We start from the raw sequence: 64,451 nt of genomic DNA, 5'->3' as shown, positions 1-64,451 counted from the left end.
ATTTCTGCCAAAGATATGTGAGACAGCCTATTTCTCCATAGCCTCACCATTAGAATTTATTGTCAAGCTTTTGATTTTTTGCCAATCTAGTGGATGAGCATCTCCATATAGTTTTAGTTTGCATTTCTATTATGAATGAAATTGAACTTGTAAATGTATATTTCAGGGACATTTTTGGTATGTTATTTGTTCGTGTATTTTACCCCTTTTCCTAGGATCTTTAGTTCTTCCACCCCCACCAATTAATAAAAATACTTTTATGTTAAGGATATTGGCCCTTTGTCTATAATGCAAAACTTTCTTTTTGTGCTCTTACAGTTTCATTTGTCCACATTTAGATCTCTGATCCACTTAGAGTTTACTCAAGTAAAGTTGTGAAGAATAGATTTAATTTTCTCTTTTACAAATAACTATCCAATTGTCTGTACATCATTTATTAAATCTGCCTCTTTGCCCCAGTGATGTGCTAGGTTTTCATATGTTGTGTGGTCTATTTCTTAACTTTGTTCTATTCCATTGGTGCTCTTCATGCACCAATAGTACAAAGTTTAAATATGAAGGCTGTATAGTATGTTTTAATGTGTAATATTAAAGACTAGAGATCTCTTCAAGAAAATGAGAGATACCAAAGGAACATTTCATTCAAAGATGGGCACAATAAATTGGACAGAAATCCTATAGACTAACAGAAACAGAAAATATTAAGAGGTGGCAAGAACTGTACAAAAAAGATCTCGTGACCCAGGTAACCATGATGGTGTGATCACTCACCTAGAGCCAGACATCCTGGAGTGAGGAGTTAAGTGGGCCTTAGGAAGTATCATACAAACAAAGCTAGTGGAGGTGATGGATTTCCAGCTGAGCTATTTCAAATCCTAAAAGATGGTGCTGTTAAAGTGCTGCACTCAACATGCCAGCAAATTTGGAAAACAGCAGTGGCCACAGGACTGGAAAAGGTCAGTTTTCATTCCAATCCAAAAGAAAGGCAATGCCAAAAACTGTTCAAACTACTGCACAATTGCATTCATCTCACATGCTAGCAAAGTAATGCTCAAAATTCTCCAAGCCAGGCTTCAGCAGTACATGAAATGTGAACTTCCTGATATTCAAGCTGGATTTAGAAAAGGCAGAGGAACCAGAGGTCAAATTGCCAACATCCACTGGATCATTGAAAAAGCAAAAGAATTCCAGAAAAATAATCTACTTCTGCTTTATTGATTATGCCAAAGCCTTTGACTGTGTAGATCACAACAAAGTGTGGAAAATTCTTCAAGAAGTGGGAATACCAGACCACCACCTTACCTGCCTGCTGAGAAATCTGAATGCAGGTCAAGAAGCAAGATTTAGAACCAAACATGGAACAACAGACTGGTTCCAAATTGGGAAGGGAGTGCATCAAGGTTGTATATTGTCACCCTGCTTATTTAACATATGCAGAGTACATCACACGAAATGCTGGACTGGATGAAGAACAAGCTGGAATCAAGATTGCCAGGAGAAATATCAATAACCTCAGATATGCAGATGACACCACCCTTATGGCAGAAAGTGAAGAGGAACTAAAGAGTCTCTTAATGAAGGTGAAAGAGAAGAGTGAAAACCTGGCTTAAAACTCAGTGTTCAAAAAACTAAGATCATGGCATCCAGTCCCATCACTTCATGGCAAATAGATTGGGAAACAATGGAAACAGTGGCAGACTTATTTTCTTGGGCTCCAAAAATGACTGCAGCCATGAAATTAAAAGATGCTTGCTTCTTGGAAGAAAAACTATGACCCACCCAGATAGCATATTAAAAAATAGAGACATTACTTTTCCCACAAAGGTCTACATAGTCAAAGCTATGGTTTTTCCAATAGTTGTGTATGGATGTGAGAGTTGGACTATAAAGAAAGCTGAGTGCAGAAGAATTGATGCTTTTGATCTGTGGTGTTGGAGAAGGCTCTTGAGAGTCCCTTTGATTGCAAGGAGATCCAACCAGTCCATCCTAAAGGAAATCAGTCCTGAATATTCATTGGAAGGACTGATGTTGAAGCTGAGACTCCAATACTTTGGCCACCTGATGCAAAGAGCTGACTCATTGGAAAAGACTTTGATGCTGGGAAAGATTGAAGGTAGGAGGAGAAGGGGACGACAGAGGATGAGATAATTGAACTATCTCATGTCAATGGACATGAGTTTGAGTAAACTCCGGGAGTTGCTGATGGGACAGGGAAGCCTGGCCGTGCTGCAGTCCATGGGGTTGCAGAGAGTCAGATATGACTGAGTGACAACTGAACTGAGCTGAACTGAACTGAATGTTTAATAGGGCTCATTACCCCTCATAGCTTTTCATTTTCAATGTTTTCTTAGGTATTCTTTTGTGTTTGTTTTTCCAAATGAACTTAAGTATCACTTTTGTAGGTTCAACAGCAACAAAAACTGTTTTGGTATTTTTTTTAGAATTGCATTAAATTTATAAATTAGGAAGAACTGATATCTTTTAAGAATATCTTATCTAAGAACAAAGAATATCCTAACATTTATTCAAGTTTATTTTATGCATCTTAAAAATGTTTTAAATGTTCTTCATAGAGGTTTTGAACACTTAAAATTTAGCCGTCAGTATTATTTCATCTCATGCTGCTACTGTGATTGTAGTTTTTCTCCTCCATTATATCTTATAACTGGCCATTATTTTTATATATGAAATTATTTGTTTTTGTATAATAATTTTATATCCTGCTAACTTGATGAATCCTGTCACTTAAATTTGTTTTATCTTTGATACATTTGGCTTTTCCAGGTGTAATTTTATGTGATCTACCAATGAAGATATTTTTATGTCTTGTTTCAATTCTTATGCCTTTAATGTTTTTTTGTCTTACCTAAGTGCACTGGCCTCCACCACTATGTAAATATATCAAAAAACTGGCAAAGTGCAGACAAGGAACATAAATTTTTTTCTATACACTTTGATTTAATGTTACCAAAGTTAAAAACTTGTAACTAAGAATAGCTTTTTCTCCAAATTTTGTAAATTTAGCAAATGATAACTTCATTCAAATGGATTCATGCAGTGTGTGCCTTTCTTTGTGTGTAACTTCTTTCTTACAGTGAGAAAGCTACAGCCATGTTGCAGCATGTCCCTACTTTTCACTGCTTACAGCGGTTCCCACTCCCACCGGCCACAGAGGACAATCCATATCCTTATAAAACACTTGGTATTTTCACCCCTTCTCATTTTAGTCATTCTGATGGATATGTAGTACTGTCTTCTGCTTTTGTTTTATTTTCCTGTTAACTAATGATGCTAAGAAACATTTATATGTACATATTTTTTTCACAGTTTTGATGTCTTTCATAATACTCAAATATTTTGCCCATTTTTGAGTGAGTAGTCTGCCTTTTTCTCACTGAGATGTATGTTTTATATAATTTCTTTATTGTGTATATGTATTGAAAATTCTCTCCAATGGCTTACCCGTTCATTCTGTAAATGATGTTTTGTTGAACAGAAGTTCTTCATTTCAACAAAGTTCAGTTTATCAGTGATTAACGTTTTTGTTTCCTGTTTCTCTATCCTAAGATCTTAGGATCTGGAGGTTCTTCTGTGTTATCTCCCAAAAGTTTATCTGATTTGTCTTTTACATGTAACTCTGCAGTTCAGCTGGGCATTTATTTTTATGTGTGGTCTGAGATAGGAATCGTTTCATTCTACTCCATATGGAGATGCCCTTGCCCCAACACAATTTGTTGAAATCACTTGTCACTTTCCCCTGCAGTGGAGAGCTCTCTTAGTCATTAATTAACAGACCACATATACACATATGGATCTATTTCTGAACTTTTTATTCAGTACCATTGCTCTGTTTCAAATTCATTACTATACTTTTATAATGAGCTTTTCATTTACTAAAACATGCCTTCCATCTTTGTTTTTTATTTCCCCAAAAGTATGTTGTTAATTCTTGGATCCATGAATTTTCAAGTAAATTTTATAATCATATATACTGCTTGTGAGTTAATATAAGTTTTTAGCAAAAATACTTTGGTAGTTTCAGTTTGGTTATAATTTTTTAATTGAAATATAGTTGATTTACAATGTTATGTTAACTTCTTCTGGTCAGTAAAGTGATTCAGTTATTTATATATATATACATATTCCTTTTTCTATATTCTTTTCCATCATGGTTTATCTCAGGACATTGAATGTAGTTCCCTGTGCTATATGGTTGCTTATAATTCTTAACTGTAATCAACTGTAGTTGATTTAATTTAAACCTTGATCTTATTCCCAGACTTGACATTTCCTTTGATAGTCAAAGAAACCAATTTGGGTTGCTAAGAGCTAATGTTTGCTGGGTGACATTAAGAAAATATCCTATTCTTGCTGTTATTTTTCTGTTTCTTACCTGAAACGTTACCAGCCTTGTTTACCTGGCCTAATGTTCCTTTGGCCATTGGTGGCCTAGCCTGTCAGGAGAAAGTAGTAATGATTCCCATGCCCCTACCTCACCCACCTTCCTTTCTTCCAACCTGTGTAAACCAGGTGGATTACCCTCCTCTCTCAAGACACTTCCTGCATTTACAAAACATCCAGTCCAGGCTTTCTGGCACCCTCACTATCCAACCCCCTCTGCCTTTCCAGCCACTGGTTTCCTTCTGTCTTCATATTCACTCCCTACATGACATCCCCTTGTATTCTTCAGGGGTCCCTTCTCCCCATTGGTTGTACCAGGGAATGAGGGGAGGTGGAGAATGAAGGAAAGTGATGTTCGTTGAGTTGCCCTTCCCTGCCAGGCCCAACTGTGTATGAAAGTGTTAGTCACTCAGTTGTGTCCAACTCTTTGTAACCCCATGGATTGTAACCTGTCAGGCTTCTCTGTCCATGAAATTCTCCAGGCAAGAATACTGAGTAGGTAGCCATTCCTTTCTCCAGGGGATCTTCCCGACCCAGGGGTCAAACCTTGGTCTCCCAAACGGCAGGCAAACTATCGTGTGAGCCAGCAGGCTTCCAGGTATGTATATGTGCTCTCATTATTCTCATAACATTAAAAAGTAGGCATTATTACCCTTTTAAAGAGCATAAGATCACAACAAACTGGGAAATCCTTAAAGAGATGAGAATACCAGACCACCTTACCTGCCTTCAGGGAAACCTGTATCCGGGTCAGGAAGCAACAGTTAGAACCGGACATGGAACAGCAGACTGGCTCAAAATTGGGAAAGGAGTACATCAAGGCTGTATATTGTCACCCTGCTTATTTAACTTATATGCAGAGTACATCATGAGAAATGCTGGGCTGGATGAATCAAACAAGCTAGAATCAAGATTGCTGGGAGAAACATAGACAATCTCAGATATGCAGATGATACCACCCTAATGGCAAAAAGCCAAGAGGAACTAAAGAGTCTTCTGATGAAAGAGGAGAGTGAAAAAGCTGACAAAATTCAAAATTCAAAAAACTAAGATAATGACAGCCAGTCCCATCATTTCAATGGCAAATAGATGGGGAAACAATGGAAACAGTAACAGATTTTATTTTCTTGAGCTCCAAAATCACTGCAGACACTGACTGCAGCCAGGAAATTAAAAGATGCTTCTTGGAAGAAAAGCTATGAAGAACCTAAATGGCATATTAAAAAGCAGAGACATCACTTTCGCTGACAAAGGTCTGAATAGTCAAATCTATGGTTTTTCCAGTAGTCATGTATGAATGTGAGAGTTGAACTATAAAGAAAGCTGAGCAACAAAGAATTGATGCTTTTGAACTGTGGTGTTGGAGAAGACTCTTGAGAATCCCTTGGACAGCAAGGAGATCAAACCTGTCAATCCTAAAGGAAATCAGTCCTGAATATTCATTGAAAGGACTGATGCTGAAGCTGAAACTCCAATACTTCGGCCACCTGATGCGAGGAAGTGCATTGGAAAAAGACCCTGGAGCTGGGAAAGATTGAAGGCAGGAGAAGAAGGCATTATCGACTCAATGCACATGAGTTTGAGCAAACTCTGGAAGATGGTGATGGACAGGGAAGTCTGGAGTGATGCAATCCATAGGGTCACAAAGAGTCAGGCATGACTTAGCAACTGAACAGCAACAAGATCACACAGATAATAAATGTAGAGCTGAGATTTAAATCTGAATCCATATCTTGTTCTTTCTGCATGACCAAACTGCCTCCCATGAAACTGAGGTGTGTCCTGACTTATAATCTAAAACATTAGTCTCAAATCCTGGTGCATCTTTGAACAGAAATTATATAAAAGAGAAGGGCAAAGTGCAAATGAAACTGTGAGCTGGATCTCATGTTGGTGACTGGCCCAGACATTCAGAGGAGAGCTTTCCTTTGGAGAGAGACTTTTCAAATGGTTACAAGGATTCATATTAAACAATAAGTAAATATGGGTGACTCATTGGCCAAGTTATTTTGAAAATTAAAAAGTAAATGGTGTCCAGTTGGTCCAGATAAAATCTATAATAGATAATAGACTGAGAATGGGTGACCACTGGGATTCTCAGGATTAATTCAGTTAGGATTAATGTGTCCAGCAACTAAAATTATTTAATAATTTCCTACAGACATTTTTCTATTTTTTATTTTTTTCCCCCAAATCACATTTATTACTTTTTTCTGATTATAAAAAAACTGGAAATATATAATTAATATAATAAATATATATGTATTTGTGAATATAGTTGCTTTGTTTCTTTAAGATAAATTATTAGATGTGAACTTTTTGAATATAAAGTGTGGTCACATTTTAAAGACTTGGTAAAAACTAACAAATTCCCTTGTTGAATGGCCAGAGGACATGAATTTTAAAGTGATAGATAGGAAATGCAAATAGCTAATAAGCCCAGGACTTTATTAGTAATTAAATTAAATTAACCTTAAGGGATATGCCATTTTTAACTATCAAAATAGAATTTTTAAATTCATTTGATACACACACACACATGTATGTGTGTGTGTATATATATATTTATTTATTTATTTTGGCTTCAGGACAGGTCTAATTACCCCAGTTACAGATAGAGAGAGAGCACTGAGACTACTGCTGAGAGGGTAACAGGCAGGAAGGCCAGGGGTCTCAAAATGGAGGAAATAGGTTGCAAGTGTCAGACATTTTTATCTCTTTTAAGTGGCAGGAGGAAACAAACACGATATTTTTTTCCTTCTCTATACAAATGTAAAAGGAGGTTTCTCTTAAAATACTGTGTTGCCATAATGACACCTGGTTTCACCTGAAGCTAACTATTCTCAAACCTTGAGTTAACCAATACATTTTTCTTATGGAAATGTTAGTCTTAAAGCTATGTTAATGTGCTATGCATTTATCCCAGACTCTGTCTTCAAGTCTCCTCCTAATGGCTCAGAACCTACTTGACAAACCAGTATGTTATACTCAGATATTGTTTCCCTAATCTATGTAAACGAAACTATTTGTATGGTAATCTGCCCTTCTACAAGATTCAAGTCAATCGTTTTATGTCCCAGGATGAATCATCTGGTGTCAAGATTATCCCAAAATGCATCTTATGGATGAGGGGCCTGGTGTCATTCTGAGTTTTAAGACATTCCTTTCTTCCATTAACAGACTGCTGTATGTATGTGTAGCTCAGTCGTGCCCGATTCTTTGTGACCCCATGGACTGTAGCCTACCAGGCTCCTCAGTCCATGGGATTTTCCAGGCAAGAAGGCCATTTCCTTCTCCAGGGGATCTTCCCGACCCAGGGATCGAACCCAGGTCTCCTGCATTGTAGGCAGACGCTTTACCATCTGAGTTACCAGGGAAGCCCTAACAGACTGCTAGGAGAAGGCAATGGCAACCCACTCCACTACTCTCGCCTGGAAAAGCCGATGGACAGAGAAGCCTGGTGGGCTGCAGTCCATGGGGTCGCTACCAGTCGAACACGACTGAGTGACTTCACTTTCACTTTTCACTTTCACGCACTGGAGAAGGAAATGGCAACTCACTCCAGTGTTCTTGCCTGGAGAATCCCAGGGACGGGGGAGCCTGGCGGGTTGCCATCTCTGGGGTCTCACAGAGTTGGACACGACTGAAGTGACCTTGCAGCAGCAGTGACTACATAACATCCAGCTGAAGACTAGCAGGGGGGTACTCTTTCTGCCCGCTTCTGATGCCTATGTCAGAAGCTTTCTCTTATCTCCCTTATACTTTAATAAAACTTTATTACACAAAAGCTCTGAGCGATCCAGCCTCGTCTCTGGCCCCGGATTGAATTTGTCTCCTCCGGAGGCCAAGAATCCTGGCGTCTTATCATTCAGCAACAACCTTTCACTGCCCTAGCCTTGAGGAGTCTGTGGAACACAGACATTTTTTCAAATATATTTTTGAATGTTTACAATGGGGTGTTGGTTTCTGCCATACAGCAACACATATCACCATAATTATGCAATACACCACCTCCCTCCTCAGCCTCCCTCCCTCCCCCGGTCTCATCACTCCAGGTCATCACAGAGCACCTGACTGGCTCCCTGTGCAACACAGCAACTTCTCACCAGCGGTCCGTCTCACACCTGATCGTGCATATACGTCAGTGCTGCTTTCTCCATTCGTCTCACTCCCTCCCTCCCTGACTGTGTCCACAAGTCCATTCTCTTCATCTTCATCTCCGTTCCTTCCCTGCAAATAGATTCATCAGTATCACTTTTCTAGATTTCATATATATATATATATTATATTTGTTTTTCAAGTCTCCGCCTAATGGCTCAGAACCTACTTGACAAACCAGTATGTTATACTCAGATAACTATACTATATTTGTTTTCCTCTTTCTGACTTTCTTCTCTATGTAACAGGCTCTAGATTCATCTACCTCACCAGAACTGACTCAAATTCATTCTTTTTTATGGCCGAGTAATATTCCATTGTGTGTATGTACCACATCTTCTTCATCCATACATCTGTTGATGGACATCTAGGCTGCTTCCATGTCCTAGCTATTGTAGACCCTGCTGCTATGAATACTGAGGGTGCATGTGTCTTTTTCTGCCGTGGTTTTCTCAGGATATATGCCAGTAGTGGGATTGCTGGGTCATAATAGTAGATTCATGCCTATTTTTAACGGAGTCTCCATATTGTTTTCCATAATAGCTATATCAATTTATATTCCTACCAACAGTGTAGGAGGGCTCCCTTTTTTCCACATCCTCTCCAGCATTTATTGTTTGTATATTTTTTGATGATGACCATTCTGACTGGTGTGAGACAATACCTCATTCTAGTTTTGATTTGCATGTCTCAAATAATGAGTGATGTTGAGCATCTTTTCATGCATTTATTGGCCATCTGTATGTCTTCTTTGGAAAAATGTCTATTTAGGGCCTTCTGCCCATTTTTTGATTAGGCTGTTTTTCTCCCCTAGTACTGAGCTGTATGAACTGCTTACATATTCTGGAGATTAATCCTTTGTCAGTTGTTTCATTTGCAATTATTTTCTCTCTTCCGAGCATTATGTTTTAACCTTATTTTATAGTTTCCTCTGCTGTGCAAAAGCTTTGAAGTTTAATTATATTCCATTTGTTTGTTTTTGTTTTTATTTCCATTAGTCTAGGAGGTGGGTCACAAGGGATCTTTTTGTGATGTATGTCAAAGAATGTAGTTTCTGACCTTACATTCAAGTCTTTAATCCATTTTGAGCTTATTTTTATGTATGGTGTTAGGAAGGGGGTATTGACTTTTCATTAAGAAAATAGACCAAGTATTGCTAATACAGAGTCACTGCATTTTTCAGGCAAGTCAATTAGACAAGCTTCTCCTTGAAAAAAGATAAGTAGTTTTCAGAAAAAAGAGGAGCCATCATTTCTCTGAATCACCCATGAGCATTCCAAAGATGAGGTAGGGAGAGAGTTAGATTCTAGAATGGATGGTAGGCAGGAGCTAGGCCTTCACATAGGTGGTGATGTTCAGCAGAGATGCCACAGGAGCCCCAGGCCTCCCTGGTCCTAGTAGAATGCTCTGGACCAGAGGTCCGTGCAAAAGGCCAAGCCACACCTCCGGTCCTCATAGACTGACTGGCCAGCATCCGGCTGGCCCTGTGCCCTGTTCCAGCTATACAGAGGATGCCTCCCTCTGGGACGCAGTACACAGGGGCATGGAGCAACTGGGGCTTCTCTTCCTCACACCAGCCTGTTCACCAGTGTCAGGGAAGAAGCTGCACTCTCCCTACTAGCTGAAGCCACAGCGTCCAAGTCATGGGTTGTATTACAGGTATTGGTGAGGTCAAAACTCCCATGAAGTGAATCTGGAGCCAGGCGGCATGCTCGAAAGACTCTGGTGGGTCACCGCACTGTCCCCCAGAGCTGGGTGGTGTCCTTGAGGGCGAGGACGTAGGCTCACTGGCCATAAACTCCTCCAGCCGCTGACAGAGAAAATGCCCTTCATGTTCTTGGTAAAACTTCTGGCAATATCCCTTTCTCTACAGAGCTTCTATCATTTGTAATGTGAGGATCTTGCTGCTCTGAATCTGCGGATGAACAGCCTCCAGGATCAGTGATGAGCAGCTGCAGGCTTGGTCAGGGCCAGAGCGAGCTGGAAGGCCTGAGGCTCCGCAAGATAAGGGTTACCTCCGTCCTGCTGTTGGAGAGACTGACTGGAGAGCCTTCAGGGCTGCACTCCTCATCCTTCCTCATCTGAGCCCTCAGGCTTGGTTACTGAGTGCTGGCCCCTCACTGGACACTAAGTGAAGGTGAAACAACAGCAACAAACAGCCACCCAAATAGACGTGACCTCACGGGACTTTTAGTCTAAAATAGGCGTTTATTGAACTGTTTGCCAGGACCACACTAAGCACTTTATAAACATTACTACATCTAATCATCACAAAACTCTATGTGGTATGTATTTTTACCTACAGAATGAGGAAGCAGATGTTCAGAGACTGACTCACATGTCATGGGGCTACACAGGCTAAGGATTGAATCTCAGCCTTGACTGACTCCAAAGACCTCACCATTAGCTTCTGGGTGAAGATGATTCTTTCAGAATGCATTTCAAAATATCAGTTCAATGACTGGGTGTTGGTTAGGGTGAAGGAAAATGGGGCTCTCCTGCTGCTCATGGGAGTGAAAATGGATCAATGTTTTCAGCAAAGCAATCTGCAAGATATCATAAACCATCAAGAGCTTTCATCTTTACCCAGAATTCCATTTTTTAACATTCTATCCCAAGGAGAGAATCAGAAATGTGATCAAAGAGTTATGTACAGACACGTGAGCATGTGTGCTAAGCCACTTCAGTCGTGTCTGACTCTTTGCAACTCTGTGGACTGTAGCCTGCCAGGCTCCTCTATCCATGAGGATTCTCCAGGCAAGAATCCTGGAGTGGGTTGCTGTGTCCTCCTCCAGGGGATCTTTGTGACCCAGGGGTCAAACCCCTGTCTCTTGACTCCTGTATTGGCAGGTGGGTTCTTTACCACTAGCACCACCTTGGAATCAACAGACATACCTCAGAAATATTGTGGATTCAGTTCCAGACCACTGCAATAAAATGAATACCATAATAAAGTGAGTCACATGAATTTTTTGGTTTCCCAGTGCATGTAAAAGTTATGTTTACACTATACTATAGTCTATTAAGTGTGCAACTGAATTATGTCTTTGAAAAGTACATTCCTTAATTTTAAAATACTTTATTGCTAAAAAATGCTAACTGTCACCTGAGCCTTTAGCAAGATGTTAATCTTTTTTTTTTGGTCAAGGGTCTCACCTTGATGTTGATGGCTGCTGACTGATCAGTGTGGTGGTTGCTCAAAGTCAGGGTAGTTGCTGTGGCAAATTCTTAAAATCAGACCACAGTGAAGTTTGCCCCATTGATAGATGCTTACTTTCAGGAGCAGTTTCTCTGTAGCATGCAGTGCTATTTGACAGCATTTAACCCACATAGAATTTCTTTCAATATTAGAGTCAGTCCTCTCAAACCCTGATGCTGCTTTATCATCTTAGCTGGTTTAATATTCTAAATCCTTTGTTGTCATTTCAACAACTTTCACAACATCTTCACCAGAAGTAGATTCCAGCTCAAGAAACCACTTTTTTTGCTCACCCATAGGAAGCAACTTTTCATCCATTAAATCTGTATCACAATATTGCAGCAATTCAGACACATCTCCAGGCTCCACTTTCAGCTGTCCCGCCATTTCCATCACATCTGTGGGTACAGCTGACACTGAAGGCTGAACCCCTTAAAGTCATCCGTGAAGGCTGGAGTGAACTTCTTCCAAACTCCTGTTCATGTTGATATTTTGGCCTCTTCCCATGAATCCTTAATGTTCTTAATGACATCTAGGATACTGAGTTCATTCCAGAAGGGTTTCAATAGACTTTGCCCAGATCCATCAGAGGAATCACTATGACAGCTATAGTCTTATAAAATGATGTTTCTTAAGTAATAAGACTTGATAGTCAAAAGTGGAACCCCTGATGACTCAGACAGTAAAGAATCTACCGGAAATGTGGGAGACCGGAGTTCTAACCCTGGGTCAGGAAGATCCTCTGGAAAATGAAATGGCAACACACTCCAGTATTCTTGCCTGGAGAATCCCATGGACAGAGGAGCCTGGCGGCCTATAGTCCATGGAGTCACAAGGAGTCGGTTCACTTTCAGTCAAAACTACTCCTTGATCCATGGGCTGCAGAATGTACCTTGTGTTAGCAGGCATGAAAGCAACACTAACCTTATTGTATATCCTCATCAGAGCTCTTGGGTGACCAGGTGCCTTGTCAATAAGCCGTCATATTCTGAAAGGAATCTTTTTTTTTTTTTTGAGCTGCAGGATCTCAGCAGCAGACTTAAAACATTCAGTAAACCATTTTGTAAATAAATGTGCTATCATTCTGAACTTGTTCCATTTGTAGAGCACAGGCAAAGTAGATTTGGCATAATTATTAAGGGCCCTAAGAATGGTAAATGGGCATTCACTTCAACTTCAAGTCACCAGCTGCATTAGCCCCAGTTCTTTGAAGCTTTAAAGTCAGGCATTGACTTCTCCTCTCTAGCTATGAAATTCCTAGATGGCATTTTCTTCCAATATTAGGCTGTTTCATCTACACTGAAAATCTGTTATTTAATGGTACCACCTTCAGTAACTATCTTAGCTAGATCTTCTGGATAATTTGCTGCAGCTTTTCCATCAGCACTTGTACTTTTATGTTACGGAGATGGTTTCTTGCCTTAAACCTCATGAACCAACCTCTGCTATGAGTCTTTTCTTCTGTAGCTTCCTTACCTCTCTCAGCCTTCAGAGCATTGAAGAGAGTTAAACTTTGCCCTGGATTAGGCTTTGGCTTAAGAGAATGTGGCAGCTGGTTTGATCTTCTGTCCAGACAACTAAAACTTTCTCCATATCAGCAATAAGACTGATAGCTCTTTCTTAACCATCTCTGTATGTTCACTGGAGTAGCACTTTTAATTTCCTTCAAGAACTTTTCCTTTGCATTCACAAGTTGGCTAACTCTTTGGTGCAAGAAGCCTAGCTTTTAGCCTCCCTCACTAAGCTTAACTATTTCTAGCTTTTAAAAGAAGAAATGTGTGACTTTTCCTGTCACTTTCACACTAAGAGGCTGTTGTAAGGTTATTAATTGGCCTAATTTAAAAAAAAAAAAAAAAAGATGAAAAGAACAGAGTGCCAGCACCTAAGATAGTTCAGTCTAATAGGAGAGAGTGAGGTAGATGGTTGTTACACTGGATAGAAAGGCTGAGGTAGGGCTTCCCAGAGGTGTTCTGGGGGGTTGAGAACCCGCCGGCCAGTGGGGGTGGGGAGGGGTTCAGTCCCAGGTCGGGGCAGATCTCACAAGCCGCAAGCACCTAAGTCCATGCCCCACAACGACTGAGCCCATGAGCCGCAACTACTGAGTTGGCATGCAGGGAGCCTGTGCTCCGCAACGAGAGAAGCCACTGAAATGAGAAGCCGGGCGCCACACGAAGGGTAGCCCCCGCTCCCTGCAACTAAAGAAAGCCTGTGTGCGGCAGCGAAGACCCAGCACAGCCAGAAATAAATTAGGAAAAGCTGAGGCAGAAGTAAGCTCAGGACGAACCATCAAACCCAGGCTGAGGGTCCACATGCTCTTCTGAACTCACTTGCTGCTAAGATCTTTCACTTAGCAATTAAACTTTCAGGTACAGAATAAATGGTAGGGTCTTTCTCGTCTCACAATTTGGATTACATATTACTCTTCTGCCCTTAATGTCAGGCTTTTATGGTATCCTTAATGTGATTTTTAAAAATAATCTGACTGATTGGCCAGGATCTGACCTTTACATTATGATCTAACATGTTTATTCCATTGCAAATAGTTTCTTCCTCAAAGATGTATGATCATCATATTTCAAATACCACAAACCTTCTTTGGTTCCCTCGACTGCAAGCTGAATTTTCAATTGTAATTACTAGAATTTGTCTTTATCATGGCATGAACTTTATAAAATAGAAGATGATGTAAAATTAAAATGAGAAAATACTTTTTTTCTGGTGCTCAAAACCAATGGCTTCAATTGGTAATTCAAAAAAAAAAAAAGGTCTTATTAAAGCATTTTTCAAAAGAGTGTGTCAATGATAGCTATTACTTATATCCTGTGAAAATAAGTTGCAGATCTGGTAATGCTTTCTAGAAATAGCTTTACAAAATTTTTATTTGGTATTGCTATAAGAAAAAAAAAAAACACTAGTCATCATTCCTCCCTCTATAAAGTGTAAATTAATCAAAAGGCTTAATTATCCTCTTTCACTTTCTGAGGATCTGGTTTGAAACAAAGCGCACAGCAGAAATAGAGAAAAAGGAAAAAATAGCTCAAGAGCAATTAAGGGCATAGAATTAGAGGAAACATGACTCAACCTGTAGGATTACAGAAAATCTCCTTGTAACAGCCATTCCATGGCTCTACCAGTAGAGGAACTGTATCTTTTTCTCTTTGCCTCCTCAGAGATTTACTGAAGAAATCCTCATTTTAAGTGGTTAACCAGCAGTAGAAACAGAAAATATAGTTATTTTCACAGAAGGTAGATTTTATATTGAGCTCAGAAGATACGGCTTATATAATTTTAAATGATTAAAATGTAGGGTTCACCTGAACCCTACTAGATAGAAAAAGGAGTATTCAGAAAAATTAAGACTTTCATCCTGGGTTGTCTGATTCCAAGTTCAAAATCTCTGCCACAGTCCTGCTCATTTCCCCTATCTGTATCCTGGGCTAGGGTCTAAGAGGTAGTAAGAATGAGATGCCCAGAAGAGCTGGCAATCAGAAAGACAGATAAACTAGAAATGGATAACCACAAGGTAAAGGAGACGTCAGAGAACAGACCACATGGTATGGGAGCAGTTTTAATTCGACCTGGGGACACAGACTCTGCTTGTTCTGAGATTGTGTCAGTCGGGGGTGGGTGGTGAATCTGACAAGAGAGACAGCCCTTGAGCTGGATCTTAGAGAAGGAAAAGATGTTTTCCTGGCTCAGGGGTGGGAGAGGATAATTCCAGACAGAGAAATAGTATCTTCAAATACATAGCATCATGAAATTGGTGGGCTGCAATAAGACCCCAAAATTCTATCCATAGTGAGCCATGAAGAAGAAAATGGGCAAGTTTAAGAAAATGAGGGAAGAATAGGATATGTTTTGTTTAAAGTCGGTTGAACTTTAAAGGCATGTGGGTATTCCAGGTGGAAATGTCCAACCAACAGTTGAATACATAGCATTGAACTGGAGCTTTCAACAAAAGTGTAAGAGGAGATATAATTCGGAAAGATTAGTGAGTGAAGGTTCAACCAGTAGAGATGGTTGAGATCACTCTTGGATGTTTAATTCAAAAGGGGCAGATAACAGAGGATGGCACCCTGGATCACCAACACTAACTAGCATCCCTGTGGTGGTTACAACAAATGCCACCATTCATGCACATCATGGGTTAAACAGGATGTTATGAGTTGTTATGGAATTATTTCCTTAATTTCTCTGTTTTCTCATTGTTAGTGTATAGGAATGCAAGGGATTTTTGTGTGTTAATTTTATATCTTGCAACTTTACTGTATTCATTGATTAGCTCTACTAATTTTCTGGCAGAGTCTTTAGGTTTTTCTATGTAGAGGATCATGTCATCTGCAAACAGTGAGAGTTTTACTTCTTCTTTTCCAGTCTGGATTCCTTTTATTTCTTTTTCTGCTCTGGTTGCTGTGGCCAAAACTTCCAAAACTATGTTGAATAGTAGTGCCATGCCACCATTTATAAAAGCTCCTTATGCAAACATGTAGAGTGAGATCAAACAACTTACAAAAAAGAAAAAAAGAAAAACCTGTAGCTACAAACTGTAGGTTGCTTGTGTGTACTTCCTTTTACTTATCCTAAATATACCGTTTTACCCTATGGCTCCAGTGTACTAGAACTTGGAAGCCAATTCCTAGCATAACATTTCCATTTTTATTGCTTTTGATATTATCTTCAGCCATAGTTTATATTTTGGTTTATTGGTAGCTTAAGTAACATGACATTCATCTTTTGCCATGAAAACAGACAAATTCTGTGTGACTATCATGTACTGGCAACAATGCTAAGTGCTCTTTCTTTCCCTCTGCCACTGTGATAGTCACCAGAGAAGGACTGTGGGGGTGATGACTTTTTAAATCAAGAAGGGATTTTCAGGAAACAATATTGGTGTTAAGTGAGCAATTGCTTGTGGTGCCAGGAATCTTGGTGTGGTGCAGCTGTCAGAAACAACTTTCTAAGGATCTGTGGTGATATTGTTGTTCTTTGTCTAGTTTTTATTAAAAATATTTGTGAAGTGATTTGTCATTTTTCTTTTTGGTTTCAAGTCCATTTGAAATAGTCAAACACTAAACTCTGCTCTCTGGTTTGTTCAATATGTAAGACTATTATTAGAGATGAAAATATAATTACTATTTGGCCCTGAAAGAGTTCAGGATGAATGTCCCTAACATATGCCACTTAGGCTTATTGATTAGTTTGAGCTAAAGTCAATTAAGGTACAAAAGACTCAGGAAGAGTTGTTGCTGTTATTGTTATTTTCAGTTCAGTTCCTCAGTCGTGCCTGACTCTTCCCTGTTTTACCTCCCTCTTAACTGCCTAAAAGAATTCAGAGGGAGAGTCTGGTCCAGGAAGAGATCTATCACCAGAGGTAACTAAGAGCATGTGGGCTGTTTGGAAAGTTGGGGGAAACCCAGCGGAGCCTATTTGTTCAAAGTCCTTTCCGTCCCACTGTCTCTATGAGGCACAGAAAGCATTGATTGACTGGCATTGGCTCTTGCCGTCTTCCTATGAATTGTTTTCCTCCCCTTTGAAACTCCAGACCCCTATTGCCTTCTTCTTATTTCAGAAGAAATAAGCATCTCAGCCTCAATTGCCTGACTTTCAGGGAGCCTCTCACTATCTTTTTTGGGGCTCCCACATGTATATAATTAAATGTGATTTTCTCATGTTAATTTGTCTTCATTTGTTGGTTGGTTCATGAGTGCTCAGTCATGTCTGACTCTTTGCAACCCCATGGACTGTACACTGCCAGGCTCTGCTGTCCCTGAGATTCTCCAAGCAGGATTACAGGAGTGGGTTGCCATTTCCTCCTCTAGGGGATCTTCCCAACCCAGGGATTGTACCTGCATCTCTGTATTGCCTACATTGGCAGGCAGGCTCTTTACCACTAACAGCCACCTGGAGGCTCTAGTGTTTCCTCCTCCAGGGGATCTTCCCAACCCATGGATCGAACCTGGGTATACTGCATTGCAGGCAGATTCTTTACCATCTGAACCACCATGGAAGCCTGTTAATCTGTTTTATGTCAATTTAAAAAATAGACCAGCCCAAAGAACCTAAATGGGTAGAAGAAACTTTTTGTCCCCAACAGCATGTACTGACTATACACAGCATCCTTGGTTCTATTCAGAAGGTACACAGGAAGGAGCTGCTTCCTTCTGGAAGCTCTGTGTCTTCTGAAGTCTCCTTCAGTTCAGTTCAGTTCAGTTCAGTTCAGTTGCTCAGTCGTGTCCAACTCTTCGTGACCCCATGAAACACAGCACGCCAGGCCTCCCTGTCCATCACCAATTCCCAGAGCTTGCTCAAACTCATGTCCATTGAGTCGGTGATGCCATCCAACCATCTCATCTTCTGTCATCCCCTTCTCCTCCTGCACTTGATCTTTCCCAGCATCAGGGTCTTTTCAAATGAGTCAGCTCTTGACATGAGGTGGCCAAAGTATTGGAGTTTCAGCTTCAGCATCAGTCCTTCCAATGAACACCCAGGACTGATCTCCTTTAGGATGGACTGATTGGATCTCCTTGCAGCCCAACGACGAAGATCCCTTGATGCAACACCACAGTCAATAGCATCAATTCGTTCGGGTTCAGCTTTCTTTATAGTCCAACTCTCACATCCATACATGACCACTGGAAAAACCATAGCCTTGAATAGACGGACCTTTGTTGACAAAGTAATGTCTCTGCTTTTTAATATGTTGTCTAGGTTAGTCATAACTTTCCTTCTAAGGAGTAAGAGTCTTTTAATTTCAAGGCTGCAATCACCATCTGCAGTGATTTTAGAGCCCCCCAAAATAAAGTCAGCCACTGTTTCCCCATCTATTTGCCATGAAGTGATGGGACCAGATGCCATGATCTTAGTTTTCTGAATGTTGAGCTTTAAGCCAACTTTTTCACTCTCCTCTTTCACTATCATCAAGAGGCTCTTTAGTTCTTCTTCACTTTCTGCCATAAAGGTCATCTGCATATCTGAGGTTATTGATATTTCTCCCAGCAATCTTGATTCCAGCTTGTGCTTCATACAGCCCAGCATTTTTCATGATGTACTCTGCATATAAATTAAATAAGCAGGGTAACAATATACAGCTTTGATGTACTCCTTTTTCTATTTGGAAGTCTTCTTAGTTATAGCCATAATAATGCTGCAGAGCCAACAAAGTGTCTAAGGAAGGCTTAATAGTTTAGTGTTAACATGGAATGAGTGGGAGACATTCTTTCACTAAGCACTAGACTGCTACATCAGTTCAGGGGAAGTTGAGGACAGTGGTGCTGGACTGGGAACTCAGGAGGCCCCACCCTGGCCAAGTGGAGAGCTGGAAGCCTGAAGAAGAGGAAGTGTTTTAGAATTTATGTGTCCCATTGGATATAGGGTTTCCCAGGTGGCTCAGCTGGTAAAGAATCTGCCTGCAATGCAGGAGACCTGGGTTTGATCCCTGGCTTGGGAAGATCCCCTGGAGAAGGGAACAGCTACCCACTCCAATATTCCAGTCTGGAGAATTCCATGGACAGTATGGTCCATGGGGTCACAAAGAGTCGGACATGACTGAGCGACTTTCACTTCATTTGGATATTGAGGGCTTCCCTAGTGGCTCAGATAGTAAAGAATCTGCCGGCAATGCAGGAGGTTTGATCTCTGGGTCAGGAAGATCCTCTGGAGAAGAAAATAGCAACCCATTCTATTATTTTTGCCTGGGAAATCCCATGGAAAGAGGAGCCTGGCGGGCTACACAGTCCATGGGGCTGCAAAGGGTCGGGCATGACTGAGAGACTAATATTTTGGGTATTGTGAATACTCCTGACCCCTTCAGAGCACACCATTCCAAATTCCAACTGCAACCCTAGGGCCTTCTCTGGCTTCTGAGGCTCACTTCAGCCGCCCACTTGGCAGGCGGGAAGTGGAGAAGAATTATCACACCCCTGGGAGCAGCTTTCAACCCGTGATTGAAGGAGGTGGTGTGTAGATACTCTGGCTCCCTCGTGGGGCTTGCACAGCTGCTGTGCACGCTTTGTATCAGCTTCCCCAGCAGGACTATGCCCAGTTGCCCACAGTGGTAGTTGGTCTGACAATACTGTCTTTATCGGCCACCTTCCTTTCCTTGTCTTGTTTTTCCACCTTTCCCTACTCCTGTTTGCTTCCACTTGCCCAGTAAACTTGCACTAAAAACTTTGTCTCAGGATTTACTCCTGTGGAAAGGTAAGGACTGAAATATGTCACCTCATCTTTCAGAGAGAAAGTTTCAGGCCCCCGGCACAAACGCCCTCACACCCACATGGCGGGCATGGCGAGTAGGAACCCACCATGAAGGCATGAGTGCTCCAGACTAGTTTGCCGTCCAGAGCACCAAGCAAAGTACTTAGATAACAGAGCTCAGAAGGCACTGCCTACCTTGGGTTTCTTTCTCTGTGCTCGATGCTGACTAGCCCTCTTCTGCCCATACCTCTTCCTCAACGCTGAGATTAATTCAATTAACCAGGGTTCCATTTTCTAAGCCACCATCACATTCGAACCTTACCTCCCTGTGATACTTGCAAGTCATCTTGAGATACTGGCAAGCATCCAGTCCACCTGGGCTCTTGAGTTGCATGTTCACAGGCAGTCTCTTGGTTTTTTCCTGATATTTAGATTCCTAAGTTTCTATTATCTCATCAATCTGGCACCCATGTCGCTTCTAGGATCAGTCACATAATCCCCTATTCCAATGACATGACTCCATGAGACTCACCAGGTCCATCAGCAGAATCAAAGGACATCTGTATGTCACCTTCTGCTCCCAGACATAGTTGTTTACCAAGTGAATGTAAGGTGATGAACTGGAAATAAGAGTGGACCTCTTTGAACTTTTGATAAAATAATGGAGAAAGTTAGGCTAAAAGCTTTGGGAGGGGACTAAGATCCAAGGAGGATCTTTTGTGTTTCTTGTATTTGACCAAGAATTTGGCAATCATCCTTGCTTCCCCCCTCAAGTCTCTGTCAACCCTGAGCTCCACCTTGCTGGCACCAGGATCCAGGTCTCCAGTCTGCTCCTGAATCACTTGAAAAGCTTTACCTCTCTATTTTCCAGTTGCCAGAGTGTTCTTTCTAAAATGCAAATCTGATCTTATCAGTCTCTTCTTGCAGCCATTCTGTGAATTCCTGTTGCTGTCTGGAAATCACTCAGATCTTTATGAGGATTTCAAAACTGATGGGACCCTTTTTGTCTGGTCCCCTGCCTACTTCTCCAGTCTTCTCTCTCCACTCAACTCTTCAGAAAAAAAAAAAAAAAAAATGTTGCTTGCCATTTCAGCAAACAAAGACTGTTGTTTGCCATCAAGCCATCAGCCACTAAGGAACATTCAGAATGGAGAAGAGGATACTGGCCCTAGATGTGTGTCAAAGGAATGATTTCAACGAGCCCAGACTCTTGCATCTTCCCACACATAGAAGAGCATGAAACTCATTAACTTGAGATGTCTGTTTTCTTGTTTAGCAATCATCTTTTGATATTTGACAAATTGCTGATTTGTTTTTATTTAAACAAAAACTACTATGTATCCTGGGCTTCCCAGGTGGCTCAATGGTAAACAATCCACCTGCAATGCAGGAGATTCAGGAGATGCAGTTTCAATCCCTAAGTTGGGAAGATCGCCTGGAGAAGGGAATGGCAACCCACTCCAGTAATCTTGCCTGGAGAATCCCATGGACAGAGAAGTCTGGAGGGCTACAGTCCATGGGGTTGCAAAGAGTTAGACATGACTGAGCATGCAACACTACCACTACCTATATATCCTGGCTCTTCCCTTACCTCTTTGGAACAGATTCTCAGAGCTATCTGAGAGGCTGTATCCCAGGCTACAGTCTTCAATAAGGTCCCTGAATAAAACATAGCTGGCATTTTCTAAGTTGTACGTTTTTCTTCAGTCCACATCTCTTTGCATAACACTCAAGCGATTCCTGCTCCTGCAGCTGAATAAGTCAGACTCAGTCATCTCCGTGTCTCTGCATGTGCCACACAGAGACTCCTTCCTTATGGAATTCATCTTCTTTCCTCTGCCTCTTCTGTGACCTAATGTCTCTTGCTGGTCCCTTGGGACTGAGTTGAAGTGTCATGTTCTCTGAGAAGACTTCCCTGATTTCCTCTCAGGGCACCTCGTACTTTACTCTGGTGACACTTAATCAAACTATTTTCTAATTGCTTATTGACCTGTGTCCCTCGAGCTCAAGGGGGTACAGAAGCTCATGTCCAACTTTCCTGGAAAATTTCCAAAGTGAGAGGTGGCTAGGTTTTCCCTCAGTGAGAAAAGAGGACTTGGGTGGGAGGGGTCTGCTCTCCAGGGATTGGGTGAGACAAAGGATTTCTCCTGAAGGAAAGGGACATCTCAGAAGGGACCTGGGCTTGAGTCATTTGATGGAGACCTAAGCACACAGCTCAGCAGGGTGCCATTACAAAAAAAAAGTCTGCTTGGGCTTTGCCATTAGAACAAATGAGGGGGCAGTTACAAGCAGTCAACCAATTACTGCATACAGGGCCCAGAGCAATGTGGCGGGATAGCTCCATGGGACTGAAAACTCCACATACAGGAAAAGGAAAGCTTTTGGAAAGCTTTCCACCAACGCCAGAAAAGTGAAACAACTTGCTTAGGATTTCAGAACTAGGACGTGACAAAGCTAGGATCTGACTCTGATTCAACAGGATTGGATGGAATGGATAGCAGAGCAGGAGTGACTGGGAAAGACTTGGGTGGGTGTGTGTGTGCGTGTGAAAGACCAGGTGAGCAAAATCCCAAGATTTCGTGGAGAAGTAGGTGGGAACAGAAAACAACATGGATAACATCCCTGACAGATACAGCTTCAGAAACGTCCATGGCAGAAAACTCAGTTACCCAAGAAGTGGGCACAGAGCTGTTTACCTCCTTTGATTCCTGGATCACACCAGGAGAACTGCTCTGAAGTGTTTCCTTGAAAAACAAGCCCGCACCCCCGCTTAAGTCTCAGTGAAGGGAAGAAAGCGAAGGCTGGCCAGCCTCCCAGGACATCTGAAGTTCGGTCACTGAAGACGCTTGGAGAAAGTCTACATCGATATCATTGTTCACTTTGCGCCAGAACGGCCAGGGCCCAGGGACCCACCTCAGCCTGAAACCTGCCAAGACTGACAGACAAGATCAGAGCAGCCCCAGCGCTGAACCAGGTGCTGCCTGGAGCGGGCACACCCAGTCGCTGCCGCGCGCCCTCCGAAACCCCAACTGCCCCGCGCGTATACCTCCCGCTCCCTTTCGGACGGCTAGGCTTAAGCAGAAGGCAGGCGGATACGAGTCTTTAGCGAAACAGCCCTGAAGCCCAACTGGAGTTTTATTTCTAGAGCGAGAGCGGGCTGGGGCCGGGGGTGGAGAGGAGCTCGCCGAGCCGGTGCGCGTCACCGTCGCCCGGAGAGACGCCGCGCCGCGCGATCGGCAGAGGCGCTAGCTCTCCCGCAGCCGGAGGGCGCAGCGGAGACACGAAAGTGGCGCGGGCGGCCCGGAGCGCGCGATCGCGGGCGGGAGTCAGGCGGGGAGCGGCCGCCCGCCGGGCGCGGGGAGGCCCGGGGTCCCGGGGCGCACTGCCCGCGCGCTCCTCTCCCCGTGCCCGAGAGCACGTACTCGGCCCGCGGGGCGTCCCGGGCGCGGGGCTCCGGCAAAGATGACCCCTGGCTGGGTGCTGCTCTGCCTGCTCCCAGCGGTGCGGGCCGCGGACGAACGGAGCCCCGGGGCGGCCCTAGCGGGCCCCAATGCCTCGCACTTCTTCTGGAACAACTATACCTTCTCTGACTGGCAAAACTTCGTGGGCCGGAGGCGCTATGGGGCCGAGTCTCAGAACCCCACGGTGAAAGCCCTGCTTATCGTGGCTTACTCTTTCATCATCGTCTTCTCGCTCTTCGGCAACGTTCTGGTCTGTCATGTCATCTTCAAGAACCAGCGGATGCACTCGGCCACCAGCCTCTTCATCGTCAACTTGGCTGTTGCCGACATCATGATCACGCTCCTCAACACCCCCTTCACTTTGGTGAGGCCGAGGGCTGGGCTCTGTCACCCTGGGTCCCCTCCCTTTCGCCCCCCGATTTATCCCTTTTCCCGTCTGTTCCCCTCTCTGCCTGTCTTCCTGCTTCATCTTTCTTAGTCTCTCTCTGGTCGACTCATCTCTCATCGCTCTGCCCTGCCGTTTCGTCTCTTGGTGTGTCTGTTTCTGATGCTGTCATTCCGCGTTTGTCTTTCTGCCTGTCTGTCTCTCCAGCGCCTGTCTCTGTCCCCTGTCTCTGGTTCTCTGTGTCTTCGTCTATTTATTTCTTGTCTGTGACTCTCTCTGCTTCTGTTTGTCTGTCTCTATCTCTCTCCTCATGCTTATCCTTGACACTTCTTGTCTGTCTCTCTGTAGTATTGTCTTTCTGTGCTCTGTCTCTCTCTCATCACCTTCTAAGCCAGAGCTTCTGCAGCTCATGGCACTGGGATCAATGATTTGAGTGTCTGCAGCCAGGTGTGAGTCAATGACCATTTCCTGTGTAATGTCACTGAGCGAGAGTCTGCATGATGATGGAGCATTAAATCAAAGCCCCTTGAAATGCCAGCGTAGATTGTTAGGTCACCTCACCCCCATTAAATATAGCCCATTAAATGCCATTAAATGCCCCCCGCCATGGGATGCTGCTTGAAGCCAGGATGAAATATGAAACAGTTGCTATTTGTTAATGGAACCTTGGGTGCATTTTCCTAGACCACTTAGTTAAATTGCATTTCCCTTCTGTGGTTTGCCAGTGAGGTTGTGTATGAAGTCTGTGTGGTGGAGGACATGCTGGTGGGTGAGGTGGGCTTGGGCCCCAGGGCAGGGGCGGCCTGGGGGCACTTGCACACGGGTAGAGGGAGAGACCCCTGCCCCGCCTCTCTTCCCCAACTTCCACTGAGCCCCGACTGCTGAGTGGTGGTGTCACTACTCTTCTTCCATGTCTTGGGACTGCGGTGCTCATGGATGATCAAAACTGGAAGAACTATGACCAAGCAGTCATCATGACAGGAACTCCTTCTATTTCTGCAGCATGAGTTAGGCTTTTTTTCCAATTTATGAACAACCTTATTGATACTTGAGTTATTACCAAACCTTATCTGTTCATATGTCTTTCTCTCTCTTTCTTACACACACCACACACACTCAACCAGAAATAACAGACAAGCAGAAAGAAGGTGAATTCCCACAAGCCTATACATGTGTGTGAACATCCTTTCAAACCTTACATTTAAAAACTGTGTCCTCTCTCTTGTCTTTGCTTATGAGAGCATCACTCCCATTTGGCAGATGAGAAAATTGTGGCACAGAGAGGTTCAGTCGCTTGTCCAGGTCACTTGGCTGGTAACTGGCAGAGCCAGCATGAGAATTTGGTCCTCTGACTCAGGTACGGCCGGAGGTCTGTCCATGAAGCCACTTAATTGGGGGTAGGGGGTGGGACCTCTTGGACCACTGCTCTCAACCACTTTCCCTACTCTCCTTTCTGCCTACATCTACTGGATTCCTCAGGGGCAAAGAGACTTCCAGATACCTCCCCCTACAATGTACACACACACACATCTACTCCCCACCAACTGCCTTAAAGCACAGGAAGTGCATCTCTGGCTCCTCTTGGCTCCCCCTTGACTTCTGACTTGACCATTTGTAGTCCCGGGGGGTGGGCTAGGCCACTCAGGATAGAAGCCCTGGAGCACAGCCCTCTGCTGCTGCCCAGAGCAGGGTGAATGGCTGGGTCTGTACATGGGGTGGAGGGTGGGGAGGGGAGGCCAGGCTGCAGTTCGGAGCTGAGAGCCCCTACCTGGAGGATTGCCTGCAAAAGAGGGGGTGTCAACGCTCTGAGGACCCAGCCCCTGCTCCAGGTTGATCCAAACCAGCTTGGCCTTCAACCTGACCCATACAACCACTCCAGTCCAATTTCCTATCAGAGCTTCTGAGGAGCTGGCGATGAGGGTGAGTCAAAGGGTTGAGGGGAGGGTCTTCTAAACCTCAGCCAGGCTCCTCGATGGGTAAGATGTCCTGTCCTTGGGCTAGTTGATATCAATATCCCTCCTCCCTGTTCTCCCTTCCTGTCCACTTTACATACTATGTCAGCATGAAAACCAGTGCTGGTTGATGAGAGAAAAGCAAACAATTACTCACAATTACTGTGGCAGAGGTGGGCATAGAGTGTGGTGGAGCCAGGAGTCAGTCCTTTATTTTGATCTGCCAGAGTCCCATGGGCGGGTCAAAGGAGACTTCTCAAAAAACACAACATTTCGAGGGGCTAGGGTGAGTAGGAATTTCTCAGGCTGAGATGAATGTTCAGCGCAGGCAGAGACTGGAGAGGACAAAGGCAGGGGTGTCCAGGTTCGTGGGGTGTTGAGCGCTCACTGCAGCTGCAGCGCTGGGGCAGGAAGCACCGTGGAGGAGCCGCGGGGCAGGAAGAAGCAGAGGCAGCCAGGGAAAGGTGGGCCGGCTATGCGTGGCCTGGATGCTCGGAGGGTATCTGGCTCTGTCTTGAAGGCCGTTGATGATTCTAAGCAGGAAGGTGACAGAATCCGACTTTTGGTTAAGAAAGTGCTGTCAGCAGTGTGAAGGCTGAATTACAGGGGGACAGACTGGAGGACCAGAAAGCTGACCGGAGGCTGTGATAGTCCAGGTGAGAGATAAGGGGACTCCAAGCAGGCCGTGGCCTTGGGACTGAAGAGGAGGGAGTGGACTAGGAAACCCTTCAAGCAGCACTGCTTGGCTTTGGTTCTACATTGACTGTGGGAGGTGAGAAGCGGGGGTGCCTGAGGGTTTCCTGCTGAGTAGTGTCATTGGGCTGCTCACATCCCCATGGAGCTCTTACCTGCCTATTCCAGAGAGAATAGTGTCCATAGTTTGTGTACCAGGTTCATGATTGGGTCAGACTTGTCCTCTGTGTTTCTCATGCACATGCTCTAGTCAAATCATTCCAACCCTTGTCCCCCAAACAGCTCCTGAGGTTCCTGACTTTGTGCCAAGCTCGTTGTTCTTACCTGCACATGGGCAAATCCTACTTATTCTGTAAAGTGTTAGTCGCAACCCCTGGGCCACAGACCAGTACCTAATGGGACCTGGGCCCCACAGCAGGTGATGAGCGGTGGGCAAGTGAGCGAAGCTCTGTGTTTACCTGTACCCTTCACTTGTTACTGCCTGAGTACCTCCTCCTGTCCATCAAGGCAGCATTAGATTCCCCTTGGCGCACGCATCCTACTGCACTTGAATCATCCCGAAACCCTCACCCCCCCGCCCCATGATTTATCTTCCATGAAACTGGCCCCTGGTGCCAAAATGGTTGGGTATCTCTGCTATAGGGCATTGACTATTTTCTATCTTGCATCTGAGATACCTGATACCTCCTCTTCCCAAGTTGGGAGCTCCTTGATCAGAATCAATGCCTGATCCCTTTTGGGTGTGGAGCATCACTCACAGGAGCTCAGGCACTGAGTGAGCAAAGAGCTATGGAAGATGTGGGTTGAAGCTTCTCCTGCTCCCCGGGCCCCACACACCCTGAGAGCTGGTCTCCTCTTTCTGCCCAGACCCCGGCCCCTGCTCCCACATCTGCAGATCCCTGGGTCTCCTTCCCAGATGACTTGTCTCGAGGCCTGCTTAGTCAACATTCCAGGGCACAGCTCACATGCTATGTTGTGACTCTGTGAATCTGAACTCATAGGAGCCAAAAATGAATTTGGTTATTACCATAAAAATAGCTCCTATTTATTTCTAATCATATCTTTCTAGCAATCTGCCAGATATTGTATTCCATGTGCTGTAGTCTTTCTCTAAAAATAAAAAAAATAAAAAAAGCTAATCCTTACAATAAGATACAGATAGACTCATTAGAAAAGACCCTGATGCTGGGAAAGATTGAGGGCAGGAGGAGAAGGGGAAGACAGAGGATGAAATGGTTGAATGGCATCACTGACTCAATGGTCATGAGTTTGAGCAGGCTCCAGGAGACAGTGAAGGACAGGGAAGACTGGAGTTTGCTGCAGTTCACGGGGTCACAAAGAGTTGGACATGACTGAGCAACAGAACAACAAAAGAGATTTTTGAGCCCCCCCCCCTTTTTTTTTTGCAAATGAGGAAACTGAGGTTCAGACAGATTACCTACCTTGCCCAAGGTCACACAGCTAGAAAACATTAGAGGTGGGAAATCTGACTCCAGAACCCATGTCCTTTGCACTCTATCCTGGCACCTAGCAGGGCCCGGCCCCAGGAGCAGGATCAGAGTCTGCTGAATTGGGTGATGGAGAATGAGTTGTGCTGGAGGAAAGCGTGTGAGACCCACAGTTCGGCAATGCAGAGTGGAGCGAGGCGGGGAGAGGCCTCCTGTGGGACGCTGCCCGGAGACACAGGGAGGCGGGTCAGGGGTCAGAACCTACTCCTGACGCCCGCGGGTTCGTCTGCAGGTCCGCTTTGTGAACAGCACGTGGGTGTTTGGGAAAGGCATGTGCCACGTCAGCCGCTTCGCGCAGTACTGCTCCCTGCACGTCTCCGCCCTGACGCTGACGGCCATCGCTGTGGACCGCCACCAGGTGAGGGCTCCACCGTGCCCTGCCCTGCCCTCCCTGGCGTTGCATACCAGGGCGCTCAGGACAGTGCTTCAGCCCGTTTATTTTTAAAGACTGTTTCTGATGTGGACAGTCTTTAAAGTCTTTATTGAATCTGTTACAATATCGCTTCCATTTTATGTTTTGGCTTTTTGGCCGCGAGGCATGTGGGACCTTAGCTTTGTGACCTGGGATTGAACCCCCACCCCCTGCATTGGAAGGCAAAGTCTTAACCACTGGACTGCCAGTGCAGTCCCCTAGTCCATTTTGCAAAGAGTCTATTTGTCTTCTTACTGACCAATATGAGCACTAAATTAGGCATATTAAGTCCTTTGTGCTAGGGGCTGCAAAACATTACTCCTCATTTGTTATTCCAGTGAAGACTCCCTGCTGGCATCAAAAATGACTGAGCTTGTTTTTGGGGGGGTGGGGGTAGGAAGGCAAGTCTGGAAAATGACGGATGAAAAGAGAGTGGCAGATAATTGCAGGTCGGAGGCAAGGCTGCTGGCTGGCAGATGAGGTGGATATCCCTGGGCCTGGCTGTAGAGGAGGTACACCTGGGCTTGCGGACAGGGAGGCGTGCAGACGCAGGTGTCCAGCAGGGTGTTGAGGCCCTGCTTACTGTCCTGCCCCTTCAGACGCACATGGGAGGCTATGGTGAAGGGAGCCAAAAAGGACCTGACAGCGCCCATCATGGAGGAGGGTGGTTCCACACAGATGCCTGGCATATGCTGATTCAGTGAACCTTGGTTATACACTTGGGTCTGTGCAGAGTCACTGATCACAGGTTCAGGGAAGGGCATCATCGCTTGCACACCACCATATGCCTGGTGACTGATGAAGGGAGGAACAGCCTTGAGGCGTGAAGCTGGCTGCAGGCTCATGCTCAGATTTCTAGAAGATCGTTAGTCTGCTCTGAGAAGACACAGGGGCACCTGCAGGCCAGTATCATAAGGACAATCAGGACAAAAAGAGAGAGAAATTGAATTCTAAGGAGCTCCAAGAGTTACAACAACAACCAAGAGATAGGAAGCTTCTAAGGTACAGACTCATCAGGGAGAATCCTCAGTGGCTCAGCAGGTAAAGAATCTGTGTGCAATACAGGAGACCCAGGAGACTTGGGTTCCATCCCTGATTTGGGAAGATCCCCTGGAGGAAGGCATGGCAACTCACTCCAGTATTCTTGCCTAAAATCCCACGGACAGAGGAGCCTGGCAGGCTACAGTCTACAGAGTCACAAAGAGTTGGACACGACTAAAGCAACTTAGCACACATGCACACTGTCCCTTTGGTATTTATGTTAAGTTGTTTTGGTGCAAAGTATCTAAATGTTGCATACAAATATTTCCTGCCTTTTCTTAACCTTCTGCCGTAATTCAACATGAAGGACTCTGGATCACCTCACCTTTACTTGGGCTATACCTACTTCACTTAACACAGCTGAGGGTCCACCCTTGGACCAAACGTGGGTCTGAGGAACAGGGGGAGGTCTTGCACACACTGGCCACACTACTGTGACATATACCCACACATGGGATCCTGTCCCAGAGCCTACAGGTTCTTCGAGCGTCCAGGGCCTCTGACCCAGGCTTCCACTCCCTTTATTGACCTGAGCCATGAAGGAGTGTGAGAGGCAAGGATGGCAGAGTCCAGAATGGAGATGTGCTGGGCAGCTTCTGAAGCCTAGTCCATTCCTCTGATAAACCTTTAGAGACTGGGAGAAGACTGTGGAAGAACACAGTAGAAGGTCCAGTGTGTCCTGGGATGGCATCCTGAGGTGGTGGCAGCTCTTTATGACCTCTCCTCCTGACCCTACTCATCCCAAACATCTTTTTCAAGAAATAATGATTCTACCCTAGCCACCTGGGTGTCCATCAACAGATGGATGGATAAAGAAGATGTGTATATATATACATATTGGAATACTACTCAGCCATAAAAAAGAATGAAAGTTTGCCGTTTGCAGCAATATGGATGGATTTGAAGGGTATTATGCTAAATGAAATAAACCAGATGGAGAAAGACAAATACTGCATGATATTACTTATATTGGAATCTAAAGTAACACAGCAAACTAGTGAATATAACAAAAAAAAGAAGCAGACCCCCAGACATAGAGAACAAGCTAGTGGTTACCAGTGGGAAGAGGGAAGGAGGAAGAGGCAATGTCTGGGTAGAAGATTAAGAGGTACACACTACAGGTATAAAATAAGCTACAAGGATATATTGTACAACACAGGGAATATGGCCCATATTTTACAGTAACTATAAGCAGAGTATAACCTTTAAAATTGTGAATCACTATATTGTATACTTACAATTTATATAATATTATACATCAACTATATTTCAATTTAATAAAAAGAAAAAATGATTCTAACCTTAAAATGAGGCTTCTGTGAAATTCCCAAGTCTTTGTTTAAACCTTTTAGGAGAATTGATTGGCATATAGTAGCAATCGGTTCTAAGATGCTTTTCAGCCCAAAGCTTCTAGCGCTGGTTTTATTTGGGGCTTGGGAAAGCTGGGCCCCACTGCAATTTAATTGGATTGGCCAAATAGTTCGTTCAGTTAGTGAGTATGTTGTTCAACACAGTTCTTGGTGAAAATGAAAAATGTGCCTTCTATTAGTACTTAAAGCCGAATGAATTTTTTGGCCAGCCCAGTAGAAACGATTTTCAGAAACAGCGGTGACACCCAAATAAAGGTCGATGCAGCTTCCCACAGTAAGTGGTGAGGGTTTCACCCTGTGTGTGTCACCTTCTGACCCCTCGGAGCCCATCATAACCTAAAGGATCTGGGCAGATGTGATGAGGTCCTGAGGTGGAGGCTGACCGTGTCTGCCCCTCTGCCAGCCCCACTGTGGGTGTCGTGGGGACAGACCACCCCTTCACTCTTCCCTGACCTTCTCACTGCATCCTGCTTCGGTAAGGCATGACCTACCTGCAAGAGCCATTTGAACTTCTTGAAGTCTCTGAGTCCAGATGGCATCCTCTTTCTACCCCCAGAGCTTGGGCAGTGGGGTGGTGTAACTCAGGGGCTCTACAATGAATTAAGGGGCACTTGATTTTGTAAGTAGTACCTACCTGCCTCGTTGTGACAAGTGAGCCGCATCATCTGGATTTCTCATTTGCTTCAAGCTGTCTTCTGCCAGTGATGCCCAGTTTTGCGTGTTTTCCAGGTCATCATGCATCCGTTAAAACCCCGGATCTCAATCACAAAAGGTGTCATCTACATCGCAGTCATCTGGACCATGGCAACGTTCTTTTCACTCCCACATGCTATCTGCCAGAAATTATTTACCTTCAAGTACAGGTGAGGTGGACTAGTAGGCCTGGGGGCCTGGAGGACCTTGACAGATGGAAACTTGAGCCTCCTCTGAATCTCAGTTACTAGCACCTGCTGTGCCAAGCTGGTCTCTCTGCTTCCTTCCCATCCTGTTGCTTCCAGGCCTCTGCCTATCCTCTGCAGTTTTTTTTTTTTTTGCTTTTTTTTCTCATCCTTTCTTCTAAACACTTTACAGCTCTTCCTTGTTATTCTCTGTCCCTTTGTTTGCAAGGTCAAGGCAATAGCAATCAGCTTCTGCCACTGGGGACATATACTCACCCAGACTGAAATTCAGAATCACCTAGTCCCTGTTTAAAATGATGACGTTTAAGTTCTCTTGCACCAACCTACAAACAAACTTGTATATGTCTAAGTGTCTCAGGCAGGATGCTGTCCCCACACCTATCTCTCATTTATCATATGCTTTGTCTTGTGCTCTTATAGAAAGGAAAGCAGTGTCTTGAAATTTAAATACTTGTGTGTGTTGCTAGCTCGTTAAAGGTGACCTCCCCTGCTAGACTGTGAGGCTGGGGGGAGCTGGCTCCATTTCTGATTTTGTCATCTTGCTGTCCCTAGCATCTAAATGACTGTCTCCATATCACAAGCTCTCAGTACATATTTGCTGAATGAATGAATGAACAGAGTGATCTTTATCAGTTCATAGTTGTTTTAGCTGAAGTTCTATAGAAACAGATCCTGAGATAAAGGATGATGCATGTGTCCATGATTTTTAAGAAAGTACTCCCAGGGGACTTCCCTGGTGGTCCAGTGGTTAAGAATTCTCCTTCCAATGCAGGGGACGTGGATTCAATCCCTGGTTGGGGAACTAAGATGCCATGTGCCGAGGAGCAACTAAGCCCATACTGCAACTACTGAGCCTGCTTGCCACAACTAGACAGCCTGCATGCTGCAGCTAAGACCTGACACAGCTGAATAAATAAATGAAGTGCTGGATTTCCCTGGTGGTACAGTTGATAAGAATCCACCCACCAGTGCAGGGGTCACAAGTTCGATCCCAGGTCTGGGAAGATTCCACATGCCGTACAGCAACTAAGCCCGTGTGCCACAGCTGCTAAAGCCTGTGTGCCCAGAGCCCAGGCTCCGCAACAAGAGAGGCCCCCACCATGAGAAACCTGCACATCGTAGTAGGAGTAGGCCCTGCTCGCTGCATCTAGAGAAAGCCCATGCGCAGCAACAAAGACCCAGTGCAGCAACAATAGAATAATTAACTTAAAAAATACCAATAGATTTCTACGTACTTAAAATTTTTTTAAAAAATCACCCTTAAAAAAAATAAATAAGTGAAGTGCTCCCAGGGGTGGTAGATGCTGGGGTGGAGAAGCAGGACGGCAAATGGGGAGAGACCGAGGGAGGGCGTGGCCTGCAGGGGGCGCTCCGGGGCAGACTGTAGCTGCGTCTGCCGGCTTGGAGGCGAGGGAGCTGCGCTCTCATATCCTGGGAAACTCCTAGCCACTTCTAGCTCTTGGTGAATCTGGGGAAAGTGTCTTCAGTGGCCTTGGGGTGGTCCTAGGCTCCTGGAAGTCTTGGGTACCAGCTGTGTCTGTGGGGTGGGCAGGAGCTGGGGCCCAGTGCCTCAGACCAGGGAGGGGTGCCCTGCTGGTGGGTCTTCCCGTGTGCTGCCTCACCTGAAACATACATTTACACACACTCCTGTGATGTAGGCGGGCTCCAGAGAACACGCTCAGACGGCCAACTTGAACTAATTTGTGAAGAATCCGTGCCTGAATTCAAGGATACCGAATGAATCACGTACCCACCCCTATTGAGCACTCGGCTTCCCCATCTGCCTTCACATGTGGAGCGCTGTTTCTTTTTTCTGATAACACTAGTGACAGCCACCTGTATGTACTGATATTACAAGATCAACAAGCTACATGATATGGTGAGAAAGTAGCAATTTTGAGTTGCTGCTTAGAGATTTTACAGGATGAAAACCCCGCTGGCATCAAAAGTCTGGACATTTAAATAAAGACCCGAGCTTAGGTTTCCTGCCACAAGTTCCTGCCTTGCTTTTTTCAGAGCATCTTTTAAAATGTTCATTCAGAGTTGAGCTTGTGAAAAATTTGTGACCTCCACCCCAACCAGCTTGTAACAGGTGTTTGCTGCCCTGCTCTCTCTCTCTTGCCCATTGGGCACCTGGGAGTAAGGATGGCACTTCTCCCGGCTCACAGCACCCCCAGCTGGGATGTAAGTAATAGTCTTGTGACTTTCTTTGTGTGAATGTATTAAAACTGCACCTTCAATCAAAATGGCCCTGGGATTTTTGCTTCCCCAAAATTGGAAGGAAGTCCTGAGGGAACTCCCTGCTGCCTTGTTCAGCAGATCATAATCTGCATGTTCTTCATCCACCACTCCAGGTTTTCCAGTACACATAAGTGTCCTTAAAGAATTTGGAGAGGACCAGGTACATTCCATAGAAAATAAGTATCTTTGTCTGAGTGGCTGAAGGTGTATGAGTTCCAACATTGCCACTCACATTCTCAAGACTCATTATTTTTTTCCCCCCATTCCTTGGATCCCTCTGGAATGAAAGTAGGTTGTGCAACAGAAATTCCAAGATTTCCTGAATCCATTGTGCTCCCAGGATGAGTTAATTCTAAGACTAGGAGCATCAGTGCATTTATTTATTGAACAAATATTTATTTGGCCTCTATTCTGGGCTAGGAACAATACAAAGTAAACAGAGTAATCTAGGTGTATCTCTCTTTCTTAAAAATTGAAGTAGGAGAAGGAAATGGCAACCCACTCCAGTATTCTTGCCTGGAAAAGTCCATGGACAGAGGAGCCTGGCGGGCTGCAGTCCATGGGGTTACATGACTGAGCATGTGTGCACGAGGGTGGAGGGAAATGGGTTGGTAGCAATAAACTGGTAGAACTAAAAAAAAAAAATGAAGTATAGTTGACTTGCAGTGTTAGTTTCAAGTGTATAGCAGACTTTTTTCTCTTATAAGTTATTACAAAATGTTGAGTATAGTTCGAGATGCTATACAGTAGGTCCTTGTTATCTATTTTATATATTATAGTTTTTATATGTTAATCTCATCAGCCAAATATTAATAATTTATAAGTTAATATTCATCAGTCCTGAATATTCATTGGAAGGACTGATGCTGAAGCTGAAACTCCAATGCTTTGGCCACCTGATGCGAAGAACTGACTTATTTGAGAAGAGCCTAATGCTGGGAAAGATTGAAGGTGGGAGGAGAAGGGGATGACAGAGGATGAGATGGTTGGATGATATCACCGACTCAATGGAGATGAGTTTGAGTAGACTCCAAGAGTTGGTGATGGATAGGGAGGCCTGGCGTGCTGCAGTCCATGGGGTCACAAAGAGTCGGACACAACTGAGTGACTGAACTGAACTGAACTGAATCTCAAACTTCAAATTTATCCCTCCCCCTGACCTTTCCCCTTTGGTAACCATGTTTGTCTTCTATGTCTGTGGGTCTGTTTCTGTTTTGTATATAAGTTCATTCGTGTCATTTTTAACATTAAAAAAAATTGTATCTTCTTTTAGATTCCACATATAAGCAGTATCATATGATATTTGACTTTCTCTGTCTGGCTTACTTCATTAAGCATGGTAACCTCTAAGTCCATTTGTGCTGCAAATGACATTATTTCATTTTCTGAGTAGGATTCCATCATATATGTGTACCATATCTTCTTTATCCATTCATTTGTCATTGGACATTTAGGTGTTATTCTTACCTTTGTAGAACTACCAGCCTAGTGGGAATGCCGAAAATGTAGTCAGATAACCAGGCTGCTCATCATTTATGCTTAAATGGATGGATGTACCAGGAACCCAGGGGAGAGAGAGGCCAGTGTTCCTGGGATGGGGCTTTTCCACAATAACTGCACATTCTCCTTCTCTCCCCCCTGTCCCCAGTGAGGACATCGTCCGCTCCCTGTGCCTGCCAGACTTCCCTGAGCCAGCCGATCTCTTCTGGAAGTACCTGGACTTGGCCACTTTCATCCTGCTTTACATTCTCCCCCTCCTCATCATCTCCGTGGCCTACGCCCGTGTGGCCAAGAAGCTGTGGTTGTGCAACACCATCGGCGACGTGACCACGAAGCAGTACCTGGCCCTGCGGCGCAAGAAGAAGAAGACCATTAAGATGCTGATGCTGGTGGTGGTCCTCTTTGCCCTCTGCTGGTTCCCCCTCAACTGCTACGTCCTCCTGCTGTCCAGCAAGGTCATCCGCACCAACAACGCCCTCTACTTTGCCTTCCACTGGTTTGCCATGAGCAGTACCTGCTACAACCCCTTCATCTACTGCTGGCTCAACGAGAACTTCAGGGTCGAGCTGAAGGCGCTGCTGCGCATGTGCCAGAGGTCGCCCAAGCCTCACGAGGGACAGCCGCCCTCCCCTGTGCCCTCCCTCAGGGTGGCCTGGGCGGAGAAGAGCAGCGGCCGCAGGGCTCCTCCAGCCAACAGCCTCCTGCCGTCCTCCCAGCTGCAGTCTGGGAGGATAGACCTGGCGTCCGTGGAGCCCATTATGACGATGACTTAGAGGAGGAGGAGGAGGCGGGGAAGGGGGGGGAGTGAGGGGCTCTGTCTGCTGAGGAGGCTGGCAGAGCACCCGAGAAGAGAGCCTGGAAAAGAGTCTGTCCTCGCACATGATGAACTTCACATGCCAGAAACAAGTTCCTGCAGAAGCCCGAGGTCACTTGAGTTCCCACACAACTCTGTCCAGCCTCTTGGCTCCATTAGAGAAAACAAAAAGGCAACTTCCAGCTCAACACATACTGGTGAATTTCTGCCTGAGACATGCTGGTTCCCCGAGCCAGAGGGCCCGGGACAGCTTCTACTCACATGGGGGTTGAGTTAGGCAACTGCTCCCAGCAGTCGGGTAGCCGCCTTCCAACACTCCCCACCACTGAGCGCTCGTGACAGAGCTGGGAGTCAGACTTGGGGTGTGCACCACCCAGGGGCACGGCGCTGCTTGAGAAAGGACTGTTGGCCAGTGAGAGGTTCGCCAGCCAGAGCTGTTGTGGAGCTTTGAATGCCTTGCTTTCTGAAGTTGCTGGAGCAAGATGAATCCCAGTTCTATGGTGGCCCAACACTTGACAAGGAAGGGCTAGCTGGGCTCTTTACTTTAGTAAACAGGAATTACTGAGTTTCCTTAAAACAAAGAAAAACTCTCGCTGAAAGTCTGAAACATTCAGAAAAGCACAAAAAGGAAAATAAAAACTACCCCCTTCTCCCACTAACTTGTGAAAAGTTCTGTCAAAATGCTATGGATTTCTTGGCAACTTTTTTCTGTATGTATGTGTCTGTGATTTTTGTTTCATGTTGAATTACAGTTTTCCATTTAGAAATAAGAAATACAAGCATAGCTGAGAACTCCTGAACCCCTCTCTGAGGAGTAATATCTACTGGAAGAGTTAGATGAGGTGAGAGAAGAGCCAAAGGAGAAAACTGTCCCAGAGCAGACAGACTGCCTGGTCTTGCAGCCCGCAATGGGAAGGGCCTGGTTAAAGGACCCCTCTTAGGACGATGGCCATTGCGATAAACCAGGAACAAAACATCCAGGAGATACAATTCCTCTTCTCCTGCAGTCTCACAGAACAAGATGCGATGAAATACTGCTCTGCTTTTGCAGGAGATGAGAGAGCAGGCTTTCCAACAGGCTCTAAAGCTGTCTAGACACGCTGTTTCTCCTCTGTGTTGTCTGAATAGTAAGGCTTTTTCATACCAATTTCCACAAGACAGCTCACATTCAACCTTACTCTGGTGGCTCACATGGTGCTTATCAAAACCTATGGCATCATGATGGTCCTTAATAACTCAACTTGCCAGAGAAACCTCATTCCAGAGACAATGAGTGTTTTCATCACCTTCTGTCTGGTCCTGAGTAAGTCATGAGGTCACCCAGGTGAGAGGTGCCCCAGGCAGAGGAGAGCTTCATTCACAGCCCTAAGCAAGTGCTGCTCTCATGCTTGTTTGAGGTTTCTTTCTAGCAACCAGAGACATTCTGAAAGCAAACAATAGCCGTGGAGCTGAGTGGAAAACTGAGGCTCGGGAGAAGGGGTTCGTCTGAGGTTCACTTAGATCTCTTGGCTATTAACTGGACTTTGTCATGTCATCTGCTTCCCTAAAATGAATCATGGAGGTTCATCATACTATTCTCTCTGTTTGGGGATGTTTGAAAATTTCAAGCTGTAAAGTTTTAAAAATCATCTGAACAGTGGGTAAAAAAGTGACTTTCATGGGATGTGCATGCTACATTGCTTCAGTTGTGTCCGATTCTTTGGAACCCTGTGGACTGTAGCCCGCCAGGCTCCTCTGTCCATGGAATTTTCCAGGCAAGAATGCTGGAGTGGGTTGCCAAGGGATCTTCTTGACCCAGGGATCAAAACTGGGTCTCCTGCACTACAGATAGGTTCTTTACCATATGAGCCACCAGGGAAGCCCATGGGTTCCAGCTTCATGGGAGAGAGGGAGGCTTTTAGGCCCATAGGGATACCAGGAGGGTTTTTTCCAGCCCAAATGGCTTCCAGGCCTGAGCCTATTGTCCTTTAATGCTATCATGGCATCCTTTGAACCAGAAAGAGAGCAAGTGGCAGAGCTATGGAAAGTTTGTCCTGCTCTGAAATCAGAGGAAAAGTTTCCCTTCACTTCCTCCTCTCTGAGGGCCTTTAGAATTGCTGCCAAGTCACAGGAAAGGTCTTTCTCTAGTGGAAGTCCCACCCCACTAAGGTCTGGGTCTGCTGTCAGTTCTCTGTCTCCGGTCTCCCTCCACTTCATCGACCTTCCCTGTGTGTCTCAGAGCAAAAAGTGCTTTGTGTTTATGAATGTGACATGTGTCACTCTGGAACCTCTGTACCGTGCTGTAGTGAAGACTTGACTGTAACTTGTTCCAGTGTCAATAAAATAGTGGCTGTGTATTCTGTGCTTCCCAGACTGATGATTCCAGTTGGTGACTTTCAAATAGGGGTTCACGTGGATTAGAGGAAGAGTGTGCAGAGAGCTTCAGCCTTCAGCCTTCACCTCTGCATCTTACAGCTGAGCAAACACAAACAAACTGAGTGGGTGACTGCTCTGACCCCCCATGTCAGGGATTAACTGAGACGACTTCCCTCTTTCCCTGCAAAACTTCCCTGGCTGAGCAGCATCTTCAGAGCTGGTCTTTGGGAGACACTGACTCCAGCATCTCCCCAGATTCCTGCCGTTCTGATTAAAGGCACCTTGCCTTTCTACCAGCATTTGTCTCTCTCCCTTTCTCTCTCATGTTGATTTTTTTTTCGTATTCTATTTTTTTTATTTTTCCACTTATTTTTATTAGTTGGAGGCTAATTACAATATTGTAGTGGTTTTTGCCATACATTGACATGAATCAGCCATGTGTTCCATTTACATGTGTTCCCCATCCCGATCCCCCTCCTGCCTCCCTCTCCATCCCATCCCTCTGGGTCTTTCCAGTGCACCAGCCCTGAGCACTTGTCTCATGCATCCAACCTGGGCTGGTGATCTGTTTCACCCTTGATAGTATACTTGTTTTGAAGAAGGAATTCATAGGGCCTGGACTCCATCTCAGGCCTGTCCGTGCTGGCCGTGCTCGGCTGCCTCTCCAGCGGACTCTGAACTCTCTGCTTAGTGCCTGTGGGGACGACAATGGAAGGATAAGACCCCCTCCAGACAGGGGAATCTTGAAGATCACATCCAGGCTACTCATTGCCTAAGAGGAAGCATACCGTAATCACCCCTGTCTCCGGACAGGTCATAAACTTTTTTTTCAGATATATCAGGATGTAATCACAGGCTTATCGATTATTAACTGGTTAGAATGTAACTGTGGACTTATTGACTATTGACTGTTTGGACACGTACACATGGGGTAGGTGGTGGGTTTAGACATGTACACATGGGGTAGATAGTGGGTTTGGACACGTACACATGGGGTAGGTGGTGGGTTTGGACACGTACGCATGGGGTAGAAAAGATTTTCACAAATGCTGGACGGGGTCCTTGGCTAAAAGGAGACTCTGCCTTGGGCCTGCCGGCATAATAAACTGCACTCCACTATCTGCATTGTCCTTCTGAGTGAGTCTGTTTCCCGAAAAGCGTGGCTGTAACAGTTTCAATGCTGTTCTCTCAGAACATCCCACCCTCGCCTTCTCCCACAGAGTCTAAAAGTCTGTTCTGTACATCTGTGTCTCTTTTTCTGTTTTGCATATAGGGTTATCATTACCATCTTTTTAAATTCCATATATATATGCTTTAGTATACTGTATTGGTCTTTATCTTTCTGTCTTACTTCACTCTGTATAATGGGCTCCAGTTTCATCCGTCTCATTTGAACTGATACAAATGAATTCTTTTTAATGGCTGAGTAATATTCTCATGTTGATTTTTGAGCGGTGAGCAGACAGACCTGATTTGGTAGCACTTCCACTGCATACATAATTACCCTGATGCCATCCAGAGCCCAGGAAATCAGTGTTAAATAATGACCCAGAAGGGGATTTATTGTACCTGGGGAACGTTTGAAAGAAGATGAAAGGCAACGGAGAAGAGAGACCTAGGACCTGATGACAGCTCCTGCATGAGACACCTTGCTGAATGTTTCTAAGCCCGTAGACTCATTTTCCCTCAGTATTTCTCCAAGGTGGCTGTTATTATTTCTACACTGCAGGTGAGGAAACGAAAGCTCACTCTCAGTAAAGATCCTACAGCCTAATCTTGAGGTTAGGTTCTGAGAAGCCATGTAGGAAAAGAACCTGACTTTGTTTTTAATTTAATGTTCTGTGAATTTCCTTGATTATAGGGCACTTTGGGGAACAAAACTTGTTTATCCAAAAACCAGTGCTTGAGTTGCACGCTTTAGGAAGTGGTTGACTACCATTTGGTGGGTCCCAGGGCCCCTTGTAGCCCCATGGTCAGTGAACTCATGCTTGCAGAGCAGGGCAAGTATCACGCTGCCTTGTGGGCCCCCCCCAGTTAGAAGCATCTTCCCAACCAGCTGTGAGCCATGGCTGAGTGGCCCGGCCCTGCTTATCAACTGTGGCAGGTGGATGGCAGTAGCAGCCATCTCACAGCCGGCCTGGGTCTCAGGGTCTGCAGGCAGCAAGGGAAGAGCCCAGCTGGACCCTTGCTGCTCCAGGCAGGCTGGGACATTTCCCCAGGTCCTAGGGTAATGGGAGCCATGCCAGAGTGTCTGGCCGGGGCCGTCTGGGAAGAAGGGCTCTTGTGACATCCACTGGGTAAAGATGCTTGTCCTAGAACGTTGCCCACAGATGGTAGAAGATGCTCCTAGTGCTGTGGGGTCAGGATGTCAGTACCTTGTTTTGGCCTCTGTGTACCCTCCCCACCCACTCACTCTGTTGCCTCACCCCTACCCTCCTCTCTCACGTCAAGGTGTATACACTTAGTAAAGGAACAAATACAGTACATGCAATGCTGGAGGCTTTGAGGGGAAAGAATAACCAGTGGTATTTAGTGTGAGAAAGCCCTGGGGCTCAGGTTTTACAGCCTCTCTTGACGAGACTAAGCTATTTGCTGCTTCACACGGATAAAGTACTTGATGTTAACAGCTCCTCCTCGTCTCCTCTTTTCAGCCTAGCAGGGACTCTGTACTCAGACTGGTCATGAATTTAAGTTGCTCAGATTCAATAGGCAAAGGAATCATGAACACAGGGTTCAGGATATGGTTATCTCAGGTGGAGGAGGGGTAGGCATTGGCAGGTGGGGTGATGGGAACCACGTGGTTGTAAATAATTGTCAAGATTCTAACTTCAGTCTGGGGCAGTGGGTTCGTGGGTGCTTATTCGTTGATTTAAAGTCACCAATCAAACAGCTAAGCAAGTAGCTAAAAGCAGGTCACAACTGGACAAACATTAAGAGCGTGCCATAAACCCAGCGTTATGATTCGTCCATTTCTGTGCCTCTGCAGTCTATACACAAACAATAAGCCAGTAGAAATGGAACCTGGAGGTCCAAGCCTTCACCTTTCTTCCCTGCATCCTTCCAATCAAATTGCATCTGTATTTGTAGCATTAGAACATGCAAATAGAGCTCACTGCTGAGACAAGTAGGACAGGACAACTATATTTATTTTTTAAAAGCAATCTTGTATTTTCAGATTTAAAACTTGCCTCCTCATTTCTTTGCTTTTGTTTTTTAATCCACCACTCTTGCTAATTCTGTCCCAATTGTTCAAAACAGTTAAAGTGCCATTGTGAGGTCGCCACTCAGTACCCCTCACCTCACCTGCTGTGCTGCTTCTCCTGGGCTAGCTGATTGGATGTTTACTTAACTCAAGTCAGCAGAGCAGGGGTTCCCTGATAGCTCAGTGGTAAAGAATCCTCCTGCCAATGCAGGAGACAAGAGTTTGATCACTGAGTAGAGAAGATCTCCTGAAGAAGAGAATGGCAACCCACTCCAGTATTCTTACCTGGAGAATCCCATGGACAGAGGAGCCTGACGGGCTACAGTCCATGGGGTTGCAAAAGAGTTGGACACAACTTAGTGACTAAACAACAACAATTCAAGCCAGCAGAGAACCTGCTTTCCCAGGACTCACCTTCTCCCTTTAGTGGGTAGATATTCCAACTTCCTAGATCTGTTTCTTCCTCATTTTCCATTTACTCCTTTGCTTTGGAAGCTACATCTTCCAGCTGCTGTCCAAGAAAAGAAAACTTTCTTTTGAGACCTTGTATGTCCTGTGTGTCTGTGCTCAGTCACTTCAGTCCTGTTCAAATCTTTGCGACCACATGGACTGTAGCCAGGCAGTCTCCTCTGTCCATGGGATTCACCAGGTGAGAATACTGGAGCAGGTCACCAGTTCTTCCTCTAGGGGATCTTCCCAACCCAGGGATTGAACCCGAGTCTCCTCTATTTGCAAGTGGATTATTTACTGACTGAGCCACCAGGGAAGCCCTGTATGTCCTGAGCTTTGTATAATTCACATATAATTCAAATTGTGTCTGACTGAATATAGTATCATAGATTGAAAATTGCTGTCTCTCCGAGTTTCGAAGGTATTTTATTAGTTTTCTGTTTCTGCCATACAGATTATGTTTGCCTTAGTGGGTTAAGGGCTTCGCTGATGGCTCAGTTGGTAAAGAATCTGCCTGCAATTCAGGAGACCTGGGTTCGATCCCTGGGTTGGGAAGATCCCCTGGAGAAGGGAAAGGCTACCCACTCCAGTATTCTGGCCTGGAGAATTCCATGGACTGTGTAGTCCATGGGGTCACAAAGAGTCAGACAGGACTGAGCAACTCACTCTCACTTTAGTGGGTTAAACAGCACAAATGTATGCTTGTCACTTCTGTGGGCAGGTCAGAAGTCAGACACAGGTCTCAGGAGGGCAAAAGTAAGATGCAGGCAGGGCTCCATTCCCTTGTGTAGGCTCCGGGTCTGATCGTTTCCTTGCCTCTTCCAGCTCCCGAGGCCTCCCGCACTCCATGGCTCATGGCCCCTTTTCTCCAGCTTCAAGGGTGGCCGCCTGGCACCTCTCTGATCTTCTCTAGTCTTGTTTCCCCATCTCTCCTGATCCTCTCCTCCACTTTCAGGACCTCTGTGGTTCCACTGGGTCCACCTGATTAGCACAGGGTACTCTCCCCTATTAGTCAGCTGACAGCAGTCCTGATTCCAGCTGCAGCCTTCATTCTGCTTTGCCTGGTGCGTTCACAGGTTCTGGGGATGAGGACATGGAGATCCTTGGGAGGCCATTATTCAGCCGACCAGCACTGCTTGTCTGCCTTCTAGCACTTCTGCTGAGAAATTGGAGGCTTTTCTGACTCCCAGTCGTATGCATGCAACCCAAGATTACCTACCTTAGGTAGAGGCCAAACAGGGGGTCAAAGACTGCCATAAGAATCACTGCTTCTGCCCCATCAAGTATTTAATATAAGCACCAACCTGTGCGATCCCCACAGGCAGGTGATACTGCTCTGAGATTGGATTTTCACTGGGAGGATGAGCTTCAGGGGCTTCCACCAACACTGCTGTACCTGTCCCCGTGTGTTGGTTCTGCCGGTTGCTGAGTGTTCTGACTGTATACTTACGTACTCAGGACTTAGCCATAGAATAAACTCATGAACCCAGTATGAGTGGGACATAAGCGACAATTACCTTTGTCACTTGACTTCCACAAGTCCCCCTCTCATCTATGAATCGCAATGTCTTTTTTCATCTCTAAGAATTGGTGGTCCAAAAGCCAGAGTCCAATTATCTCCAAATGTATACATTGGCCATTGCACAAGCCCCTTTGGAGAAAGGCCAGACCATTGATTAATGAGCTGACCCTGCTGACTGTAACAGTAACCATGGTTTCTGTGCCACTAGGAGTGAGTTACTATGTGGCTTTTGCCATCCCAGAATCCAATCCCATGAACCTCATGGAATCAGAGAACCCATTTCTAGGTAGCATCCTCACATTCATTTTTGATGCTCAGAAGAAATCGACTTTGGTGGTTTTACATATCCCTGCATTTCCATCACTGGTGTGCTTCTCTATGTCTAGGAGAGGTCTGGGCCCTCTCAGAGAACATATTTAGGGTTGAATGCATGGGTCACACCTCCTAAATTCACTTCAATATTACCATCTTTCAAAGTCTTTCTTTCTAAATTTTACTATATAATATCCCAAGTGCTTTATGGCATAGACCACTATTGAGATCATGGGATGGCTCAGTGGTAGAGAATCCACATGTCAAGTAGGAGACACAGGTTCCACCTCTGGGGCAGGAAGATACTTTGGAAAAAGAAATGGCAACCCACTCCAGTATTTTTGCCAGGGAAATCCCATGGGTAGTGGAGCCTGGTGGGTTACAGTCCGTAGGGTTGCAAAAGAGTCAGACATGACTTAGCAACTAAACCACCACCACTACTTAGCCCAGAGACATAGAAACCTAGCAAACAATTAAAACCATTCTCAGGACTACAAACAGCTAAAAATTATCTTAAAAAGTAAGAACAATTTTGTAACTCTTATACTTCCTGATTTTAAAACTTATTACAAAGTTATAGAAAAAAGAAAAAAAAAAACCTGTGATACTGGCATAAAGATAGTCATACAGATCAATGGAATAGAATAAACCCTCACATATATGGTCAAGAAATTTTCAACCAGGCTGCCAAGACCAAAGAGGGAAAGGAGTTTTTTCAGCACATGGTGTTAGGAAAACTGGATATCCATATGCAGAAGAAAGAATTTGAACCCATGTAAGATGGATCAATTACCTAAAGAGCTAAAGCTATAAAATTCTTAGAAGAAAACATAGGGGAAAAAAAGTTTTTACAACTTTGGATTTGGCAAAGATTTCTTGAACTTGGCACCAAAAACACAGGTGACAAAAGTTAAGAAGTTAAAAATTAAAAGTTTTAATCAAAATTAAAAGTTTCTATCCATCAGAGGAAACAGCAGAGTAAAAAGACAACCTTTAGAATGGAAATATACTTGCAAATCATATATTTGACAAGACATTAATATCCAGAATATACAAAGAACTTCTACAACTCAACAACAATAGCAACAAAATACAATTTTAAAACAGTCAAAGGACTTGAATAGACATTATTCCAAAGAAGATACCCAAATGGCCAAAAAACACATGAAAGAAATTTCAAGATCACTTATTAGGGGGAAATGCAAACCAAAATCACAGTGAGATAACATTGCACACCAAGTTAGGATGGCTACTATTAAAAAAAAAAAAAAGGCAGAAAAAAGAACATTAGTGTTGGTGAGAATGTGTGGAAACAGTAACTGTTGGACACAGCTGGTAGGAATGTAAAATGGAACAGCTGCTGTGGGAAACAGCATGGCAGTCCCTCAAAAAATTAAAAATAGAATGCCATATGATCCAGAAATTTCACTTCTGGTTATATACCCGGAGGAAGTGAAAGCAGAGTTTCAAAGAGACATTTGTACATCCATGTTCATAACAGCATTTTCCACAAGAGCCAAAAGGTAGAAGCAACCCAAGTTGATGAATGGTAAAAAAAATGTGGAATGTACACACAAAGAAACATTTTTCAGCCTTTAAAGAAGAAGGAAATTCTGACACATGCTACAGTGTGGATGAAACTTGAGGGCTTCATGCTCTGTGAATAAGCTAGTAACAGAAAGACAAATCATGTATGACTTCATTTACATAGGAGTACAGATTAGTCAAATTCCAAAGAGTAGAGTTGTTTAATGGGTATAAAGTTTCAGTTTTGCCAGATGAAAAAAGTTCTGGAGGTTGGTTGTACAGTATAAATGTATTTAACAAGACTTAACTATACACTTAAAAATAGTTAAGATAGTAAATACTGTTATATGTATTTTAACCACAAGTGTAAAAAATGTATATAAGTTGCATGTCAAAAAAAAAAGGTCATTCTCAGTAACCCAAACTTAATCCACTGACTCCAGAATATCTGGTGTATATTCCCATGTTGATAAACTCAACCTAATCTACATTTTTATTCCTCCCTCCCTCTTCTAACACTCTGATAGTCTATGCTTAGATATGTTACCTATGTATTTGTAGATTTCAGTTATTTAAATCATGCAATTTGTTTAGTATGAAATATCTCCTTTGGGTTTGGTGATGTCAGTGGCCCCTGTGGCCCCTGGGATCTAGAAGTAAACAGGAGGTAGTAGGGGTGGGACTTGAAGAGGCTTGACATTTCATTTCAAGGAGTCCTCTGATGAGGTTAGTATGTTAGCAGAGTGGACCAACCTCTGCAGATGGAAAGAAGAAATTGCTTCTTCATGCAAGAGAGGCTCAATGAAGTTTGCAATTATTGGAGTGGTTTGAATTGCCCACAGATACACCTATTTCAGTTTCAGGGTGCTGCCTTCCCCCTGTAAATGCCTTTACTTTTACATTAGAGACCAAGTGAGGCTGTCAATTCAACTGATGTTGTACTTCAGCAGGCCACTATGTTTGATTAGCCACTGTATTAGCTACATGAACTCTGCATTTCTGAGAAACAAAAAATTCTTTTAGGGCAGTCATGGAATATCCCTCATCCTCTGATGTAAAGTTTTCAGTCTGTCATTCTCTTTTTAAAACTATTATAGCTGAGTTAAAGCAGCTGTCCCATCTCACAACTTGTCTACTTCTTATGTCCATTATAATGGTCAATCTCTGTGGCCACCAAAGCTTTGCCTTCCACAGGCGATCCATTCCAAATGACTGTGGTGGATCATTTAAATAACCGCTCAGCCAAAGCATGCTCTGAAACCCCCGAGCCTCTTCCTGTGATGCTAACCCATCCTCACTGACTGTAAACCTAGGAAACTAGATAATGAATTCTGGATTACCATTCCCTTGAAAGTCTATAAGCCTGTCAACATTTCCAGAACAAATTTTTTTTTTTATTCAAGCATTAAAATTTTTCTTAATTGAAGTATAGTTGATTTACAATGTTGTGTTCATTTCTGCTGTATAGTAAAGTGACTAAGTCATATGATTTATCACAGGATATTGAATATAGCTCCCTGTGCTATACAGTGGGACCTAGTTGCTTACAAATTCGTTACTAATCTTTGCTATAGAAAATGAAGCCACTCTCAGTTCAGTTCAGTTCAGTTCAGTCGCTCAGTCATGTCCAACTCTTTGCGACCCCATGAATCGCAGCACGCCAGGCCTCCCTGTCCATCACCAACTCCCGGAGCTTACTCAAACTCATGCCCATCGAGTTGGTGATGCCATCCAGCCATCTCATCCTCTGTTGGCCCCTTCTCCTCCTGCCCCCAATCCCTCCCAGCATCAGGGTCTTTTCCAAATGAGTCAACACTTCGCATGAGGTGGCCAAAGTATTGGAGTTTCAGCTTCAGCATCAGTCCTTCCAATGAACACCCAGGACTGATCTCCTTTAGGATGGACTGGTTGGATCTCCTTGCAGTCCAAGGGACTCTCAAGAGTCTTCTCCAACACCACAGTTCAAAAGCAACAATTTTTTGGCGCTCAACTTTCATCACGGTCCAACTCTCACATCCATACATGACCAGTGGAAAAACCACAGCCTTGACCAGACAGACCTTTGTTGGCAAAGTAATGTCTCTGCTTTTTAATATGCTATCTAGGTTGGTCACAACTTTCCTTCCAAGGAGTAAGCGTCTTTTAATTTCATGGCTGCAGTCACCATCCGCAGTGATTTTGGAGCCCAAAAAAATAAAGTCTGACACTCTTTCCACCGTCTCCCCATCTGTTTCCCATGAAGTGATGGGACCAGATGCCATGATCTTAGTTTTCTGAATGTTGAGCTTTAAGCCAAGTTTTTCACTCTCCTCTTTCACTTTTATCAAGAGGCTTTTCAGTTCCTCTTCGCTCTCTGCCCTAAGGGTGGTGTCATCTGCATATCTGAGGTTATTGATATTTCTCCTGGCAATCTTGATTCCAGCTTGTGCTTCTTCCAGCCCAGCGTTTCTCATGATGTACTCTGCATAGAAGTTAAATAAACAGGGTGACCATATACAGCCTTGACGTACTCCTTTTCCTATTTGGAACCAGTCTGTTGTTCCATGTCCAGTTCTAACTGTTGCTTCCTAACCTGCATACAGGTTTCTCAAGAGGCAGGTCAGGTGGTCTGGTATTCCCATCTCTTTCAGAATTTTCCATAGTTTATTGTGATCCACAGAGTCGAAGGCATTGGCATAGTCAATAAAGCAGAAATAGATGTTTTTCTGGAACTCTCATGCTTTTTTGATGATCCATCGGATATTGGCAATTTGATCTCTGGTTCCTCCATCTTTTCTAAAACCAGCTTGAACATCTGGAAGTTCTCGGTTTACGTATTGCTGAAGCCTGGCTTGGAGAATTTTGAACATTACTTTACTAGCTTATGAGATGAGTGCAATTGTGCAGTAGTTTGAGCACTCTTTGAGATTGCCTTTCTTTGGGTTTGGAATGAAAACTGACCTTTTCCAGTCCTGTGGACACTGCTGGGTTTTCCAAATTTGCTGACATATTGAGTGCAGCACTTTCACAGCATCATCTTTCAGGATTTGAAATAGTTCAACTGGAATTCCATCACATCCACTAGCTTTGTTCGTAGTGATGCTCTCTAAGGCCCACTTGACTTCACAATCCAGGATGTCTGGCTCTAGGTGAGTGATCACACCACTGTGATTATCTGGCTCGTGAAGATTTTTTTTGTACAGTTCTTCTGTGTATTCTTGCCACCTCTTCTTAATATCTTCTGCTTCTGTTAGGTCCATACCATTTCTGTCCTTTATCAAACCCATCTTTGCCTGAAATGTTCCCTTGATATCTCTAATTTTCTTGAAGAGATCTCTAGTCTTTCCCATTCTGTTGTTTTCCTCTATTTCCACTCTAGCTAGTTTAATAAAAATAAATAAATAAATAAACAAATAAATCACTGGAAGGGCTCTTTGGCCTTCACACAGCTTCTACATCATATAGTTCAGTTCTCCTTCCATGTCCACCTGTGTGTCTTCTTGCCAGAACCTAGGTCACATGAAGATTGCTAATTACAAATGTTATAGTGTAGGTAATTCTTAAAAAGCATTCCAGGCTCTGTAGCATAAGAAAGTTGGAATGGATGTCAAATGAACCAGCGTGATGTAGCACATGTAGCAAAGATCCATAGGAAGTAATCTCTCTCTCTGTCTTTTAAAGTCTGAAAATTACTTCATTATCTCTCTGAAATGATAGTTTAGTTGTGTAAAGAATAAAATAGCAGGTTGACTGATGTTTTCCCAAAACATTTTGAGGATGTTATTCTGTTTCTGGATTCTATTGTTATTGATAAGAAGAATGTTCCATTTGTATTTTCTTTGTGGGTAGCTTTAAAGATTTTAATTTTTGAACGTTTGCTACTATATCTGGATGTATATTTGTTTTTATTTATTCTGTTTAGAACTGTCCAATCTCTCATCAGAAGATTCATATCTTTTTTCAGTTCTGGAAAATTACCTGGCAATATCACATTAAATATATGTCCCCATTTTCTCTTTTTCTCATCCTGTAGCTCTTTATCTGCCATTCATTAAAGCTTCTTATTAGATGCTCTTTGATTTTGAGTTTCCCTTTCATACTTTTCATCTTCTTATCTCTGTTTTCTATTTTACATGTTTTCCAGAGATCTTTTAATTCACTACTTCTCTTTAGCTGAATCTAGTCATGTATTAATTGATTTTTAAAATTTAAATGATTAATTTCTTTCATTCCCAGTGTGACCATGTGCTCCTTTTTGAGATGGGCCTGCACTTTTCTCTTAATGTCTTCTCTCTGTATTATGTACTATTCTTCCTTTTATCTATGTGAACAGTTTAGTTATTCTTATGGTGAAGTCCCTCAGGGATTAAGCTAATGTCTGTATTTCCTTGGCTGGAAATCTTCCTGTTTGTTTTACCTGTTAACTCTCCTTTATGAAGGTGGATTTCCTTATGTGTTGTGTAATTTTTGCCTATGAGCTCATATTTGGCAGGTGGTGTTTTCTGGAGAAGTACTGTGGAAATGCCAGGCGTATGCATTATCCTGAGGAAGAGGATACTATTTGCCTCTATTGGTGGCCCCTGAATTTTGGACGAATTGTTTCATTGTGGTTTAATCAAATTTTATTTTTGATTCTATCATCATTTTAAAATGCATTCATTGATATAATAATTCCCTATCTTTACATGAAAGTTTGGAAAGTCTCTATGCCTTTTAAAAGTAAGCTTTTATCTTTTAAAATCAATTCAGTTCAGTTGCTCAGTTGTGTTCGACTCTTTGTGACCCCATGGACTGCAGCATGCCAGGCTTCCCTGTCCATCACCAACTCCTGGAACTTGCTCAAACTCATGTCCATCGAGTCTGTGATGCCATCCAACCATCTCATTCTCTGTTGTCCCCTTCTCCTCCTGCCCTCAATCTTTCCCAGCATCAGGGTCTTTTCCAAAGAGTCAGTTCTTCACATCAGATGGCCAAAGTATTGGAGTTTCAACTTCAGCATCAGTTCTTCCAATGAATATTCAGGACTGATTTCTTATAGCATTGACTGGTTTGATCTTCTTGTAGTCTGAGGGATTCTTGAGAGTCTTCTCCAACACCACAGTTCAAGAGCATCAATTCTTCAGTGCTCAGCCTTCTTTATAGTCCAACTCTCACATCCATACATGACTACTGGAAAAACCATAGCTTTGACTAGACGGACCTTTGTCAGCAAAGTAATATCTCTTCTTATTAATATGCTGTCTAGGTTTGTCATAACTTTTCTTCCAAGGAGCAAGTGTCTTTTAATTTCATGGCTGTAGTCACTGCAGTGATTTTGGAGCCCCCCAAAATAGTCTGTCAGTGTTTCCACCCATACATGACTACTGGAAAAACTGTAGCTTTGACTAGATGGACCTTTGTCAGCAAAGTAATATCTCTTCTTATTAATATGCTGTCTAGGTTTGTCATAACTTTTCTTCCAAGGAGCAAGTGTCTTTTAATTTCATGGCTGTAGTCACTGCAGTGATTTTGGAGCCCCCCAAAATAGTCTGTCAGTGTTTCCATAAGTTTAGATTTACAGAAAAATTAAGAGAGTACTCAGAGTCCTCTTCTATTCCACACCTAATTTCCCCTATTAGAAACATCCTGTATTTGTATGGTATATGTGCTACAATTAATGAACTAATATTGATACACTCTTGTTAACTAAAGACCATGTTTATGCTCAGTCACTCAGTCATGTCCAACTCTTTGCGATCCCTATGGACTGTAGCCTGCCAGGCTCCTCTGTCCATGTGATTCTCCAGGCAAGAATATTGGAGTGGGTTGCCATGCCCTCCTCCAGGGGATCTTATAGACCCTGAACTGAAGTCCATGCTTTATTCAAATTTCCTTAGTTTGTACCTCATCCCACCCAGGATAGCACTTTATAGTCACCTTGCCTTATCTCCTCTAGACTATGACAGTTTCATAGACTTTCCTTGTTTTTGACGATCTCTACAGTTTTGAGGAAGACTTTTACCTTCAACTGAGATTTATGTGATGTTTCTCTCATGATTAAACTGGGGCTTGGGAAAGGAGGAAGGTGATATTTTTACATTATCATATCAAAGATGCATATTATGAACATGGAAGTTACCAGGTACAGACCTTGAAGATAAAGTATCTGCATAAATTACTTGGAATTCTGTCTTGTAGGAGATCTGTCTCTCCTCTTCCATTTATTCACTTATTCAACCATTTTTTAACATTGTGGACTCATGGATATTAATTGTATACTTTGGGTTACCATCTATTTATTTATATTGTTTCCCAAATTGCTCCAGTTTTGGCCATTGGAAACTCTTCCAATTGTCTCCTGTATCCATTTTTAAAAATTAATTTATTTATTTTACTTTACAACATTGTATTGGTTTTGCCATACATTGACTTGAATCCGCCATGGGTGTACATGTTTTCCCCATCCTGAACCCCCCTCCCACCTCCCTCCCCATTCCATCCCTCTGGGTCATCCCAGTGCACCAGCCCTGAGCATCCTGTATCATGCATCAAACCTGGACTGGCGATTTGTTTCACATATGATAATTTACATATTTCAATGCCATTCTCCCATATCATCTCACCCTTGCCCCCTCCCACAGAGTCCAAAAGTCTGTTCCGTACATCTGTGTCTCTCTTGCTATCTCGAATGCAGGGTTATCATTACCATCTTTCTAAACTCCATATATATGCGTTAGTATACTCTATTGGTGTTTTTCTTTCTGGCTTACTTCACTCTATATAATAGGCTTCAGTTTCATCCACCTCATTAGAACTGATTCAAATGCATTCTTTTTAACGGCTGAGTAATATTCCATTGTGTATATATACCACAGCTTTCTTATCCATTCGTCTGCTGATGGGCATCTGGGTTGCTTCCATGTCCTGGCTATTATAAACAGTGTTGCAATGAACACTGGGGTACATGTGTTTCTTTCAGTTCTGGTTTCTTTGGTGTGTATGCCCAGGAGTGGGATTGCTGGGTCATATGGCAGTTCTATTTCCAGTTTTTTAAGGAATCTCCACACTGTTCTCCATAGTAGTTGTACTAGTTTGCATTCCCACCAACAGTGTAAGAGGATTCCCTTTTCTCCACACCCTCTCCAGCATTTATTGCTTGTAGGCTTTTGGATAGCAGCCATTCTGACCTCCGTGAGATGGTACCTCATTGTGGTTTTGATTTGCATTTCTCTGATAGTGAGTGATGTTGAGCATCTTTTCATATGTTTGTTAGCCTTCTGTATGTCTTCTTTGGAGAAATGTCTGTTTAGTTCTTTGGCCCACTTTTTGATTGGGTCATTTATTTTTCTGGAATTGAGCTGTAGGAGTTGCTTGTATATTTTTGAGATTAATTCTTTGTCCATTGCTTCATTTGCTATTATTTTCTCCTATTCTGAAGGCTGTCTTTTCACCTTGCTCATAGTTTCCTTTGTTGTGCAGAAGCTTTTAATTTTAAAATAGGTCCCATTTTCTTATTTTTGCTTTTATTTCCAATATTCTGGGAGGTGGATCATAGAGCATCCTGCTGTGGTTTATGTTGGAGAGCGTTTTGCCTATGTTTTCTTCTAGGAGTTTTATAGTTTCTGGTCTTACATTTAGATCTTTAATCCATTTTGAGTTTATTTTTGTGTATGGTGTTAAAAAGTGTTCTAGTTTCATTCTTTTACAAATGGTTGACCAGTTTTCCCAGCACCACTTGTTAAAGAGATTGTCTTTTTTCCATTGTATATTCTTCCCTCCTTTGTCAAAGATAAGATGTCCATAGGTGCGTGGATTTATCTCTGGGCTTTCTATTTTGTTCCATTAATCTATATTTCTGTCTTTGTGCCAGTACCACACTGTCTTGATGACTGTGGCCTTGTAGTAGAGACTGAAGTCCGGCAGGTTGATTCCTCCAGTTCCATTCTTCTTTCTCAAGATTGGTTGGGCTATTCGAGGTTTTTTTGTATTTCCATGCAAATTGTGAAATTATTTGTTCCAGTTCTTTGAAAAATACTGTTGGTAGCTTGAATCTATAGATTGCTTTGAGTAGTATACACATTTTCACTATATTGATTCTTCCAACCCGTGAACACGGTATATGTCTCCATCTATTTGTGTCTTCTTTGATTTCTTTCATCAGTGTTTTATAGTTTTCTACATATAGGTATTTTGTTTCTTTAGATAGATTTATTCCTAAGTATTTTATTTTCATTGCAATGGTGAGTGGAATTGTTTCCTTAATTTCTCTTTCTGTTTTTTCATTGTTAGTGTATAGGAGTGCAAGGGATTTCTATGTGTTAATTTTATATCCTGCAACTTTACTATATTCATTGATTAGCTCTAGTAATTTTCTGGTGGAGTCTTTAGGTTTTTCCATGTAGAGGATGATGTCACCTGCAAACTGTGAGAGTTTTACTACTTCTTTTCCAATCTGGATTCCTTTTATTTCTTTTTCTACTCTGATTGCTGTGGCCAAAACTTCCAAAACTATATTGAATAGTAGTGGTGAGAGTGGGCACCCTTGTCTTGTTCCTGACTTTAGGGGAAGTGCTTTCAATTTTTCACCATTGAGGATAATGTTTGCTCTGGGTTTGTTATATATAACTTTTGTTATGTTGAGATATGTTCCTTCTATGCCTGCTTTCTGGAGGGTTTTTTTTTTTTAAGCATAAACGGATGTTGAATTTTGTCAAAGGCTTTCTCTGCATCTATTGAGATAATCATATGGTTTTTATTTTCAATTTGTTAATGTGGTGTATTACATTGATTGATTTGTGGATATTGAAGAATCCTTGCATCCCTGGGATAAAGCCCACTTGGTCATGATATATGATCTTTTTAATATGTTGTTGGATTCTGTTTGCTAGAATTTTGTTAAGGAATTTTGCATCTATGTTCATCAGTGATATTGGCCTAAAATTTTCTTTTTTTGTGGCATCTTTGTCAGGCTTTGGTATTAAGGTGATGGTGGCCTCATAGAATGAGTTTGGAAGTTTACCTTCCTCTACAGTTTTCTGGAAGAATTTGAGTAGGATAGGTGTTAGTTCTTCTCTAAATTTTTGGTAGAATTCAGCTGTGAAGCCATCTGGTCCTGGGCTTTTGTATGTTGGAAGATTTTTTATTACAGTTTCAATTTCCATGCTTGTGATGGGTCTGTTGAGATTTTCTATTTCTTCCTGGTTCAATTTTGAGAAGTTGTACTTTTCTAAGAATTTGTCCATTTCTTCTAAGTTGTCTATTATATTTGTATATAGTTGCTGATAATAGTATAGTCTCTTATGATCCTTTGTATTTCTGTGTTGTCTGTTGTGATCTCTCCATTTTCATTTCTAATTTTGTTGATTTAATTTTCTCCCTTTGTTTCTTGATGAGTCTGGCTAATGGTTTGTGAATTTTATTTACCTTCTCAAAGAAGCAGCTTTTGGTTTTGTTGATTTTTCTATGGTCTCTTTTGTTTCTTTTGCATTTATTTCTGCCCTAATTTTTAAGATTTCTTTCCTTCTACTAACCCTGGGGTTCATAATTTCTTCCTTTTCAAGTTGCTTTAGGTGTAGAATTAGGTTATTTATTTGACTTTTTTTCTTGTTTCTTGAGGTAAGCCTGTATTGCTATGAAACTTCCCCTTAGCACTGCTTTTACAGTGTCCCATAGGTTTTGGGTTGTTGTGTTTTCATTTTCATCTGTTTCTATGCATATTTTGATTTCTTTTTTTATTTCTTCTGTGATTTGTTGGTTATTCAGCAGCATGTTGTTCAACCTCCATGCGTTGGCATTTTAATAGTTTTTCTCCTGTAATTGACATCTAATCTTACTGCATTGTGCTCAGAAAAGATGCTTGAATGATTTCAATTTTTTTGAATTTGCCAAGGCTAGATTTATGGCCCAGGATGTGTTCTATCCTGGAGAAAGTTCCGTGTGCACTTGAGAAAAAGGTGAAATTGATTGTTTTGGGGTGAAATGTCCTATAGATATCAATTAGGTCTAACTGGTCTATTGTATCATTTAAAATTTGTGTTTCCTTGTTAATTTTCTGTTTAGTGTATCTCTCCATAGGTGTGAGTGGAGTATTAAAATCTCCCACTATTATTGTGTTATTGTTAATTTCCCCTTTCATACTTGTTAGCATTTCTCTTACATATTGTGGTGCTCCTATGTTGGGTGCATATATATTTATGATTGTTATATCTTCTTCTTGGATTGATCCTTTGATCATTATGTAGTGTCCATATTTTTCTCTTTTCACAGCCTTTGTTTTAAAGTCTACTTTATCTGATATGAGTATTGCTACTCCTGCTTTCTTTTGGTCTCTATTTGCATGGAATATCTTTTTCCAGCCCTTCACTTTCAGTCTGTATGTGTCCCTCATTTCGAGGTGGGTGTCTGGTAGACAACATATATAGGGGTCTTGTTTATGTATCCATTCAGCCAATCTTTGTCTTTTGGTTGGGGCATTCAACCAATTTACATATAAGGTAATTATTGGTAAGTATGATGCCGTTGCCATTTACTTTGTTGTTTTGGGTTCAAGTTTATACACCCTTTCTGTGTTTCCTGTCTAGAGAAGATCCTTTAGCATTTGTTGGAGAGCTGGTTTGGTGGTGCTGAATTCTCTCAGCTTTTGCTTGTCTGTAAAGCTTTTGATATCTCCTTCATATTTGAAAGATATTCTTGCTGTGTACAGTAATCTGGGTTGTAGGTTATTTTTTTTTCATCACTTTAAGTATGTCTTGCCATTCCCTTCTGGCTTGAAGAGTTTCCATTGAAAGATCAGCTGTTATCCTTATGGGAATCCCCTTGTGTGTTATTTGTTGTTTTTCCCGTGCTGATTTTAATATTTGTTCTTTGTGTTTGATCTTTGTTAATTTGATTAATATGTGTCTTGGGGTGTTCTGCCTTGGGTTTATCATGTTTGGGACTCTCTGGGTTTCTTGGACTTGGGTGATTATTTCCTTACCCATTTTAGGGAAGTTTTCAACTACTATCTCCTCAAGTTTTTTTCTCATGGTCTTTCTTTTTGTCCTCTTCTTCTGGTACTCCTATGATTCGAATGTTGGGGAGTTTAACATTGTCCCAGAGGTCTCTGAGGTTGTCCTCATTTCTTTTAATTCTTTTTTCCTTTCTGTTTCATTTATTTCTACCATTCTATCTTCTACCTCACTTATCCTATCTTCTGCCTCTGTTATTCTACTGTTGGTTCCCTCCAGAGTGTTTTTGATCTCATTTATTGCATTATTCATTATATATTGACTCTTTTTTATTTCTTCTAGGTCTTTGTTAAACCTTTCTTGCATCTTCTCGATCCTTGTCTCCAGGCTATTTATCTGTAACTCCATTTTTTTCCCAAGATTTTGGATAATTTTCACTATCATTATTCTGAATCCTTTATCAGGTAGATTCCCTATCTTTTCCTCTTTTGTTTGGTTTGGTGGGCATTTATCCTGTTCCTTACCTGCTGGGTATTTCTCTGCCTTCTTATCTTGTTTATATTGCTGTGTTTGGGGTGGCCTTTCTGTATTCTGGCAGTTGGTGTTTCCTCTTTATTGTGGAGGCTCCTTGCTATGGGTGGGGTTGGACGGGTGGCTTGTCAAGATTTTCTGGTTAGGGAAGCTTGTGTTGGTGTTCTGGTGGGTACAGCTGGATTTGTTCTCTCTGGAGTGCAATGAAGTGTCCAGTAATAAGTCTTGAGATGTCAGTGGGTTTGGTGTGGCTTTGGTCAGCCTGTATATTGAGGCTCAGATTTATGTTCCTGTGCTGCTGGAGAATTTGTGTGGTATGTCTTGCTCTGGAGCTTGTTGGCCCTTGGGTGGTGCTAGGTTTCAGTGTAGGTATGGAGGGATTTGATGAGCTCCTATCACTTAATGTTCCCTGGATTCAGGAGTTCTCTGGTATTCTCAGGATTTGGACTTAAGCCTCCTGCCTCTGGTTTTCAGTCTTATTCTTACAGCAGCCTCAAGACTTTTCCATCTGTACAGCACTGATGATAAAACATCTAGGTTAATGATGAAAAGTTTCTCCACAGTGAGGGACACCTGGAGAGGTACATAGAGTTACATGGAGAAGAGAAGAAGGAGGAGGGAGATAGAGGTGACCAGGAGGAGCAGAGAGGGTATCAAAAGGGGAGAGAGCAAGGTAGCCAGTAATCACTTCCCTATGTGTTCTCCACAGTCTGGACCCCTCAGAGATGTTCACAGAGTTACACAGAGAGGAGAAGATGGAGGAAGTAGACAGAGGTGGCCAGGAGGATGAAAGGGGGAATCAAAAGGAGAGAGACAGATCCAACCAGTAATCAGTTCCCTAAGTGTTCTCCACAGCCTGGAACACACAAAGAGATTCATTGAGTTGGGCAGAGAAGAAAAGGGGGTGGGGGGAGATAGAGGCAACCTGGTGGAGAAAAAGGAGAGTCAAAAGGGGGAGAGAGCAACCAGGCCAGTGATCCCACTCCCAAGTAAAAATGGGTACTGAAGATTGGGTTCTTAAAGGTACAAAGTTGATAACAAATACCAAAAAGCAAAGATTAAAAGTCTTGAGTAGAGGTTAGATTCCAAAAAATACAATATTAAAAAAAAGAAAGAAACAAACAAAAACAAAATCACAGGAATTATAAAATATATATATGTGAAGTTTGTTTTAACAACAGGGTCTTTTTTTTTTTTTTTTGGCAAGGTAATAGTAGGTTATAAAAATGAAAATTAAAGGAGTAATGGGGACTTAAAAATAAAAAAAAATATATGTTTTTTAATTTTTTAAATTAAAAAAATGATAGTAGTAAAAATATATCTAAGACTTTCTCTGGAGCTGTTGTGGACAGTGTGGGGTCAGTTCATCTTCAAATAGTTCCTTGGTCCGGCTTGTACTTCTCAAGGTCTAACCCTAACCCCTTCCTATGTAGTCGGTGCTAACTACAGGGTTTTAATCTTTTGCACCTATCACTTCCAAAGGGTTCCCTCTGCTTATTTTAGCTTCTTCTGTTTGCTGGTCTCTTCAGTGTCTAATTTCCACCCTGACACAAGAGGGCGGTGGTGGTCACTTATTTAGGCTCACTTGTTCAGTCGTGCTGTGGGGAGGGAGGAACACTGCAAATAAACATCACTGGCGTGTGTGGGGAGCGCTCGCAGTGCCTGGGCCACACTGGGTTTGCCCCCGCTCACGGTGTGTGTGCTTTCCCATTCTACACTGCTCAGGCTCTAGGTTGCTCTGCCGGGAACTGTCTGATGCGGGCCCTGGTTTACATGTACTTCCCAGGTCTAAGCCGCTCAGGTTCAGGTTCTCGGGTACTCCACAAAGACGCAGACTTGACTGGGCCTGCGTTTGCACCTGTCCCAGGTCCGAGCAGCTCAGTTGACCAGGTACTTGGCGAGTGCAGTCACCCCCAGTTGGGGCTGCGGCTTATCCCCTCCCCCATCCCAGCTGCTCAAGTTTTCTGGGTGTACAACAGGCGTGCCTTCTCAAGTGTGCCGTGTGTCTATTCTGGGGAGCTGGTCTCTGGCTGCGACCCTCCCGGCAGATGTGCATCGTCCAGAATCCCAAGAAGTCTTGGTTAGCGGAGAAGTCTGCTTGCAGTTTGGTAGAGGTTGCCTCTCTGGGGCTGATTGTCCCCTTCCGGCTCTGGCTGCCCTTGCCTGCCTGTCTCCAGTGGGGGATGGTCCGGTCCGCAGCCGGCTAGCTCTGCTCAGTCCTTTGTTCTGTGAGCATGTCTGGCGGTGTCCTAGGTTAGGGCTTTTCGCGGGATTGCAGGATAGCTATCCCACAGTCTTTCTCAAGCTAGTTCCCTCAGATTGCCCTCAGGGCATTCAGACCCGGTCCTTACCCTAAGCAATGCACCCCGCTCCTCCCTGTCCCTCCCCCGCTTGCTAGTGGGGGATGCGTGCGTCTGGCTGCTGCTCCGCTGGGAGTTGCTGTTAGGCACATAATCTGTGGGTTTTAATTCTTTATTTATTTTTCCTCCCGGTTATTTTGCCCTCTGAGATTCCAAGGCTCGCCACAGAACCGCCAGAGAGTGTTTCCTGGTGTTTGAAAACGTCTCTCTTTTTTAAGACTCCCTTCTTGGGATGGATCTCCATCCTTACCTCTTTTGTCTCTCTTTTTATCTTTTATATTTTGTCCTACCTCCTTTCAAAGACAATGGGCTGCCTTTCTGGGTGCTTGATGTCCTCTGCCAGCATTCAGAAGTTCTGTGGAATTTGCTCAGTGTTCAAATGTTTTTTCGATGAATTTGTGGGGGAGAAAGTGTTTTCCGCGTCCTATTCCTCCACCATCTCCTGTATCCATTTGATATATCCCCATCAATGTGGGATTTTTTAAAGCACTTCTTTACTTTCTGTTACTATAACATATGCTATGATCAGCTTGTTTAATTCCTGCCCCAGGCTTAGAATCTGCCTTTCTTCAAAGTATTTTGGTTCCTTTCCTTGGGTTCCAAAATCACTTCAGTGACTATAGCCATGAAATTAACACACTTGCTCCTTGGAAGAAAAGTTATGACCAACCTAGACAGCATATTAAAAAGCAGAGACATTACTTTGCTGACAAAGGTCCATCTAGTCAAAGCTATGGCTTTTCCAGTAGTCATGTATGGAGGTGAGAGTTGGAGTATAAAGAAGGCTGAGCACTGAAGAATTGATGCTTTTTGTACTGTAGTGTTGGATGTTTTTGAACTGTGGTATTCTGGTTCCTTTTTTTGGAGAATGGTATTAAAAACCACATATTGGGTGCTAGAGGTACCCATTGTTACCGGATTGTCTTTAGAACCTTCCAGAAGACTGAAGAAATATATACATGTATATTAAGCTTGTACATGCACACATATCTGTAAATATTTCTGTATGTAACTATCTATTCCCTTAAGGTAGACACGAGTCCATACTGATATCTCCAACTTTAATCCAATGTCAAATGGATCATTTTAACCTCCTCTCCTTGCATATATCCCTTGCACTGTAAATTTCCACTTCAACAGTGAGAAACCTAGTTGAAACCATCTGCTATCCTTTGACTTAACTGTTCAACCCCAGTGTATATGTAGAGTAGTAGGAGAGATAAGAGTCCTACTTGATGGGTGACTTCATCCTCTCTGGTATGGGCAGGTGGGTGGTTAAAGCCAACTTTTTCTTCTAGGTGCTCTCAAGGGATCTGCAGGGACTTTCCAAGGCCCCAACCATCAGTCACAATCCTCAAAACAAAAGAGATGCATTTGATTCTCTGAAACCCTCTGCCCTCAACCTTCAGTTCACATTCTTTACTTCAAGCTCTTCCTCATAGCTCCAGCTGCACTCTCTATCTCCCACATGATTTATGCTTTGTTCACAGAAAACAGTGGCGCATCTTTTTCTGTGTGCTGTGCTGTGCTTAGTCACTTGGTCATGTCCAACTCTTTGAGATCCCATGGACTGTAGCCCCCCAGGCTCCTCTCTCCATGGGGATTCTCCAGGCTTGGGTTGTCTACTGGAGTGGGTTGTCAAGCCCTCCTCCAGGGAATTTTCCCATCCCAGGGACTGAACTGAAGTCTCTGGCATTGCAGGCAGATTCTTTACTGTCTGAGCCACCAGAGAAGCCCAAAGATACTGGAATGGGTAGCTTATCTCTTCTCCAGTGAGTCTTCCTGACCCAGGAATTGAACTGACGTCTCCTGCATTGCAGGGGGATTCTTTACCAGCTGAGCCACCAGAGAAGCCAATCTTTCTCTGTACATTAGAGCAATGCAGGCTCTTGTAGCCTGGTGGCCTTCTGTTGGCTATACTACCAAAGCAATGTCAGTCCTTATCCTTCCTTCTGTGATTGCCTGAAATCAGATACCTGTCCACAGTATCCCCAGCCTCCAGAGGACTTTTATCAAGCTCTCAAGGAAACTACTTCATTAGGCTTGAGATAAGAGAATAAAACCTCACTTCCTATCTGAAGTGGCAGTTGGGGGTGGAGGGGAACTAATAGGTAACAGCTCTCTTCAAATAAATGTTTTCCATAAATTTCTTTCCCTCTTCAAATCCAAGTCCTCCCTATATCCTTGATTTAGGAAGAGAAAGTATGGAACTCAAACAAAGGTTTGAGATTTGTCTCACATTCACTTTAGCGTCCATCTGCTAGCCATGGAACTGGTCGCTCAGTGAAACTAAAGCCAGAAGAGTCCAACTTTATATATAACATAAGAATGAGAGTTTCTGGGAATCAGAGGCTTCTAGCCTTGAGGGGAACCAGTACTCGGTCCAGACATAGTCACTTCAAAGAAAGCACTATCTCTGAGCCAAAAAAATGCTACATGTGTGTTTAGATATTAAATACTCAAAGTAATCTTACCAATCAGAGATTTGGTTTTCTTTCTGGGGGAGCTCTTCTCTCCTTTATTTTACAAAGTTTTGCTGATGCACTTTTTCTCACCTAAATTTTTGTTTTATTAAAGTTTATTTTTTAACCTCTGTCAGATCCTAAGTATTTGTTAGGTCTTTGGAACTTGCTCTTTCTTATAGATCTAAGCTATAGAAAACAGAAAATAAATCTTTTTAAATTGCACTCTCATCCTACAACCATTCTAATCACTAATTCATTATATATGTATATATGTAATAGATTACATTATATATAAAACATATGAAAGATTATATTACATATATTGCATGTATATAATAGATGCTTTAGGATTGTCTATGTATATGATCATTTCATGTGCAAATACAGTTCTATTTCTTTTTAATATATATGACTTTTACATCTTTTACTTGTCCTATTGTACTAACTAGATTTTCCTGTACAATAGTGAATAGAAATAGTGAGCATGGATTTCAGACATTTTATTTTTCAGTTTTAAAATTTTCACTTGGTTCCAGATTTTGACCATTCACGTGGGTGTGTAATGAAAACTCTCATCGTTATTTGAATTTGCATTTCCCTAATGACCAATGATTTGGAGTATCTTTTCATATGCTCATTTTCTGTGTGCGTATCTTCTTTGGTGAGGTGTCTGTTGAGTTCTTTGGTCCATTTTTTAATCACATTGTTTTCTTATTGTTGAGTTTTAGGAATTTTAACAGTCCTTCATCAGATATTCTTTCCAAATAGTTTCTTCCAGTCTATGGCTTGTCTTCTTAGTCTCTTGACATTCTATTTCACAGAGGAGAAGTTGTTTTAAATAATTTAGTCCCATTTTAAATAATTTTTATCTTCAACAGGAATTACCAGAGCTTTTTATGCCACCAGTATAGAAATGCCATTGTTTCTTATTTGATTATTTTTTTGTAATTTCTATTCGTTTGCAGAGATTATCAATCTGTTCATTCTTTCTGCATATGTTTTCTTATAAAATATTTGAATAGTTATAATAATGGTGGTTTTAAAGTTCCTTGTCTGCTGATTGCAGCATCTAGGTCATTTCAGAACTGGTTTCTATTGTATGATTTTTCTCTAGCATATGGGTTAAATTTTTCTGTTTCTTTTCATTCCTATTGATTTTAGATTGGTTACACACTGGATACGTAATGCTGTGTTGAAGAGATGCTGCATTTTATGTTTCTCTGAAGGATTTTATCTTTCTTATTTTGGCCTAGCAGGCAGTTAACCTTGATATCCCATGTGGTGGGCAGCAGCTGAAATCTTTTCTCTGTCCTTCTGACTTCCACCCACTGCCTTTCACCTGGGCTTTCTGGGGCCTCCCTAAAACATCTATAGGTTAGTAGGCTGCCAACAAGTTTGGCTCAGTTTATATTGTGTTTTTTTGGTTCACCTCTTCTGTAACTTCTTCTCCACAATTTCTCCCCCTAACTTTCCAGCTACTCCACAAGCCCTGCCCTTCATCTTGTGCTATCTTGCAGAGTAAGGCACTGGCTTTTTCCTACCTCAAGTTTCCTGCACACTGGGGAATGTCAGTAGACAAAAAGCCTCACAAATCACACCATTTGTAATTGTTGAATTTTAAGTGTACTCTTATCTAGTTTTCATATACTTTTTGTCACTTTCCAATGCTTTCTTACAGATGTTTTAAAACATTTTCCCAGATTTTTATTTGTTACTAAGAAAGATGAATCTAACTGAGATATGATGCCATTATGATTCTTAATGAGTTTTTAATGTTGTGTCTCAGCCTGGGCTTTCCATACCCCAAGAGCAGTATGAATTTGGCCCTGCATCCAAGTGTAGAGCTGGCTTGGATCTCTGATTTCTTGTGAGTAACTCTATTTTCCACCAATGGTCCAGGGTAAATGGAAAGCTTCTATACCACTTCCCCTGACCAATCAATATCTAGTTCCATTTCTGCCATTCAACCTGATAGCAGCCACTTTTAGGCTTGCAACTTTAGGTAGAAAGTTTCAGCCCTGACCCACCCTCTCCCCCTGTTCCATGAATGTCATCTCCATATTCACAAAGGTAACACAGCTCCAGCATCTAAAATGTATATTCAATCTTGATGTACCCATGAGCAGTTCTAATATCAAGACTTGATATTAGAAGTTTAGCTGTTCATTTACTCCTTTTTTGTGGAATTTGGATTTTTTTCATTTCTTAGTTTTAAACAACATTGCTTTGTGTTTGTAAAAGGCATGAAGCATCCTGCATCAGTTTGGTCACACATTTTCAACAAAAGTCCAATAATTCATTTTGCATAAGGATTTCTTAAAGTATTTTTAAAAAATTCAGCTTCTATTATGTGTTAACTACTTGAGAGATGGTGTGCAACTTCAAGTTAAAAGCCTACATGAGAGTCACAAAAAATGACTCGATGTGAAAATGATGTGCACATTGCAAATGAGAATTCTGAGGAAAATTGCAATTTTATAGACAAATGAAATCATTTGTAAATTATTCAACAAGTATGGATCTAGGCATTTTAACTGCTAGAAATGTAGTGAATTCTCACTGCTAATACTGAATGGTGAAGTGTTACTGCACTCTT

At 43.0% G+C, this 64,451-nt stretch overlaps 1 protein-coding gene and 1 pseudogene across 2 annotated transcripts; one reads left to right on the top strand and one right to left on the bottom strand.

The window, feature by feature from the left end:
• Positions 1 to 9,865: 9,865 nt before the first annotated feature.
• LOC122449993 lies at positions 9,866 to 12,145 on the bottom strand (annotated as a pseudogene).
• Positions 12,146 to 21,954: 9,809 nt separating this feature from the next.
• GPR83 (G protein-coupled receptor 83) lies at positions 21,955 to 38,562 on the top strand. Of its 2 annotated transcripts, XM_043482798.1 has the most exons (4): positions 21,955 to 23,776; positions 28,183 to 28,308; positions 31,503 to 31,636; positions 35,562 to 38,562. In XM_043482798.1, exons 1-4 carry the CDS (start codon positions 23,414 to 23,416, stop codon positions 36,184 to 36,186), a joined length of 1,248 nt encoding a protein of 415 aa, XP_043338733.1. In that variant the 5' UTR covers positions 21,955 to 23,413; the 3' UTR covers positions 36,187 to 38,562. The 2 variants fall into 2 exon arrangements, with proteins under 2 accessions (XP_043338733.1, XP_043338734.1); XM_043482799.1 differs by lacking the exon at positions 28,183 to 28,308.
• Positions 38,563 to 64,451: the final 25,889 nt, after the last annotated feature.

The sequence above is a fragment of the Cervus canadensis genome, chromosome 11 (genome assembly GCF_019320065.1).
Source record: "Cervus canadensis isolate Bull #8, Minnesota chromosome 11, ASM1932006v1, whole genome shotgun sequence".
In the NCBI taxonomy this organism is placed as follows: domain Eukaryota; kingdom Metazoa; phylum Chordata; class Mammalia; order Artiodactyla; family Cervidae; genus Cervus; species Cervus canadensis.
This window is presented reverse-complemented; position numbering and strand designations above follow the sequence as displayed.

What these genes read in the sequence shown, in the direction of transcription:
- GPR83 (XM_043482798.1), top strand. Translation starts at nt 23,414, where the DNA reads ATGACCCCTGGCTGGGTGCTGCTCTGCCTGCTCCCAGCGGTGCGGGCC. An exon ending in TCAACACCCCCTTCACTTTG is followed by an intron (nt 23,777 to 28,182) that starts GTGAGGCCGAGG and finishes GTTCGTCTGCAG; the next exon opens with GTCCGCTTTGTGAACAGCAC. An exon ending in TCGCTGTGGACCGCCACCAG is followed by an intron (nt 28,309 to 31,502) that starts GTGAGGGCTCCA and finishes CGTGTTTTCCAG; the next exon opens with GTCATCATGCATCCGTTAAA.